Source organism: Vipera berus, assembly GCF_964194415.1.
Source record: "Vipera berus genome assembly, chromosome: 2".
Classification (NCBI taxonomy): Eukaryota; Metazoa; Chordata; class Lepidosauria; order Squamata; family Viperidae; genus Vipera; species Vipera berus.
The window spans coordinates 109,425,109-109,497,197 of record NC_138203.1 but is presented as its reverse complement, the minus strand read 5'-3'; the positions used below and the strand labels follow the sequence as shown (position 1 = coordinate 109,497,197).

General features: G+C 41.7%; 1 protein-coding gene across 3 annotated transcripts; it reads left to right on the top strand.

Annotated features, from left to right (window-relative positions):
- The first annotated feature begins 28,982 nt into the window (after positions 1-28,982).
- SLC22A15 (solute carrier family 22 member 15) lies at positions 28,983-67,284 on the top strand. 3 transcript variants are annotated; one of them, XM_081319436.1, is made up of 12 exons: positions 28,983-29,238; positions 30,896-31,108; positions 33,803-33,935; positions 36,079-36,243; positions 39,496-39,625; positions 42,117-42,332; positions 47,293-47,433; positions 49,146-49,231; positions 54,353-54,473; positions 59,952-60,024; positions 62,974-63,162; positions 66,097-67,284. In XM_081319436.1, exons 1-12 carry the CDS (start codon positions 29,020-29,022, stop codon positions 66,175-66,177), a joined length of 1,767 nt encoding a protein of 588 aa, XP_081175562.1. In that variant the 5' UTR covers positions 28,983-29,019; the 3' UTR covers positions 66,178-67,284. The 3 variants fall into 3 exon arrangements, 2 of the variants coding, with proteins under 2 accessions (XP_081175562.1, XP_081175563.1); XR_014025313.1 differs by lacking the exon at positions 59,952-60,024; XM_081319437.1 differs by lacking the exons at positions 47,293-47,433; positions 49,146-49,231 and having other exon boundaries at positions 28,984-29,238; positions 42,117-42,253.
- The last annotated feature ends 4,805 nt before the right edge of the window (positions 67,285-72,089 follow it).

Sequence of the window (72,089 nt, the reverse complement as noted above, 5' to 3'; positions counted from 1 at the left end):
ATAAAAGGTGACTCCCAATATTTTAAGAGTTTAAATGGTTGGCTACCTTGTCTCATTTGTAGGAATCATTCATCATATAAAGGAGCCAAATCAAATACTGGCAGGAGTATAAATAAAGTTTCAGAATTTGTAGAAATAAACTGTACTAAAACATAAACAAGTGCTGTTTTAAGTACCGTAGAAGAAAGAGAATGAATGTACCAACCTCCATTGGGAAGGTACTCTATATCTTCATATAACTGAATACAAATTAATGATTTCTACATTAAAAAAACTTAGCATGACAGAGAGATGCTAACATTTTTCTATTAGATGTTTAGATGATGGCTTTAAAAAAATTGAATTTTGAGCTTTCAAGCAACCCAAAATGCAGTTTTAAAGTGCACAATCCAGTCTCACTGCTCTGTCTTGTCTGTTATTTGTTTTTAGAATTAGATAACAAGATCTAGTTTACGTTCAACACAGTGCTCCCTCACCACAGTCTGATTTCACTGATTTACCTGAAACCAAGATGAGGACATAGTGGTCCTAAATGTGAGATTCTCTATCACAGCAAATCTTCATAGAGTTTCTCTACATTCACTGCAGTATTTGCCTCTTTTCTATTCAAGTTGCGAGATCTCCCTTCCAACTCAACAATAATTTCTGACTTTTGTTTTGCAGCCTTTCCTTCTAGCATATCTCATCTCCTTTCCTAAAAATTTGGTTCTGGGATCCTGCAGAAGTTCCTACCAATTTCCATAACTAGCACCTGCTTGGCACTTACTGGTAGGAGGCCAAATGCCTCTTAAGCACTTGCTCTAGATGGCTGCTATACTTCTGGAAAAATCCTTTTTTCCCTAACTTTCCATCTGTCCATATCTGGCCTGGAGTACTGGGGATTTAGTTCCTCTTCCTTTTTTTACCCCATGCATCTGTCTTCACATACTTTGCCAGCTGATTAATATTTTGAAAAGAAAAATAAATTTATTATTGACAAACTCTGAAAGGTTGTTTTTACAAAGTGACATACAATTTTACATGTTCCAGAATTCAAATTAAGAACCTGCAGAACTCTACGTATTATATACATGGGATCATGTCTGCTTGAGCCATTGTAATTAGCTGGCAACATGAAGCCATTGCAGAAGAGAAGCCTGGCTGTCTCAGTCAGGAAGCTGATGGGCAGGTAACAAAAACAAATTCTTGTAGCAGAAATGGGGGGGGAAAATACCCCCCCCCAATACTTTACACCTGATATTGGGGATTAATTTTATTCCAACTTGATGGATCTAATTATTAGGATATTTAGAATTACATAGGAGAAATTAAGCAAAGATGTTTAAAGTTGTGTGATCAGAATTAAGGGTAGAATAGGTGTTGTCCACCTATGAGCAGGCTCTTCCCACCTCAATTCTCTTTACAGATCTCACCTGCCATCCTCCACTATCTGCTACTACTGAAAAAAAGAGCATTGCATGGTCAGTATCAGCCTGTTGAAGCATCTCTATTTTATGTTGTCAGAGGAAGGTACAGATGAATAATGGGCCAGTTTGTTCTTCCAGGAAGTTGCCTCCCAAAATGAGCTCTCCTCCCACTTACCCCCACCACTTGGAGATAGAGAGAATGACATCTTCTGAGCAGTCTTTCACAGACTGTCCCCAGTATTTGAAGGTATTCAAGCATTCAGAGGGCCAAAGTCATGTCTGGTGTCAGCATAAGTCTGCTGTTGCTCATTCTTTTTATTTTAATAATGTTTTAATTAAAGTTTGAAAATACAAAAATAATCAACTAATACACGCTAAGAAAATATAAAAAGAAAAAAATGCAGAAAAAAATAAAATAAAAAAGATATGTAAAAAATTACTTCCCCCTTCATCAACACAAGAACCCAAAATTCCCCTAATATATTACCTTCTCTAACATTTCAGTAGAACAGCTATCCTCAACCTTTGAGGCTTGGGTGGGGAGAGGGAAATGGGTTGAACAAGTGGCAGGCTGCTCATCTCACACAAGCGGTGAGCTGACATGTGCATGCATAAGCAGCTAGACTGCTAGTTGAGCTGCATGTGCAGGTCTGCATGTGCACCAGCCTGCCAGTCGCATGAGTCAAGGTGTGCCTGGGACCCAGTTGTGAATAGGTGACAGCCCAGTAGTGGGCTATGGCCCAGAAGTTGGTGACAGAAGTAAAGGAAAGGTCTTCAAAATTTAATATTGAAAGAGAAATTTAAAATTGAATTTGCTGCAGTGGAAACTTACTGAGTGGAGAAACAAGCTTATAATAGATGGGAACGAGGAAAGGATAGCATAAAGGAAGGATGTAAGAGAAACATTGTTATCTGGGTCTTCAGAATAGGAAAAGGAGCTGTAAGAGAAGATAACTAGCAAAACAGGAAAGAAGCTATTTTTCTAAGAAGTCATAAAAAAGGCCAGAACTCAGGCAACTGAGCATGTGCAATTAGTTGATTAATATTAACTGATACACCTTGCATAAATTATCTCCTAATTTTAATGTACATGTGATGTATGATTTAGTATGTAGCAGGAAATATGTAAGAGGCGGTCGGAAAGCATGTAACCTCATAGTACCTCAGCCAATGGGGAAAGAGGAGGGATGTGGTGGCTGGGACAGGGTTGTATAAAGAAGGGAATATTTTGGGTTGAAACCAAGCTTTGATAGCTTCTCTCCCCGCTTATTGCAATAAATGAAACAAAAGGCCTTCACTGTGTCTTGGCTGGTTATTGGTCAGGCAAGCTTGGCTCTGGTCATGAAGAAAAGTAGCCAGGAGTAAATAACAGCCTTGGGGGCTACTCCAGGATTTGCATCCGTTCCATCATTGGCAGCTGGGGATAAGGGGAGTGCACACCTGGGTAAGTTTTTCCCTTCCCTAAAGGTCGGATTGCCCCTGCTGAAACAAAGATGAATTGGAAATCCTAAAACAAAAGGCCAGGACACAATGAAAATCTAAGGGAAAGTTGGCCGACTCAAGGAAGGACTTCAACTCAGCCTGATAGGTAAGATATCAGATTTTGAAGAGGAGGGACACCTTCCCAGCCAGTGTGCCGGCCAATAAAGAAAAAGGAAGAAAGGTATTTCCATTCTGGAATGAACCCCCTTAGGGAGATGGGAATCCCTTAGGGAAAATATTGAAGTATTGGAAGTGAATGCTTTAAACAGAGGAAGGATGATACATTAGAGTATATATCTGGCTTAAGTACGTGTTTGGCCAGCCAATAAATTAAATTGCACTTCTCAGCTTGGATTAGAGAAGTGGGGAATGGACAGGCAGTGGTTAAGGTCCCCCATTACATTTCTATTGGAAACACTCCTTGCATTTCCCCACTGCCTGGAGAACAAGCTACAAGTTGCCCCAAGAGAGTAAAAGTGGAAATTTAAAATGACACAAACCTCCAGAGGTCTGGAAATGATGTTTAAGGGTCTCTGTGTTTGTGTGTTTGTGTTGACTCATTTCTAAAGACCTGGGGGAGGGGGGGAGAGACCCTCTAACAGTAGTATACAAAACAACAAGGCCTTATTCCAAAAGGAAATTTGGGAAATGGAGCTCACTGGCTTGTGAAAAAGCTCCTTGAAAATAATAATGATTGTTTTGCCTGGGGTGAAGTATTTGGAATTTTTTTGCATCTGGTGTAAATGCAAGAAAGGGTGAAGAAGACTAGTTTCTTAATAATTAGAAGGACAATAGAAGGTGTTAAAAAGAATGAAGAGAGAGAGAGAGAGAGAGAGAGAGAGAGAGAGAGAGAGAGAGAGAGAGAGAGAGAGAGAGAGAGAGAGAGAGAGAGAGAGAGAGAGAGAGAGAGAGAGAGAGAGAGAGAGAGAGAGAGAGAGAGAGAGAGAGAGAGAGAGAGAGAGAGATGAGCTGTGTGAGGTTTTATGCCTGGTCAGGATGAAAGGTGAGAACTCTGATCTGCTATTTTGTGTGAGAGAGTTGATAATTAATCTATAGAAATGTATAGAAAGCTATGTATTTCTTGAGGTTCCTATAGTTTGGAAGGTAACAAGAGAGGGAAAACCCTTCTTCAGAGGGGAAAAAATTGCCCCCCCCCAACAGCTTTTGAAATCAGGCAATTTAGGAAAGAATTGCCAAAACTAATAGAAGATCCTATTGAAATAGGAAAACAGGATAGAAATTGTTATGTATTGATGTAAATTACTTGGAAACCATTATTAATAGTTAACTGCTGTGTCTGTTTAAACTCCAGACTGCTTGTCTCCAGAATTGTTAGCTTGTGTTTTGAGCAGGAAATACTGCTTTAATTCCATTGGCCGCCACCTATCGGTGGTCCGTATAAATAGAAATTAAGGGGCAGTTTGTGCTGCTTCTGTGTTAACTTAATAAACGTGTTGTTGCTTTTCACCACCGCCTCATCAATGCCTCACTGATCCCAATACTTAACAGTGGCGACGAAGGTGGGATGTGCTGCTAAGGAAGAGAGAGCCAAAAGTCACTAGGGGTAAGACCAGGCATCAGTGCCCTGGTAGGAACCATGTTTCCCCCCCCCCCCGCTGGCCAGCAAGCCATGCTGGAGGAAACCCCATCCTAAGGGACCCATCCCTAGGATCAACACAGAAACCCTTAGCAGCACAAGGCATTGAGAGGTCGGTAACAACTAACCATGGCCAAGGACGGCAAGCTGTCGGAGTTCGATGTGTCGCATCCCGAGAGGTGGAGCTCACTCATTTCACGAGTCAAGAACTATCTGCGGGCTAACCATGTTAGTGAAGATGGATTAAAGGCCGTAATGCTACTGTGTGTGTGTGGCCAGGCAACATTTGATATAGCTGAAAACCTGGTTGCTCCAGCTACACTAGAGTTGGTCGCCTACTCTGAGCTCAAGAAAAAGCTCAAGGAACATTTCGAGCCGAAGCTCTCTGTCATTCCATGGAGACAGGTGTTCGAGTAAGGGGAGGCAGCAACCAGAAGAGTCTGCTGCTGAATTTATAGCCGTGCTACGACAGGCATCCCGGCTCTGCAACTTCACAGACCTCGAAGAGAGACTGAGAGACCATTTAGTATGTGGGTTGAGGAACAGGGACCTTCAGCGGAAGCTGTTTGTGAAGGAAACCTTAACGTTCCAAGATGCCCTGAAAGAGATAATGACCGAAGAAGCTGCCGGGGGAACCGTCAAAGCCTTATGGCCCTCTAAGAACACTCCCAGCCCAGAAACCATCCACCATGAGGATGCAGAAAGAGCTGACGACCCTGACATGGACAATGAGATTGACTGGCTGCAGAAGCTGTCAAAAAGAGGGCAGGGGCCATTTGAGAAGGCAGTTCCCTTCATTCAATATACGGGCTGTGGAGGCAGACACAGGCGTTTGGAGTGCAGGTTCCGTACAGCAATGTGCTGGGCATGTGGCAAGCAAGACCACATCGCTGCCATCTGTAAAGGTCACCAGAGGGACATTCCACAAGAAGAATTCCCCAGAAAAGGTACAGGGGCCCTGGGGCAGAACAGAGTTGGCTATTGCTCCAGTAGAAGAAGCATCTTTAGAACAGGTGCCCATTGCCCCCTTAAACAAAAGCTTAGGCTTAAAGTCAAGCTTCAAGGAATTCCTTGCCACATGGAACTGGACACAGGGTCAGCCCTGTCCATAATTTCTCAAAGAACTTTTAACAACATTTGCAACTGCAGCAGCAAAAGAGTTAAACTCAAGCTGTCAAATCTGCTGTTAACAGATTTCCAAAACTCCCGTGTAGCGGTTAAGGGAGAAGGGGGTCCCCTCGATGTTGTGGTAGTCGAAGCCCACCACAGAAGCCTCATGGGCTTAGACTGGTTTGATGCCCTGGGCATCCATGTGACTGGCATTAACAGAACGCAAGCAATGGACCTGTCGGCAGTTTGCCAGGAATTTGCTGTCTTCAGCCCTAGCTTAGGCAAGTACAAGGGACCTCCAATTACCCTCCACCTTGATCCAACTGTAACCCCAATTAGGATCAAGCCTCGCAGAGTGCCTTTTGCTCTCAAACCAAATATTGATGCAGAGCTGGACAAGCTGGTGCAACAAGACATGTTGCAGCCAGTAGATAGCAGTGTGTGGGAGACCCCCATAGTTGCACCACTTAAAGCCAATGGTGAGGTGCGCATATGTGTGGATTATAAGTGCACTATAAATAGAGCACTTTAACAACGTGCATATCCGGTGCCTGTAGTCAGCCATATTCTGGCGTCACTACAGGGAGGTTGCGTATTCGCTAAATTGGATTTGGCACAAGTGTACCAGCAACTGCCCATGGATGATGCCACGGCAGAAGCTCAGACTGTAGTAACCCACAGGGTTGCTTTCAGGGTTCAGCACCTGCAGTTCAGGGTCAGTGTAGCCCCAGAAATTTTCCAAAGTGTGATGGAGCGCATGCTCAAAAACATTCCATGTGTGTGCCCTTATTTTGACGATGTCCTCATAGCTGGGGAGTCAGTAGAAATATTGGCAGAGCGGCTCAAAGCCGTCCTTCAGCATTTCCATAAAGTGGGGCTGAAGCTGAAGAGGGAAAAATGCAAAATAGGTGTAGACTCAACCGAGTTCCTTGGGTTCTGCATAGATGCCACAGGCATTCGCCCGGCCGAATCCAAGCTCAAAGCTATTCAGCAGGCTCCCAGTTCCAAGTCAAAGGGGGAGCTTCAGGCATTCTTAGGGCTGCTCAATTTTTAACCATACCTTTCTTCCACCCAAAGCCGCAGTGGCAGAGCCCTTACAAAGGCTCCAGATGGCGCCCGACCTTCGCTCCTTCCGACGCGATCTGAGGACTCACTTGTTTGAACAAGCCGGCCTGGCCTGATGGGGGATGGGTTGGGATTTTATTGTTGTTTTAATATATCTATTTATTGTTTTAGCTTGGGCATTGTGTTTAATTCTTTTTTAACTTTTGTATCTTTGTATTTTTATATGTTTGCCCTGTTCACCGCCCTGAGTCCCTTGGGAGAAGGGCGGTATACAAATAAAATTATTATTATTATTATTATTATTATTATTATTATTATTATTATTATTATTATTATTATTATTATTATTATTATTATTATTATTATTATTATTATTATTATTGGACAAGAAGGCACATTGGTGGTGGACGAGCGTCCACGAGAAAAGCTTCATGACAGTCAAATCACTGCTGTCATCACACTCTGTACTGACACATTTTAAGGAAAAGCTGCCTATCAGCACTGCATGTGATGCATCCTCATACGGAATAGGGGCCATGTTGAGCCATTTAATGGCTGACGGAAGGCAAGCTCCCATAGCTTATTATAGGTACTGGCCATAGTGGCCAGTATCAAAAAATTTCATGACTACTTGTATGGCCGCCCATTGATGGTCTTCACGGACCACAAATCGCTTCTGGGTCTGTTCACTATTGACAAACAAACCCCTCAGATCCTCTCCCCATGGATGCTGAGGTGGTCCATTTTTCTTTCAGACTATAGTTACAGGCTAATTCATAAACCAGGCAGGGAAATGGGGCATGCAGATGCCCTAAGCAGACTGTCCCTTATGTACTCAGAGCCAGACCCCACACTGGCTGCACACATCGTGGCTATCCAGGATTTGCCAGTCTCCCCTTCATGCAGGGGATGTGGCTGCTGAGACAGCCTCCGACAAAACGCTAAGTTGCGTTTTGAACTGGGTGTTCACAGGATGGCCGGAAACTAGTCTGGGGACAGACTTTCAAAGTTTCAGTAGGAGGAAGGATGAGCTGTCAGCTCACAAAGGCTGCATTCTTTGGGGTAGTAGGGTCGTAGTTCCCAACTCTTTGAGAACTAAGGTCTTAGAATCTCTGCATGACGGACATCCTGTAATTGTCAGGATGAAGGCACTCGCGAGAAGCTACCTGTGGTGGCCAGGGTTGGATAAGGATACTGCCAGGACCATCCAGGAACTGCGCAGAATCTTTGCCACTCATGGGTTACCTGATGTAATTTTATCTGACAACAGGGCTCAATTCACCACTGCGGAATTTCAGTCCTTTTTGAGGGCTAACATGATCAGGCATGCCACTTCAGCCCCCTTTCACCCAGCTTCGAATGACCAAGTGGAACGCATGGTCCAGATGACCAAAGAGTCATTAAAGAGAATTGTAACCGGCGATTGGCAGCATCGGTTGGCACACTTTTTACTTTGCCAACACATGACTCCCTGCACTTCCACGGGCAGAAGCCCAGAAGAACTCAGATGGAGACAGCGCTTAATCACTAAGCTGGATCATTTGCATCCAGACCAAGTTGCCTTGGACTCAGCACAGCCAAAACCACCGCGAAGCTTGCAAGTTGGCGATGGGATTTGGGCATGAAACTGTGGTCCAGGGACACAGTGGGTGGTAGCTGTGGTTGGTAAGGTGTCAGGGACACTTTCTTACAAAGTGGTCGCTCTACATATTTTCATACTTTTGTTCAGGAGCTTTAGCCACTTTCCTGATTCCTTTTATAATATCCATTACTACTTCATCTATCTTGTCATCTATCTCTAAATCCCACAAACAAATTTTTACCTTTAACTCTGGTGTGTTGTCTTCAATAATATTAGAATTAGAATCCATCCCCTCATGATTATTACATGGTATTTCACACCCACAAATTGATCCATAATCACAATAGCAATAACAGCAACAGCAATCACAGTGACAATAACAAAAGATACACATTTACCACCTAATTCTTACAATTTACAATTGTACATTTTCAGTTTCTAATGGTGTGACGTCTGTCTCAGTTATTGGTTTTATTTGTAACAAACTACTTTTACTTCTCTCATGAGTCACCACCATCTTTGTTCTTAGTCTGGGGTCACCTGGAATTCTAATAGAGATATTCAAAATAGGTAGGAGTTCTGGTCCACCACCCATTCAAGTCCTTTTAAGTATGGCTTTTAGTCCTTGTCCTGGAATGACCATTCAGCCTCTTTCAGGTCCAGTCACCACCTTTGCTCATGTGTAGTGAGTTCAACCCTTCTCAATATAAGGAACTTCCCTTCTTTGGTTGTAGAGGTTCCTCCTTCCATTTACAAATCAGCACCCACTGTCCCGGCTGTATCTTATGAACTGGAAATTCCAAAGGAGCTGTCTGCACCACCAAGCCTTCCTGTCAAAGAGAAGACAGAGAACTCAATACTTGTTCTACATTTAGCTATTTGTCTCTCTCCTTTGGGAGCCTTAACCCTTTATTAACCCTTTTACATATCAAACATCCCTTTGTGGCCCTTTGGGGTACCTCATAAATTCCAAGGGTAGCATAGAATTTCAAATACATTTCTGCCTGTGGTTTAGTTCCCCAATGACTCCCCTCATGTAATTTTTGGATCACTATTCTTGCAGTACCTTATGATAACCACAAAATCCCACTAAGGCCATTTTTGTTGTTTCCTAATTATAAATCTACAATAGTGTCAGGACCTACTTCACCCATATCTTAAGAAAGCAGAACTCTTGGACACAGTTTTTTCCAAGCAGGAACTTTTACTAAGAAATAGGAGATAGCAGGCATAATAGACAGGTTCTGAGGGATTCCCTTACAGATCAATATTTTTAAAATGCCCCCAAGCAAACACCACCCCATAGTTCATTTGGCCAGTTCCAGATCAGCCAATCTCCAGGTGGCAAGTCCATCATGGGAAAAGAAAGATAACATCAGTCTGGTTCCGTTTGCAGCATTATCATTTCCACCACTCTTCACACCTCTTCGGAGAAATAAACCAGATCCCAGAGGGTTGTATTTCTTCCCCCCACCCCCTTTTCTAGTTGCCTGGTAGGTTCAGAGAGAATGCCTAGTATAGAAAGCAATTGGTTTAAAATAGGAGACATCCACCTGTAGGGGAAAAAATATAGATGTTAGCTTGCTTTGTTGGCATATTCTGTATGAAACTTCTTTAGCAGTTTCAGTGTTCTGATGTGACGTTTATGGAGCCACTCATTTTCTGAGGAGGGAAGGTGTTTCCATGCTACTAAGTATTGAGTTGCTCCGTGATACTTTCTAGAATCTAGGATTTCTTTTATCTCGAAGTGTTGTTCTCCTTCAACCATGATTGGAGGTGGTGGTGGGGATTTTTGGCTGTAAGGGTGACTGTTGTTCCCTTTTCAGCAAACTGCAGTGAAAGATTGGGTGTATTTGCCTAAGATTTCTGGGTAGTTCTAATTCTACTGTTACTGGGTTTATGGTTCTTTTCATTGGAAAAGGTCCTATATATTTTGGTCCAAGTTTTTTACAGGGCTGTAGGTATTTTAGGTATTTTGTAGATAAATATACCATTTCTCCTACACTGAATGGTGTGGGTTCGACTCTCTTTTTGTCTGCTTGTGCTTTGTATGCTTGCCTTGCCTAGCTTTGTCTAAAGCTTTCCTAACAATTGGCCAGGTGTTTTGCAATTGTGCAATCCATTCTTTCAGCGATGGGATTTCTGATTCGTTTGGGATTAACTCCAGCATAGGGTTGAATCTTTGACCGGTGGCTATTTGAAAAGGAGTGTAGCCTGTGATGGAGTGGACTGCGTTATTGTAAACAACTTCTGTGAAAGGGAGTAGGTCCATCCAATTTGTTTGCTAGAAATTAATAAAGCATCTTAAGTATTGCTCAAGTACTGAGTTCAAGCATTCCGATTGGCCATTCCCTTGAGGATGATGACTAGATGACAGGCCCTGAGTGGTTCCTAAGAGGGATAAAAATTCATACCTAAATTTTGACGTAAATTGCACTCCCCTATCAGATATGATGCACTGGAGTGCCCCATACAGTCTGTAAATGTGCTGCACAAATAGTTTCACTAAGATTTTTGCAGTGGGAATCTATTGGCAAGTGATAAAGTGCACTTCCCCTTCATGGATTACTGCCTTGTCATGGCGAAGGGGCTTGTGTAATTCAATGAAGCTATGAGCTATGCCGTGCAGGGCCACCCAAGACGGAAAGGTCATAGCAGAGAGTTCTGACAAAACGTGATCCACTGGAGAAGGAAATGGCAAACCACTCCAGTATCTTTGCCATGAAAACCCTATGGACAGTACCAAAAGGCAAAACGATATGACGCTGGAAGATGAGCCCCTCAGGTCGGAAGGCGTCCAATATGCTACTGGGGAAGAGCAGAGGGCTAGTACTAGTAGCGCCAGAAAGAATGAAGCGACTGGGCCAAAGCCGAAAGGACGCTCAGCTGTGGATATGTCTGGTGGTGAAAGGAAAGTCCGATGCTGTAATGATTCTTTCTCCATAGGAACCTGGAATGTAAGATCCATGAATCAAGGAAAGCTGGACGTGGTCAAACAAGAGATGACAAGACTAAACATCGACATCTTAGGTATCAGCGAACTAAAATGGACAGGAATGGGTGAATTTAATTCAGATGACCATCAGGTATACTACTGCGGGCAAGAATCCCTCAGAAGAAATGGAGTAGCCTTCATAGTCAATAAAAAAGTAGGAAAAGCAATACTGGGATACAACCCTCAAAATGACAGAATGATCTCAGTTCGAATCGAAGGCAAACCATTCAATATCACAGTAGTCCAAGTCTATGCCCCAACCACCAGTGCTGAAGAGGATGAAATTGACTGGTTCTATGAAGCCCTACAGCACCTTATAGAACTAACACCCAAAAATGATGTCCTTATCATCATGGGAGATTGGAATGCTAAAGTAGGAAGCCAAAAGATTGGAGTACAAAATGAAGCAGGGCACAGGCTGATAGAATTTTGTCAAGAGAATACGATGGTCATAGCAAACACTCTTTTCCAACAACCCAAGAGACGGCTTTACACATGGACATCACCAGACGGTCAACACAGAAATCAGATTGACTATATGCTCTGCAGCCAAAGATGGAGAAGCTCTATACAGTCAGTAAAAACAAGACCAGGGGCAGACTGTGACTCAGACCATGAGCTTCTTGTTGCAAAGTTTAGGCTTAAATTAAAGAAAGTAGGGAAAAGTGCTAGGCCAGTCAGGTATGAATTAAATCATATCCCTGTTCAATATACAGTAGAGGTGACAAATAGATTTAAGGAATTAGATCTGATAGACAGAGTGCCTGAAGAACTATGGACAGAGGTTCGCAACATTGTACAACAGGTAGCAACCAAAACCATCCCAAAGAAAAAGAAATGCAAGAAAGCAAAATGGCTGTCTGAGGAAGCTTTGCAAATAGCTGAGGAAAGGAGGGAAGCGAAAGGCAAGGGAGAAAAAGAAAGATATGCCCAATTAAATGCAGAATTCCAAAGAATAGCTAGAAGAGATAAGAATGTCTTCTTAAATGAACAATGCAAAGAAATAGAAAAAAACAATAGAATAGGGAGGACCAGAGATCTTTTGAAGAAAATTTGAGAGATGAAGGGAACGTTTCATGCAAAAATGGGCATGATAAAGGACCAAAATGGCAGGGACCTAACAGAGGCAGAAGAGATTAAGAAGAGGTGGCAAAATTACACAGAAGAACTATACAAGAATGAGCTTAATGTCCCTGATAATCACAATGAGGTGGTCACTGACCTCGAGCCAGACATCCTAGAATGTGAAGTGAAGTGGGCCTTAGAAAAGCTGAGCAACAACAAAGCTAGTGGAGGTGACAGTATTCCAGCTGAGCTATTCAAAATCTTAAAAGACGATGCAGTAAAAGTGCTACACTCAATTTGCCAGCAAATTTGGAAAACTCAACAGTGGCCACAGGATTGGAAAAGATCAGTTTACATTCCAATTCCAAAGAAAGGCAGTGCCAAAGAATGTTCAAACTATCGCACCATTGCACTCATTTCTCATGCTAGTAAAGTTATGCTTAAAATCCTACAAGCTAGATTCCAGCAGTATGTGGATCGAGAACTACCAGAAGTACAGGCAGGATTTCGAAGAGGCAGAGGAACTAGAGATCAAATTGCTAACATACGCTGGATCATGGAGAAAGCTAGAGAGTTCCAGAAAAACATCTACTTCTGCTTCATTGACTATGCTAAAGCCTTTGATTGTGTGGATCATAACAAACTCTGGCAAGTCCTTAAAGAGATGGGCATACCAGACCATCTTATTTGTCTCTTGAGAAACCTATATGCAGGCCAAGAAGCAACAGTGAGAACTGGACACGGAACCACTGATTGGTTCAAAATTGGGAAAGGAGTCCGGCAAGGCTGTATACTGTCGCCTTGCCTATTTAACTTATATGCAGAGCACATCATGAGAAAGGCAGGGCTAGATGAATCAAAAGTTGGAATTAAGATTGCCGGAAGAAACATCAACAACCTAAGATATGCAGATGATACCACTCTAATGGCAGAAAGTGAAGAGGAACTAAAGAGCCTCTTGTTGCGAGTGAAGAAGGAGAGTGCAAAACTTGGGTTGAAACTAAACATTAAGAAAACCAAGATCATGGCATCTGGCCCTCTCAATTCCTGGCAAATAGATGGGGAAGAAATGGAGGTAGTGACAGATTTTATTTTCCTGGGCTCCAAGATCACTGCAGATGGGGACTGTAGCCAAGAAATTAAAAGACGCTTGCTCCTGGGGAGGAAAGCCATGGCAAATCTAGACAGCACACTAAAAAGCAGAGACATCAACCTGTCAACAAAAGTGCGTATAGTCAAGGCTATGGTCTTCCCAGTTGCAATGTATGGCAGTGAAAGCTGGACCATAAGAAAGGCTGAGCGCCAAAGAATTGAAGCCTTTGAACTATGGTGCTGGAGAAGACTCCTGCGAGTCCCTTGGACTGCAAGGCGATCAAACCGGTCAGTCCTAGAGGAGATCAACCCTGACTGCTCTTTAGAAGGCCAGATCCTGAAGCTAAAACTCAAATACTTTGGCCATCTAATGAGAAGGAAGGACTCACTGGAGAAGAGCCTAATGCTGGGAAAGATTGAGGGCAATAGAAGAAGGGGACGACAGAGAATGAGGTGGCTGGATGGAGTCACTGAAGCAGTAGGCGTGAGCTTAAATGGACTCCAGAAGATGGTAGAGGACAGGAAGGCCTGGAGGAACATTGTCCATAGGGTTGCGATGGGTCGGACACGACTTCGCAACTAACAACAACAACAACAAAAGTGCACTTGTTTGGAAAACAGATCTGTAACTCCCCAGATGATAGTATTCCCATTGCTTTCTGGTAATTCCACTATAAAATCCATGGATATTTATTTCCAGGGGGCTGAGGGGTTCGCCACTGGTTGTAACAGTCTGGGTGACTTCCCCTGCAGCCTCATGGCCATTGCACAGGTTGGACAACTGGCCACGTAGCTTTCTATGTACTTTTTCATGGATGGCCACCAAAATTGCCTTTTAATTAAATATAAAGTTTTTACAAATCTAAAATGCCCTGCTGATTTTGTATCATGGCACAACTGCATGAAATTGATTTTCTGGGTGGCTGGTATATATAACTTCTCCTCTGCCCAGGGTAGTCCGTCTTTGATTGTGCACACATGTCTATTTTTCTGGAACCATTCATCTGTTTACAAAGTCTTTTGGAATTCGATTCCAGTTTGGCTGCCCAGCTGTGGCTTTATTTTAGCTTGGACCCTGGTGGTTACTGGCGCTGCCAGTTGTTGTTCAGGCATAAGTGGTTTAGAGTCAGTGACTCATGTGCTTTTGTATTGGGGCATACGAGACAGTGCATCTGCCAGGAAGTTCTTTCCCCCTGGCAAGTGTTTAAGTGTGAAATGGAATTGGTGAAAGTGCTGAGACCAGCAGGCTTCCTTAGGAGTGAGTTTTCTGGGTGTTTTTAGTGCTTCCACGTTTTTGTGGTCTGTCCAGACTTGGAAAGGGATTTTATTTCCTTCAAGGAAATGACGCCATGTAAGTAATGACCACCTCACAGCATAAGCCTCCATTTACCACACAGCCCAGCGTTGTTCTGTTTCAGTAAGTTTCCTGGACATATATGCACACAGTTGCAGTGCCCCCTCATCATTTTCCTGTAATAATACAGGTCCCACCACCACATCCCTTGTGTCTGCCTGTATTACAAAAGGTTTATCCAGGTCCAGGTGCCCCAGTATGGGTTTGGCAAAAAAAAGTCTCTTTAGCCTCTCAAATGCCACTTGGCATTCCATTGTCCACTTCAGGGGCTGGCTGGGTTTCAATGCCCCCCTCATTTTTAACAAGTTTTTGAGGGGCAGGGCTATTTGGGTGAATGAAGGGATGAATTGGCAGTAGAAGTTTGTGAAACCCAGGGAACTTTGTAATTGCTTCCTTGTGAGGGGTGGTGCGATTCTAATAATGCCCTGATTTTCTCGGGGTCCATTTCAATGCCCTGTGAGGATATTCTTTAGGGCTCATGGAGTACAGCCTGGGCTTCGGGAGTTTTGTCCCAGGTTTGATTTCTATAGCACAATCCATGGGTCGGTGAGGAGGGAGTTCATCCACCCATTCCTCACTGAAAACTTCAGCAAGGTCCCGGTATTCTTCCGGTATTTCTGGTAACCCCTTCTCTTCTCCCACTGATGCTTTCTCCACTCCTAGGGTTTGTGGGGGCCTTTGGGGTTTTAGGTTCACATGATCCCCCTCCGGGAATTTGAGTTCTTCTGCCCTCCAATTTATCCAGGGGTTCCACCTTTTTAACCATTCCAGCCCGAGGATCATTGGGCATTCCACGCCTGGGGTCACTACAAATGTTATCTCTTCCTCATGGTTCCCCAGGGAAAGGTGGACTGGTAAGGTGGCTAGGGTAGCTGGTACCCCCCCTGATATGGACCCATCTAACTGGCCAAATGAGATTGGTTGCTTTAGTCTCTTCACCAGAATGCCCAGGTTCCCCACTAGTGTTAGGCTAATGAGGCAGCGGGTGCAGCCAGAGTCTATTAATGCTTTCACTTGGACAGCTTCAGGCATTGAGGGAGCTATTATAGTTACTGTCTTGAGGATGGGTGGAATGGATCCACTTACCAGGGGTTTGCTCTCTCAGCTGTCCTCCGAGGTGTCCACGGCCTTTGCGGTTTAGGCCAGAGTTCCCTCTCATTCCTTAGCAGGGCTTGGAGACTCTACAGCCTCTATCCCCCTCATGGCGGGTTCTTTTGGTTTGGCTGGGGACTTTCCTGATCTCCTGGCTGGTGATGGGTCTGATTAGCACTCTGGGGCTTTTGAGCAGCATTCTATGGCGCAGTGGCCCTCTCTCCCACAGTTGAAACAACCCATTGACTTCTTAGCCATAGCCGGTGGTTTTGCTGGCTCGCATGTCTGCTCCCTCCCTCCCTCCCTCTTTTTCATTCCCAACTCCTTCTGAAGGAAGAATTTTTTAAAAAACACCACTCCATATTTTACCTCTTCCATATATTCATCAAACAAGGAAAAGCCTCCAGAGACAGAAAAGACAAGTCATTGAGGGAACTAGCTTAAAAAGGCACATTCCCCTTTAAGAATTAGCTACTGGCTAGAAAGGAAAGTTAAGGAGTGCAAATGTACTAAGTATTGGCTGCTGGCTAAGGCAGCCTCCCCAAATGGCTCCATTCATAAGTAAAGAAATGCTACAGGCAAAAATCCATTCAGGAGAAAAATACTTCAAAATCCCTTGCAGCCAAACTTACAGCTAACAATAGCAGAACAATAGAAGCTAACACAAGACATCAGCCATCAGCCAAATAGAAATTGCCAAACACTCCTTAAGAACACAAAGCCCACATTGCACAAATCCCAGAACTTCAAAGTCACAAAAGCACATAAGAATCCTTCCATTCTCCATCTCCCTCCCTCCCTCCTCCATGCCTCACCTCCAGCTGATGCTGCCTTTCTTCATTGCTGCCTTTCGTAATTCCTCATGGAGGGTGACCCCTCCCCTGCTGCATTTCTTGGCTGTTTGCTGCTGCCAGCACAGGTAGCTGCCACAGCAGTCATAGATCGGCTCATGGCTGGATAGATCGGCTCATGGCTGGCCTGCTTGATCTCCTCTCCTCAACCCCCCACCCTCCTCCTTCTTCTTTCCCTTCAGTGTAGCTAGAGCTGACTCCGCTTCCTCCCAAGGCTGCTGCTTTTTTTCTTTCTCCCTCTGCCACCCAAACTGCCTCCTTTTATAGCCTCTCCTGTCTATGACCCCACCTCTCCTTTCTCTTCTGGGTGAGCTGGAAGTGAGCCTGGGGCCTTTGCCTCGCCCCAGCCACTCTGCAGCAATGGAGGACTCTCTCACAGTAAGTCCTTGCCTGTGCTGGCTCATTCTCTCCCCCACTACACTTGGCTGGGCAGGGCCGCATACCACCTGCCATGTACTAATGTACCACAGGTGGTGCACGTCCCACTGGTTGAAAAGCCCTGGACTAGAAGACCTCCAAGGTCCCTTCCAGCGCTATGATTCTAAATATTCCCCTATTAATACTTGAAGTTTAATCTATCACAGGGATAGATGCTGGGTGTTTGATGTGTATGTACCCAGTGTTGCATTACAACAACTATCCTTATTGACTTCCACAACAAAATGAGCAATGTCCTGACCCATACCTCAAGGATCCTTGAGTTAAGTGTTCTCTCCTCCATTCATTGTGGGATGCCCTTTTGAGAAGGAGATGACTATCCAATCAGAATTGACTGGGAAAAGCCATTGATCACGGCTCCTGTACTACTGCCGGCTCTACTATTTCTTCCAATGACATCTCTTTTCCCTGGGACTCATCTGATTTGGTCCAGTTGTGTTTCCTAATTCAAAAGGCTTCCAAAATGATTATCAGGGGCTTCATTCAGTATCTCTGCCATGCTCAGGACTAGATTTCAGGGCAACTGATATTGGGTACATATACATCAAACACCCAGTATGTCAGCAAAGATGGTGATGTTCTTTCATTATATAGTTACACTAAATTCATACCTACAGGGGATGTTTTTTGTATTCTGAGCTGCCACAATACATGAATAGTTGCATTGTATTACTCATTTTCTTTTGCCACTCTGAGAATTTGTTTCCTATTTTAGCCTTGCAGTCATCCAAACACCAAGTTAACAAACTTAAAGGAGCTCAGCTGTATCCCTTCACACCTCTGTTTTTTCATCTCTCCTATAGCTTCTTTTGCCTCATCAACACAATTCCATCTAATAAATGCTACCATTAAAGGCATTGGAAGTGTACTCTCTAAAACTCTTGCTTTCACAGAGCCTCAGGTGCTAAGCTCAGTGAAGCAGTTTGAAATGCCAAATCCCTTTAGAATGTCAGGCACTGAATTTATATCCTACAGCAAATTTATGACAGAGACAGGAGTGGAGCATGTTAATATTACTGAAGCATGCAGGTTTACTCAGTGCACAAGACTCAACTGATGTCTGTTCTGTGCTCATAAGAAATCAGAGACTGATTCTGAACCCATAGCTGATATGCAGAGTGTTACTCTTCAGAGAAAATATTCTGCTTTTTCCAAGTACCCCAATATGAGGTATATAGGTAAACTGGTTTAAGCACAAGCTTCTTTGAGTGTTTCAAGTTTGAAACAAAACATTTGTGTTTTGAGAAGTTTGATTAAAGCATGGAATGAAATACAGGTAGTTCTTGACTGATGACCATAATTGAACCCAAAATTTCTGTTGTTGAGACATTTCTTGAGTTTTGCTCCATTTTACCACCTTTCTTGCCTCAGTTGTTAAATGAATCACTGCAGTTGATAAGTTAGTAATTTGGTTGTTAAGTGAATCTGACTTCCCCATTGATTTGCTTGTCAGAAGGTCACAAAAGGTGATCACATGACCTTGGGACAGAGCAACGGTCATAAATATGAAGCAGTTGCCAAGCATCCGAATTTTGATCACATGATCATGGGCATTCTATAAAGGATTTAACTGTGAAAAATGGTCATGTCACTTTTTTCAGTACCGTTGTAACTTTGAACAGTCACTAAATGAACTGTGATAAGTTGAGGATTACCTGTACAACTGCTTCTAGCAGCATTTATTTCAAGGGCTCTTCGTGACTTCATTAAAGTGCTCTTTTGTCTCTTGCCATTGGACTTTTCTTTCTAATAATATTTTCTTCTTGGGCCAATATAGCAGAAGGGATCAGGCTCATGGTAGCTTAGGGCTGGTTGGTGTATTGGACTTGGGGAGAATGCTTGAGGCATTCTGGGAGGAGCCACTTTGGTCTGCTTTGGGGGAGAGGAATGTGATTGGACTATGTGTTCCATCAGACTGTTACTATTGCTGCTGCATTGCTCATTCTTCCTTATGCCATTTTCTTTTGAGGATGTTTCAACTAAGGAAGGCTGCAGGTGTAATGGGATGGCAATTCAAGTTTAAAAGAACATTTTCTTCCTGTCACAGTAGGAACACTAATCCCCACCCACAATAAGACTTGGTTGGTTATTTTGGAGAATTCCAGTTAGGTAATCGTATTGCTGTGCTTCTTACTAGAAATACAAATATACATTAGCCACATGTAAGAGCCTTGGTGGAGCAGTGGGCTAATGCCTCCTTAAGTAACACCAGCTGCCTGCAATTAGTGCAGGTTCGCGTCCCACCAGGCTCAAGGTTGACTCAGCCTTCCATCCTTCCGAGGTAGGTAAAATGAGGACCCAGATTGTTGGGGGCAATAAGCTGACTTTGTAATAATGCCGCTTGGGGTGTGTGTGTGAAAGCCCTAATAAGCAGGCATATACATAGAATGAAGGCTACTGCTAAGCTTGTAAGCCGCCCTGAGTCTTCGGAGAAGGGCGGGATATAAATGGAATTAAAATAAAAAAAAATAAAAATAAAATAGAGCTCTTCCCCAATCTGAACCATAGGTGTACCTTTAAGGCTTTCACCTATGTTTCACCTTCTTGTGGGTAGTTATGCCCTCCTAATAAAAAAACCAAAAACCCATGCTTTAAATAGAGATAGAGCAATTAGGAGTGGAGTAGTCAGATAGGCATGAAATCCTGCCAAGCAAGGGATGCTCCAAAGAAACTTGATTTTATTATTTATTATGAAATTTATTTAACACCGATCTCATGTCCAACATCTCTGGACAGCTTACAAAAACATTAAAATCATCAATTATAAAATAACACAGCAGATAAAATCATTAACACAAGATAGCAAAGGAGGGAACCGGATACATGGGGGAGGGGGAGGTGGAGGAGATTTAAATTAATATATCCCCTCCAGTGTGAAGCTCCCCCACTGGGCCCCAAGCCATCTGGCAGAGCCAGGTTTTAAGGTGGGTGGGAGCCAATCTCAACTTAGGGGGAAGGATGTTCCAGAGGGCAGGAGTCAAAGCAGGGATCCCACCAGCTTTGGGGGAGATGGACACTGGGCCAGGAGGAGAACCCATCGACCTGGCTGAAAATTCCTGCCCTTGGGAGTGAAGTATGATGGGATGCTCAGCAGCTGGGGTTTTTCCTAGCCCATGTCCTGAGCTACATGGAGGAATATGGCCAAGATATCCCCAGTGACAACGGGTGGGTGAGAATCATAACCATGGCCCTGGAGGGAGCAGCAGCTCGGTGGATGGTGACTCTGCATAACACTGATGCCCCTGAGCTGCGAAACTTCAATCACTTCATGGCTGCCCTGAGGAGGAGGTTCAAGGACCCTTTAGCCAACCGGAAGGCTAGAGAACGCACCAAAACAGTGAGGCAAGGTAGTCACCTGGTAGCCAAGTATACAGAGAAATTTAGAGACCTGGCCACCAACTTAACTGGCCAGAAGATGTCCTAGTGGGCCATTTCAAAGATGGGCTGAATGATGACCTGTACCACACCTGCATTCCTAGGGGAGATCCAGACCGGCTCCATGACTGGTGTATCCTAGCCAAAGAAGCCAAAATAGACCAAGCCCAAAGGCAGTGACACCAAGGGTGAACCTGGAGATGCTCACCCTCGGGAAGGAAACGGGATGAGGAAACCACCCTTGACGACATCACACTCAACGGCTTGTTTCAAGTGCAGCAAGGAGGGGCCTGAGCTGCAGAGTACCATTCAAAAACTCCCATGCAAAAACCTGATTAAGCCGGTGGGGGGAAACCTGGGAAGACCCCACAGTGACCCAAAGAAACTGCCATAGAGTGCTGAGGTCATCAAGGTCCAAACCCCTGGAATTCCAGGGGAAGGAACTCTGGTTCCAGTTGGAAAATCACCTCTGACAGTGACTCTGAAGATGAACCCCTGGTAAGTGGACACATCGTGCCCCTCACCAGAATCATAGAACTGTAGGATCCAGGGATGCTGAGCAAGGTAATCCTGAATGTTCTAGTGGACTTGGGTTGCACCCATTGCCTCATAAGCCCAACCTTGGTGGGGAACCTAGGAATCTCAGTGAGGAGGCTGAAGAAGCCAATTTCATTTGGCCAATTAGATGGGTCCATCACAGGGGGGATCCGTCACCCTCGCCACCCAGCCAATCCAATTCATGATGAGGATCACACAGAGAGTTTGACTTTTATTGTGACTCCAGGCATGGAGTGGCTCCTAATCTTGAGGATGACATGGTTGAGGAAGTGGAATCCAAGGGTGGACTGGGGGACCAGAGAGTTGAGGTTCCCAAAGCAAAGGCATGGTGCCCAGGGTGGAGGCCAAATGACAAAGAGAAAAGGAAACCTCAAGGTAGTAGCAACGGGAAAAGATTGGGAGTTAGAAGGAATACCTGAGGAATACTGGGATTTAGCTGAGGTGTTCAGCGAAGAGCTGTCCAATGAGCTGCCCCCCCCAATTGGCCCACAGACTGTGCCATTGAAATCCTACTGGGGGGCCAAATTACCTAAGCCCAAAATGTACTTGATAACCCTCCAAGAACTAAAAGAACTGCAGAAGTTCATAGAAAAATTTTTAGTGCAAGGCTTCATACAGCCAACAAGACCAAAAACAGCGGCTCTCGTTTTATTCTGGGAAAAGAAAGAAAAGAAAAGAAAGACAGGTTTCTTCGCCTCTGTGTGGATTACAGGTCTTTAAATGCAGTGAGTGAAAACAATATCTACCTCCTGCCACTAATGAAGGATATGCTGGCTCACTTAGCAAAGGGGAAAATATTCTCAAAATTAGACCTAAGGGAAGCATATTACTGAGTTAGGATTAAAGAAGGGGATGAATGGAAGATGGCATTTAACTGCCCCATAGGCTGCTTCCAGTTTAGGGTGCTCCCATTTGGACTGCAGGGAGTGCCAGCAGTCTTCATGCAACTAATTAATGCGATCCTCCAGAAGCACCTCTACAAGGGGGTTCTCGTGTACCTGGATGACATCTTAATTTTCACTGAAACAAGGAAGGAACATGTAAAGCTGGTCAGGGCGGTACTGGATAAATTGTGGGCTGCTCGACTTTACACCAAGCTGTGAATTCCATAAAGAAAAAAAATGACTATTTAGGATACTGCATATCTCATAATGGGATAGAAATGGATGCAAAAAAAGTCAGGGCAGTACTGGAATGGGCACCGCCATGCACGAGGAAGCAATTGTAAAGTTTCCTGGGGTTCACTAATTTCTACCGTCAGTTCATCCCTCCCTTTGCCCAAATCGCGCTTCCCATTACATTCAAAAAGCTAAAAAAAACTTTTTGCAGCTGAGCCGGTCCTGAAACACACAGAGAAGCCTTTTGTCATACAAGCAGATGCTAGTGATGTACCAGCAGGTGCAGTACTGTTCCAAGAAAATCAAGGGGGCCAACTGCAGCCCTGTGCTTACATATCCAGAAAACTCAGAGAGACAGAACAGAGGTGAGCAATATGGGAAAAGGAAGCCTATGCAGTGTGCTAGGCCCTCCTCACATGAAGCCATTTCCTGGAAGAAAGTGAAATCCCCTTCCAGGTATGGACACCACAAAAACCTTGAAGCCTTAAAAAACCCCAGAAAACTGTCACCAAAACAAGCTGGATGGTCAAGCTAGGTGGTCTCAACACTTCCACCGATTTAACTTTATTATCAAATACCTGCCTGGGGAAAAAAATTTCTTAGCAGATGGTTTGTCAAGGTTGCCACAGTATAACAGTACCAAAACAGAAGTGGTGGATCCCCTCATGCCATCTAAGCATTATCAGCTTCAGTAACCACACACTTGCAATCAAAACCCCTACATAGCGAAGCAGGAGCAGAGTTCAGACAGGCTCTGGAAACAGACAAATGGTTCCTGAGCCATAAAAACCTCTACTCAACCACCTTGGGTGGGTGGGTAGAACTATATGTGCCCAAAGCTCAGAGACTGAAATTTATGCAACTATGTCATGACTCAAAAATGGCTGGACATTTTGGATTTGTAAAAACACTCCATCTGGTAAAAAAGACAGTTTTGGTGGCCTTCCATAAAGAAGGACATTGAAAGCTATGTGGCTAGCTGCCTCATCTGTGCAGTGGCAAAACGAAGACAGGGTAGAACACTGGGGCTATTGCAGGCAGTAGCAAGCCCAGCAGCACCTTGGCAGCAGATTTCCATGGATTTTATTGTGGAGTTACCAGAGAGCGCAGGGAACAGTTATTTGGGTGGTGACTGACCTGTTCTCCAAACAGGTGCATTTCATTCCATGCATCAAGATTCCCACGGCCAAGACTCTAGCAAAGATGTTTGTGCAACATATGTTTGTGCAACGTATCTACTGATTATATGGGGCTCCACAACACATAATTTTAGACAGAGGGGTGTAATTCACATCAGAGTTCTGGAGAGTGGTTTTGGACCCCCTGGGGGCCTCAATCCATGTGACAGATGATCTCACCAACAGCTTCATAACATAATATCTTCATGTAGATCCTTAACAGAATAACAGAGTTGGAAGGGAAACGCACCATTGCCTTATCCTAGGCCTTCAGCTGGGTTTTATAAAACCTTTTCACTTTAGGCCTCTGCCGCCATGTGCAAAAAAAGAGAAGTTTTCAATCAATCAATCAATTTCAACTTCTTGTGGGGAAAAAAAGATCTTGCAAAGTTGGAATTGATTGATTGAACTTTTTAGTCCCACCCAGTCTGCCGTTACCATTGCAGCCACGCCCACCCAATGGGCCATGCCCACTCGGCACCCGATGATACATAAGTGAGTTTTGGGCTGCAGTTTGGGCACTCGGTCTCCAAAAGGTTCACCACCACTGCCCTATACCATTTCAGACAAGTGGCTCTCCAGTCTCTTTTTCGAAGCCTCCATAACTTCTGAAGGCAAAACATTTCACTAGTTTATTGTTCTGTAAAAAATTTCTCCTTAGTTCTAGGTTGCTTCCCTCTTGAATTAGTTTCTATCCATTGCTTCTTGTCTTGCCTTCTGGTGCTGTACAAAATAGGTTGACCCCCACTTCTTTGTGGCAGCCCTTCAAATATTGGAACATTGCTGCATTTCACTAGACTACACATATCTCATTCCTGCAATCATTCTTCATATGTTTTAGCCTCCAGCCCCCTAATCATCTTGGTTACTCTTCTCTGCACTCTTTTCAGTCTCAACATCTTTTTTGTATTATGACCAAAATTGGATGCAGTATTGTGGTCTTACCAAAGCCTTATAAAACGATACTAACACTTCACATGATTTTCATTCTATTCCTGCTACTGCAGCCTAGGATTTTACTGGTTTTTTTGGCTGCTGTAGCACACTACTAGCTTATATTTAGGTGACTGTCCAGTAGGGCTCCCTCACAGTTACTGCTATTGAGGCAAGTTTCACCTAATCTGTACTTGTACATTTGGTTTTTCCTACCTCAGTGTAAAACCTTACTTTTCTCTGCATTGAATTTCATTTTGTTAGATAGGACACAGTGATCCTGAGTGTATCATCTAGGGCAGACATGTCAAACTCGCGACATCAAGTGACGTCGCCAGACGTATCAGGACTGTTTTGCCATTTGCCGGCAATGGGGTGGGTGCGGCTTCCAGATGACACGTCCGGCCCGTGGGCTGGCAGTTTGACACCCCTGATCTAGGGTGTTGGCTATTTCTGTCAGCTTGTTGTTGTCTGCAAATTTGATAAGTTCCCCCACCTAAATCAATTATGAAGATGTTGAAGAGTACTGGGCCTAAAACAGAACCTTGGGGTACAGTGCATACTTCCCTCCATATAGATGTAGTTCCATGAAGAACTACACATTAAGTGTGGTTTGTCAACCAACTATGAATCCATCTGGTGGTGGTCCTGTCTATCCTATCCTACTTTTCTAGATTACCAAGAAGGAGGTTGTGGTCTACTTTGTTAAATGCCTTACTGAAATCCAAGTATATTTATGTCCACAACATTTCACTGGTCCACTAATTTTATTTGTTAAAGAGGGATAAAATACTGAGTCCTGCGGCACCCAACAAAATAATTGCCTGCTTCTCCCACAGTGGTGATATCTTATCACTAATTGGCACTGAGATGAATGTAGCTGAAGCAGAAACAAGTGCTGTGGAGGGGCTCTTCCACAGCACAAAGCAGTGCTGACTCTTCATTATGTTGGCCTACACTTCTCCATACTGAGAGCCTTAGTAAATATGAGGAGGGCTCATCTCCCTTCTGAATTCAGATATTTGATTCAATCATCTTTGTTGTTGTTGTTAGCTGCGAAGTCGTGTCTGACCCATCGCGATCCCATGGATGTTCCTCCAGGCCTTCCTGTCCTCTACCATCTTCTGGAGTCCATTTAAGCTCACGCCTACTGCTTCAGTGACTCCATCCAGCCACCTCATTCTCTGTTGTCCCGTTCTTCTATTGCCCTCAATCTTTTCCAGCATTAGGCTCTTCTCCAGTGAGTCCTTCCTTCTCTTTAGGTGGCCAAAGTATTTGAGTTTCAACTTCAGGATCTGGCCTTCTAAAGAGCAGTCAGGGTTGATCTCCTCTAGGACTGACTGGTTTGATCGCCTGGCAATCCAAAGGACTCGCAGGAGTCTTTTCCAGTACCATAGTTCAAAGGCCTCAATTCTTTGGCGCTCAGGCTTTCTTATGGTCCAACTTTCACTGCCATACATTGCTATTGGGAAGACCATAGCCTTGACTATACACACTTTTGTTGACAGGTTGATGTCTCTGCTTTTTAGTGTGCTATCTAGATTTGCCATGGCTTTCCTTCCCAGGAGCAAGCATCTTTTAATTTCTTGGCTACACTCCCCATCTGCAGCGATCTTGGAGCCCAGGAAAATAAAATCTGTCACTACCTCCATTTCTTCCCCATCTATTTGCCAGGAATTGAGAGGGCCGGATGCCATGATCTTGGTTTTCTTAATGTTGAGTTTCAACCCAACTTTTGCACTCTCCTTCTTCACCCGCAACAAGAGGCTCTTTAGTTCCTCTTCACTTTCTGCCATTAGAGTGGTATCATCTGCATATCTTAGGTTGTTAATATTTCTCCTGGCAATCTTAATTCCAACTTTTGATTCATCTAGCCCTGCCTTTCTCATGATGTACTCTGCATATAAGTTAAATAGGCAGGGCGACAGTATACAGCCTTACCGGACTCCTTTCCCAATTTTGAACCAATTAGTGGTTCCGTGTCCAGTTCTCACTGTTGCTTCTTGGCCCGCATATAGGTTTCTCAAGAGACAAATAAGATGGTCTGGTACTCCCATCTCTTTAAGAACTTGCCACAGTTTTTTGTGATCCACACAATCAAAGGCTTTGGCATAGTCAATGAAGCAGATGTTTTTCTGGAACTCCCTAGCTTTCTCCATGATCCAGCGTATGTTGGCAATTTGATCTCTAGTTCCTCAGCCTCTTCAAAATCCTGCCTGTACTTCTGGTAGTTCTCCATCCACATACTGCTGGAATCTAGCTTGTAGGATTTTAAGCATAACTTTACTAGCATGTGAAATGACTGCAATGGTGCAATAGTTTGAACATTCTTTGGCACTGCCTTTCTTTGGAATTGGAATGTAAACTGATCTTTTCCAATCCTGTGGCCACTGTTGAGTTTTCCAAATTTGCTGGCAAATTGAGTGTAGCACTTTTACTGTGTCTTTTAAGATTTTGAATAGCTCAGCTGGAATACTGTCACCTCCACTAGCTTTGTTGTTGCTCAGCTTTTCTACGGCCCACTTCACTTCACATTCAAGGATGTCTGGATCAGGGTAAGTGACCACCTCACTGTGGTTTTCAGGGACATTAAGCTCATTCTTGTATAGTTCTTCTGTGTAATTTTGCCACCTCTTCTTAATCTCTTCTACCTCTGTTAGGTCCCTGCTATTTTGGTCCTTTATCATACCCATTTTTGCATGAAACGTTCCCTTCATCTCTCCAATTGTTTTCTTCTATTTCTTTGCACTGTTCATTTAAGAAGGCATTCTTATCTCTTCTAGCTATTCTCTGGAATTCTGCATTCAATTGGGTGTATCTTTCTTTTTCTCCCTTGCCTTTCGCTTCCCTCCTTTCCTCAGCTATTTGCAAAGCTTCCTCAGACAGCCATTTTGCTTTCTTGCATTTCTTTTTCTTTGGGATGGTTTTAGTTGCTACCTCTTGTACAATGTTGTGAACCTCTGTCCATAGTTCTTCAGGCACTCTGTATATCAGATCTAATTCCTTAAATCTATTTGTCACCTCTACTGTATATTCAACAGGGATATGATTTAATTCATACCTGAGTGGCCTAGTGCTTTTCCCTACTTTCTTCAGTTTAAGCCTAAACTTTGCAATGAGAAGCTCATGGTCTGAGCCACAGTCAGCTCCTGGTCTTGTTTTTACTGACTGTATAGAGCTTCTCCATCTTTGGCTGCAGAGCACATAGTCAATCTGATTTCTGTGTTGACTGTCTGGTGATGTCCATGTGTAGAGCCATCTCTTGGGTTGTTGAAAAAGAGTGTTTGCTATGACCATCGTATTCTCTTGACAAAATTCTGTCAGTCTGTGTCCCGCTTCATTTTGTACTCCAAGGCCAAACTTGCCTGTTATTCCGCTTATCTTTTGGCTTCCTACTTTAGCATTCCAATCCCCCATGATGATAAGGACATCATTTTTTGGTGTTAATTCTATAAGGAGCTGTAGGGCTTCATAAAATCGGTCAATTTCATCCTCTTCAGCACTGGTGGTTGGGGCATAGACTTGGACTACTGTGATATTGGTTTGCCTTGGATTCAAACTGAAATCATTCTGTCATTTTGGGGATTGTATCCCAGATACAATTGTATCTACTCTTTTATTGACTATGAAAGCTACTCCATTTCTTCTGAAGGATTCTTGCCCGCAGTAGTATACCTAATGGTCATCTGAATTAAATTCACCCATTCCTGTCCATTTTAGTTCGCTGATTCCTAAGACGTTGATGTTCAATCTTGTCATCTCTTGTTTGACCACATCCAGCTTGCCTTGATTCATGGATCTTACATTCCAGATTCCTATGGAGAATATATCTTTACAGCATCGGACTTTCCTTTCACCACCAGATACATCCACACTGAGTGTCCTTTTGGCTTTGGCCCAGTCGCTTCATTCTTTTTGGCGCTACTAGCACTAGCCCTCTGCTCTTCCCCAGTAGCATATTGGACGCCTTCTGACCTGAGGGGCTCATCTTCCAGCGTCATATCTTTTTGCCTTTTGGTACTGTCCATAGGGTTTTCATGGCAAAGATACTGGAGTGGGTTGCCATTTCCTTCTCCAGTGGATCACGTTTTGTCAGAACTCTCTGCTATGACCTGTCTGTCTTGGGTGGCCCTGCACGACATAGCTCATAGCTTCATTGAATTACGCAAACCCCTTCGCCACGACAAGGCAGTAATCCATGACGGGGTCAATCACCTTAACAAGAACTAAATCTGTAAATTGGAATTAAATGCCTGAACTCTTGTCTCCAAATAGTACGAATCTAACAATGGGCTAGTTTGAATCCTACTCCCACATAATGAAGTATGGCTGCATTTATGCAATCACTTTAATTGGGTGGAAGAAACTTGTACGACAACTGTCAGGAGAGGAATCTGAATTCTTTCTCCGGGCCTCAGTGCCCTGCCTGATTAGCCGTGTTCCACGGTTTCACGGGCCTCTAGGTCGGCTTTATTTGCTTAGTTTTCAAAGCACTTCGCATCCTGAACCTTATTTCTCACACAAAGAAGGTGCAGTTTTAAGAAGAATCTGAACTTTGGTGTCTAACAGAAGGAGCGGAGACGAGCGACCTCTAACGCCCAAATGCAGCTGCACCTTCGCAAATGAACACCTTACCCGGCAGGACAAGGCGACGTCTGACATAACCCGGAAATCTCTTACCCAGCTGAATGGTTTTCCTAGAGCGGAAGTCGGAATTCCTTGCTGCGCATGTGTGCTCTCTGCTTCTCGGATGCGGATTCTATCAACGCTGCTTCGCTTGGCTCCGGAAAAGAGAATTCTGGGGAAGGGGGATGCGCGACCCGAGAGGAGGAGGAAGGCCGCCACCTCGCGCGTCTCGCCATGGAAGTGGAAGAGGCCTTCTCTCTGGTGGGCCAGATGGGCCCCTTCCAGGTGTGGCTTTGCGTCTTGCTGGCCGCGCTGCTCCAGGTGAGAGAGACTCCTGTGGGGAGCATCTCTTGTCGCGAGGAGCGGGGTGCTCGCATGACCCAGGGAAGAGCTGCTTTAGTCCTGGGCAGGTCGCGGTTCTCAGCGCAGCGCGATTTAGGCCGGGAAGGAGGGTTTTGTGATATCCTGGTTGGTGTAAGGTTCCCGCCCTCTTGTGTCGGCTGAACGTATGCAGGGAGTTCTAAGGAGCGATTAAGAGAGCAAGATGGTGGTTAAAAGGTGTGCTGTCTATTTTAAGTGAGATGCCTAGCTAGCCCTGTTATCTATAAACTGCGAGAATACTTCAGGCTACACGAGTTTACAAATTGGGGCGAAATGTAGTTTTTATGTCCAGCATATCTCAGGTGATCAGCTTTTCTATTTTGAAGCAGGCAAATTTGTTGGCAACTGCCAGGCTCATTACAAAGTCCACTACCTTTTGCATTTTCAGTTCAGAGCTGAGGATGGGAGCCAAGGATTTTCAATAAGATGGTTCTAGCTATGATTTTAGTTTGGGTTTGGTTTGGCCTCTTAGCCCAAGCAAATGGCATGGGATTCCAGAAGTATATATGTTACTATTTTTTTTAATTTATCAGACCTAATTTGTTAGGGAAGATGTCCTAGGAGGATTGTTTGGTCTGAGTATGAGGTATAGATGTAATAGTCAGAAACATCTGTTTGGACTGCATCTGTCAATGGCAAAGTACATGTGAGAATATTCATATTCATATTTTGTGTGCAAATCAGTTGAAGTTTGAGATGTAAATGGTTTAAAATATATGAATCATTTGTTTGTTAACATAGTGTCTTTCAACTATACATTGCATCTATAATTCACTGTATATTTTTTACAGTTCAAAGTAGATGAGAAGTTTGAAATCAGATTTTTCTATTTCACTCAAGCTGAGAAGCTATGATTAAAGAGAGGCTTCCTTCTTTGGTCAGATTTTATAACAATTTTATGGACAGGCAAAGACTCAGTCATATCTTAGTGTGGACAAGTTGTAACTGAAGTATCCAAAGAATTCAATTTGCTAGTATTTGAAATCTAGTATAATCCGAAAGGTAAAAAAAAGGTTACCGTTTTGGCTTTTAAGCAATTTGTTATGTGGAATTTATTTATTTATTAAGTTAGTTAGCTAGTATCCTGCCTTTATTAAAAATCACTTTTTACAAACCTGCAATCTCTTAATTTCGGGGAGAGTCAGGATAACTGGATGGAGCTGAGCGTTTACTTGCTGGATGCCCTTTCTGACACCATGTGAAGTTTGTAGCAGATATTTTTTCTTTGCATCCTAAGCAAGAAACATCTGCTGCTACCTAGACTTGAACTCAACCTTCCAAGTGGGAGATGAGCATCTTTACCACTAGGTCATCATGCTGCTTGTATCCTGCCTTTATTATGTTTACAGATAACTAAAGGTAGTGAACATATCCAGCACACCATACTCCTCCTATTTCCCACAACAACAACCCTGTGAGGTGGGGTTGGGCTGAGAGAGAGTGATTGGCCCAAAGTCACCCAGCTGGATTTCATAGTCTTCCCCTTTCAAGCGGGGTGCATTAACCACTAGACCAAACTGGGTCTCCAATATCTGAATACTTTGAATGTTGTCTGTTTATCTGGCACTGATTTTGATGCTGTTTTTTCTTGTTTCAGCTCTATGTAGCCAGTGAAGCGGTCCTCATTGCACTAGTAGGAGCAGTACCACCTTATCACTGGGATCTTGAAGGAATACTAGCTAATCATAGCCATAGTAATGACACAACTATTGAAGAAAACAACTTTAGAAAGTGGCTTCTAACAGCCAATTGGAGTGACTTTCATAAATATGTACATTTTAACAGCAATTTTACTTCAATAGCTTCTGAGGTATGAAGCATAATAATTTCTGTGGAAAGGCTGAATATTATAGCTTTAGTATTAGAACCTGGAATTCATAAGCAGCAGTGTTAAGCTTTTGGACAAAATAAAAAAAAAACAATAATATGAACCTTGTTTCAGAGGAAACTAAAATGTCCCAGAGTAGTAACTGAGCTGTTAATAGACAGAAACTTAGTGAAGGATGAAAGAAAGGACCATCTGAAAAAGCCTTTATTTTCCAGTAATCATCATCAGTGAGGAGAGGAAAATCCTTAGCCATATATTGTCTCAGCCAAAAATAACTTTTCCTATTATCTTCACTGTCCCTTCTGGAAAGTTTCAGTTGTGATGTTCAGGAACCTCTTGCCTTCCTTGATGCAATTGTTTTCTCAAATCCCTACATTTTCTCCTCCAATAAAAAATAAACATCCATTTGCACCAAATGCTGTTTGCATGTTTCTCAGGCAGGAAGACCAATGTCATACACATTTTGAAGGTCATGATGTTTTCCTAATTCATGTTACTTGGACCCTTCCTTGCTGTCTTCTGTAAGCACGCTTCCATGCAGATCTTTTCTGTTTGCATTCTATAGGTATGAGCTCCCAGAAGTTGCCTCTCTGGGTGAGTAATAGTCTGAGTCAAAAGAAAATAGGAAAGAAAGAAAATTAAGAAAAGAGATATGAAAAAAATGCCTCCCCCTTGATCTCCAGTGCCAGATTCCAATTCGTTCTTTCTGCTTGATCACTTGCCAACTCTCGTTGGAGGTGTGACTCCAAAGACATTGACTTAGCACTGATGATTTGACCACAGTGGAGCAGCAAGATAAACATTTTTAAAAATTTATTCTGTGCCTCCTCTTTGTTTACAACTCTGCCTGTTCTGCCTATCTAGATGATGCTAATTTCAAATAATTTCCTTCTGCCTTTGTACCCGCCCAACACAAAATGCTCTTAGACACTCCTTGTGATAGGATGTTGCTAGGTACTAGATTTTGCCTATCCCTGTAATGCATTTCCAATAAATATATATTGCTTCTGTTATAGTTATAACATCTGTTTCACTAATTATTGTTCAAGCCAAATAACAGCTGTCAGGAACGTTCTCTTGCAAATGTAGAACCTCCAATATATCCTATGTCTGCTGCTAGTGTGAAAATGGGATGCCCCCGGCTACCGCCTCCCCACAGCCTGCTCTGCCCACCACTGCCGTCCTCAGCCTCTGGCCTGGAGCTCAGTGCAGCAGCAGCAGGAGGAGATGTGAAAGTGGGATGCCCCCAACCACCAGTCTGCGCTCTCTTGCTCACTCACCCACCCAGCTCTCCCTCCAGCCACCCACAGCAAGTTGTCTCCATGGCAAGTTAGCTGTGTGGAGTTGTCCTGCGGTGACGTGGCAGCAATCTGGTGGTGAGCTGGTCGCAGTGAGTTGTCCTAGATTCACTCTAAAAGTCAGCCATTAAGTTGGATGTCAGTCTCTTGGTATCAGAGCAGAAATAGTATTCCCTCCTCATCGATATAAGAATCTGAGTACTCCAAGATTTCTACTGAACAGCTTTGATCAGCAAGGTTGAATTGTTATTTTGCAGAAGTACATAAAAGTAGTTCAATAGCAATTGAGTAGTTTTTGATGAATGAATTTAGCTTAAAAAGGCCTTGATGAATAGAAAGTATAGGAAAGCATAAATAAATGCAGCTGTAAACATTGTTCACTGAAAAACATCAGCTCCTATTCTCTTTTATGGAGAGTTTGTCCATTTAACTTGATGGTTTCCTGGATTATCTGGTTATTTATAGTCAATTCTAGAAAATTGAAAAGACTGCCCTAAAATCTAGGAAAGTTAATCCCCAATCTAAAAGGCTTTTTTGTCAGTCTCTTTCTGGAAAGAATGAAAGAGTTAAGTTATTTCAGTGATTACTTGTCATGGCTGCCTCTCTCCTATCCAAGCTTCATGATCTGACAACCTGACCTTAGCAAAAGGGGGAGGGAGAGAGACAGTTTGAGTGGAATGGTTGGCATTACTGTTCTTATCAGTGTCCAACTCTACTCAGATCTCTTTGGAAATCAATTTGTGTTAGGTATTGTGTAGCCATATTCTAGATAGCCCTGCCTGCAATTTCAACAATTGTAGTAATGGCAGTGGTTAGTTTATTTTCCAGGGGATCTGATAGCCAATACAATTCTAAACATGTATTAAGCATTCTTCCTGAAACCTTAAAAAGGACCTTTAGGATTTTTCCCAGCCCTGGAGCTTTATTTGAATCTGACTCTAGAGTTGAAGGTCAGTGTTTAAAAGGATATTTGCTGTCTTAACGGCTCTGTGATTGAGCATAAGAATGCAAGTGAGGATATTGAATGAAACGATGTGATAAACCAGGGGTCTTCAAACTTGGCCCTTTTATGACTTGTGGACTTCAAGTCCCAGAATTCCTCAGCCATCTTTGCTGGGAATTGAAGTCCACAAGTCATAAAAGGGCCAAGTTTGAAGACCCCTGTGATAAACAATTCAGATCCTTTTCAGTTTGCATCAGGAATGTCAACCTGCTCTTTTCTATTGTTTTTAGATACCCATCTGCCAAATAGAATATCTGAAAAAGGAAAGATGGAAGATTAGTTTTGAATATGGTTTAGTTTTCCTCTTGTTGAAAGATATAGTACTTCTGATAAGTTCCATTAGATTCTGACTAAAATTCTCTTTTCTGTCCATAGTGGTTTTTAATTGGCAATACTTCATATAAGATCAGTGTTGCCAGTTCATGTTTCTTTGGTGGTGTGTTTGTTGGAGTAATTACTTTTGGACAACTATCAGATCATTTTGGGAGGAAAAAAGTCTTTCTCATAGGTAAGTTGTGTTAGAGTTTAGCAGAAAATGTTAGTCTTCTCTGTTTAATATTTGGAAAATATGACCAAGAAAGCTGAGTAAATCCTCAGGTAGCCAAATGTAATCTACTATTTTCAAAGGAGATCCCCTTGTTGAGGGATTTACTATTCTTTATTCCAGTCCTTAAGGTACCTTCCTGCAGATGGAAGGGAAGGGACTTTTCTCTGATATGTGTGTTTGTGGAAGAAGCAATGTGTAGCAATTGAGAGTTCCTTTGGTTGACTATTCCCTCCAATGGATGATAACTAATTTCTTGAGCCATCACAGAAAAACAGTTGCTGCCTCAGAACTAGAAAGCCACATGGGAATGTCCTACTGAGTAATGTACCTAATAATACCTACACCTAGAAATGAGGTATCCTAATGGACCATACTTTAGTATGAACCAGCAGTGTTCTATGGCTACCAAAAAGCAAATGCAGTCCCAGGCTGCATCAACAGAGGAATAGCATGAAGACCACGAGACATGATAGTATTTCTAGTATAGCCACACATGGAATACTATGTCCAGTTCTGGTCACCATACTATAAAAAAGATGCTGAGACCCTAAAAAGAATGCAGAGAAGAGCAACTATGATAATAGGGGATCTGCAGGATAAATTGTACAAGGAATGGTTAAGACAATTAGGTATGTCCAGTCTAGTGAAGAGAAGAATTAGGGGTGACATGACAGCTATTTTCCTGTACATGAGGGGTGTCACAGAGAAGTGGGGGTCAACTTCTCCAAAGTACCTGAGGGCAGAACAAGAAGCAATGGATGGAAGCTTGTTAAAGATCCAGTCTGGGACTAAGGGAAAACATCCTCACAGTGAGAACAATTAACCAGTGGAACATCTTGTCTCCCAGAGTGGTTGTACCATCCCTGGAAGTCCTCAAGAAAAGATTGAACAGCCATTTGTTTAGGATGATATAAGATTTCCTGCAATGGGTTGAAGTTGAAGACCTCCAACATCCCTTCCAGCCCTATGATTCTATAAATATCGTTACTCAAGAGTACCCAGATCAGATCAAATGAGGTGATTTCCAATGCGTAGAAATGGAAATCACTATAGGTAATCCTTGGTTTATGCCCATTCAAAAGTATGGTGACTCTGAACAAAGATTTATGACTGGTCCCTGAAACTATGACTTTGCAGCACACCATTGTTCAGATGATCAACATTCAGCCACTTGGCAGCCTGTCCACACTTATAACCGCAGAAGTGCTACAACTTTCCCCACCTGCTTATCTTCACATCTATACCATTTTGGCCACCTTGCACAGTGGCACTCCTTGGCATCAGTGGTAGGGTTGGGGCTGAGGTTGGGTCCTTTATCAGTCGTGTCTAGCTGCCACTGCCCCCAAACCTCTATTACAATCCCATTGCCACCACTGCCACTGAGAAATGCTGCCTCAAGCCCCACACTGTAAGCCATCTCAAATCCACCAGCTTGGTTCTGCAGCTGTTGTTATCCTGCAAAGCAGGGTGCAGAGCATCCAAAAGGACAGAGATGGGGGGAACAGACAGTTGGAGAGTGTTGAAGGGGAATCAGTCTCTTACCTTAGAAAAACCAAGGTTTTTGTCTGGGAGTAACCTAGCCCTAGATGGCTTTGATTGGGCTAGGTCCTCGCCTAATAACTAGTAGAATTTGTTTAACAGCAACAAAGAGTGCTGGGATTGCTGTTGCTATGTGGTGTGGTCATGTGATTTCACATTTTACAACTGCATTAGCAACAGATATTACGATCCCAATTGTGGTAAATCAAGGATTACCTCTGTAAGACAGGCGATAAATATTGATTGTATAATTATATTTGGCTTCATAGTTCAGTCAAAAGGTACTTAAAGGGCATCCAAACATCAAACATTTTTAATCAAATGTGGTCTTTTTCCACAAAATGTGTCTTGTGAATTTTCTTAAAAGTTAATCTGAAACTATGCTTTCATTCAGAACTGAGATTAGTACATAGTGCCTACTATTTTTGAGTAACTCAGTACATTTTAATGAAATACCAAAGAATTTTGTTTTATAACTGTGCTTGATTTTGGGGGGGGAACCCAATAAAGCCAGCATTAAACATTATCAAATAATTCTAAAGGATTTTTTTTCTTTCTCTTCTAGGTTTTGGCCTTGACATTCTATTTGCTGTTGCTAATGGATTTTCTCCTACATATGAGTTTTTTGCAGTCTCTCGTTTCTTGGTGGGAATAATGAATGGTGGAATGTCACTGGTTGCTTTTGTCCTGTTGAATGAGTGTTTGGGAACTGCTTTTTGGGCATTGGCAGGTACAGATTTAATGGTTAGATCTTTCAGATTTACTCTTGTAGCAAATATTCAAGATAATTCAGTAGTACTTAAAAGCTACTTCACATATTAAGAAATTAGCAAGTAGTTTGTCTGTGCATGTATAATGTTAATTTCATGATGTTTAATCATGATTTTGATTCTGTGTTGATGAATATCCTCAGCCAGAACCTTCATATAAATGTCAAATAAGAGCTGGGACAAAGTTTGAGCCTGTGATACTCTCCAAAGCAGAGGCCTATGACTGGAACTTTGTCCTCCTCCTACACTGACTGGAATCCACCTCCAAAAAAAGAGAACCACTGGAGAACCATGATCCCGTGCTCCCAACGCCCTGAATTGATCTGACTACCATGGTCAATGCTATTGAAAGCCACTGAGCTATCAAGATGACCAGAATGGTTACACTGCCCCATTCAGGGTCTTCCAGCAGTTATCTGTGAAGGTGTCCCATGCCATCTTAGTTCTTATCTTGATGTGATATCTGACTGCAGTGATTCCCAATACCCTTTCTCCAGAAACATTAGAGCTGCAAATATACCACTTTCTTGGCAACCTTCCCCAGAAAAGGAATTTGGAAACTGAATGAAATTGTTTGGTATGTATTGCTGGGCCCAGGAATGACCTGAGTGAGACATAATTAGCTTTGGCTTCTCTCGGTCCACAAATAGTTTGTGATTTTTTAAAAAAATCCCTGCAAATATAACATGCATGTAGTTTAGTCGGGTGCCTTCGAGTCAAACTCAGTTCCTGATAACAATACAGATAATGCTTCATATCATCCTATTTTGAGTGATAATCTGCAGCTCATTCATCAGTGATATTTTTGATCCTATCTATCTACCTGAACCACCATTGTCCCTATCTTCTAATTCAAATTTACCAAACATAATCTTTTCTAGTACACCATCTGTTTACATGACATACTCAAAAGTGAGTTTATGCTTGCTAATCATTGCCTTCAGAATAGTATCTTTTCAGAACAGATTAGTTGGGCTCCATATTTGTTGAACTTGAGCAGTTAGCACTTTAATTGCCTTCTTTCTTGCAGTTTTAAACAGTTCAATGGGCATTTAATTCATACCTGGCACTTCCCTTTTTGACAGCTGATTTATCCCCTTACTATCTAGTGGAGTTTGTTTCTGAATATATTTTCTCTTCAGATGGTCCTGTTATTCTTTAATCCTGCATGTAAAAGATTTCAATATAGTCTTTCTATTTGCCTTTGTTATAGATGTGTGATCTTATATTCATACTTTAGTTGTAAGTTTTTTCGTTGATTTTTATGATCTTAAAAATGTATTTCATTTTCCATATTTTACTCTATTTCTTGAATTTCTTGATTGAGAGCTCTTTCCATTTCCTTTCCTGCTAAACACTCTGTGTCTAGAGTCTTGCTGTATTTTTCTTATTGCCCAATACTTTATCCTCTTGCCAATGAGGGTGATCCTTCTACAAGCTTATATTTCTGTCACCATTATTTTCATTAGAGCACTCCTTCACTATGTCAAGGTGGTAATGCCTTCTGAGATGTATATTGTCCACCTAATTGTGCCATTTAGTAACAGCCATTTTGGCAGCTCTGGTTGTGGTCATTAATTGAGGTGCATGTGGGTCATTAACCAAGGATTTCATGTGACCCCAGCTTCCCTATTGGCTTTGCTTGTGGTAAGCCAGTAGGGAAGATCGCAAATTGCAATCACATAATTGTGGCGTGCTGTGTTTGCCAAAACTTTGAGGGCTATCTCTTATTTAGTGCTGTCATAAATTTGAACAATTGCTGAACCTGTAGTTATTAAACAAGAACCACATGTAACATTTGCATGTAATAAATACGATTCCACCCATCTCTATAGCAGATTTGCCAAAGTGATATTTGGGAATGGCAACTAAATGTAGTAAAGTTCTGTGATTGTGGACCTTTCTGTTTTTATTTTTCTGAATGTGCACATTGCTTCCCATCTCTTGGACTTGTTTCTGCTTCTGTCTTAACTTGTATCCACTGCTGTTCTTATTGCATTTTTCACACCTGTCTTTATTCTCTTTTTGATCTTAATCTTTAATCTTGGCTTTAAGCTATCTGTGCCAGTTCTTTTCTTAATTGTCTTGCATTTTCTTTCTTCCTCCTGTCTCCTAGTATTTTAATTCTAGGAGCCTGAGCTCTGCTTTTTTGAAGGATCCCATATGAGCTCAGTTCATAATAAATGTTTACGGCAATGTATTTGGAAGAATCAGATAGGGGTTCGCACCTCTGCCCGAACACCCGTTTGGAGACCTGCTGGTGTTCGGGCGGAGGTGCGGTTTGGAGACCTGCTGGTGCCGGTTTAGAAAGCTGCCGCGGCCTGCAGCAGCTTTCTAAACCGGCACCAGCAGGTCTCCAAGCCGCTGTTCGGGCGGAGGTGCGCGCGCACCTCTCCAAAGGTTTGGAGAGCTGCACACGCACCTCTGCCCAAACGGACAATGGTGCCGCGTTTGGAAAGCTGCCAGATCCCCCGCAACCTCCAGGTGAAAATCCTCCATTTTCCCTCTCACAGCCCTCCCTTAAAAATTCCGTTCCCAGCGAGGCCCCGGGCTTTTAAAAGCCTCCGGGGCCTGGCCGCTGTAGGCGAGGACCAGCTTCCTGGCTCGCTCCCTCTCTTTTCCGCAGGCATTATTTGCTCGAAAGTGTTTAAGTTTATTGCTCAAATGATGTTTCTAATTAGCGTTTCGGACCAGGTCCCTCTATTTTTGAGGGAGGGGAGAGGGAGGAGAAACTTATTGTAAAAAAAAATAGAGGGAAAAGACTCCGCTGGAAGCAATTCCTGCTTTACAAAAGCCACTAGTGCCGAGAACTCCGTTCGGGCGGACGTGCACGCGCACCTCTCCAAAGGGGAGTCCCGTCGCCGCGCAGGTGCCTCCCATGTTTTTTGCGCATGCGCAAAATGTTTTTTGCACATGCGCATGTGTGGACGCACGCACACGCACTTTTTGCGGCTCCCACTTTTTTGTTTGTGTGATGGAACCAGTTCTGAGTGGCTCTTTTCCTTTTTCCGGTTGCCGACCCCTGGTCTATGACAAGCATTTTGAATGTTGGAATATGCCTATAACAGCCTTTCTGAATGGCATCCACCACTTTTCAGAGTTTTGAATGTTCTTTATCTCTGTATATTTGTTCTGCTTGTGTATTAAATCATCACTTTAGAAGTCTCTACAAAATCGTCAATAACACTTTTTCCCTATCTGCATTATAATAGGATCACTCGGTTGCCTGTTCTTTGCTGTGGGAATTGCACAATATGCTTTGTTAGGATATCTCATTCGCTCCTGGAGATTATTAGCAGTGGTGGTTAACCTGGAGGGATCTCTAGTCTTTCTCCTTTGTCTGTAAGTTATATACCTACATTATTTTGCTAAAATATGGATAGCATTTGTCACTGAATAAAAAAAAATGTTGGCTTTTCTCTTGGTATTTATCTTCTAAATTTCTTTGACTTAATAATTCTCCTTTTAAGTAGTTTCCATTGTTATACCTAAAGTGTACTGTCTTGAATCTAGAAGCAAGAGTCAAGAGGTGATTATCTGTACCATTTGCAACACTGCTACTTTTGACACTGACTAGGGTGAGCCTATCTCCACAGCTTCTTGTGTTGAACCTACTCTTTTTTTGGGGTGGGGGTTATATCAAGTCTGGTTCATGCAAGTTAGTTTCTGTCTCCAGATTTCATAAGATATCAGCTGTAGATAACCTGTAGTAGGACTCTGAAGCCTTGAGATACAATGGAGAATGGAGGTCACTTAACTACCATTCAAAGTTACAACAGACTCCCCACAAGCTACATAACCCATTTCAAAGTTGTGGAAGCTGAAGCACCCGCACAGTCATTTGCCCTTATGACCCACCACAGGGTTTCTGCAGTGCCTCCTCTCCCCTCTCCCCTCTATCCCCCACAGGCCTTATGCCTGCTTCCAACTCATCTCTGCTACTGATCATGCTACCCACCCCCTAGTATCCCTGGGCCACTTGGCATTATCCCAGAAGCAGGTGCCATTTTCTGAGCAACCACAATTAAACAGCAACCTCATCTCCCAGCAAGTGGCTTTCCTACTGTGGCAGTGCTTGTCCCAGCCTTTGCCTGTCCCCCACTCCACTGCCTGGGTCCAGGTCTTATCTATCTGCAGTTGCCTGGAATTTCAAAAGAAAGATAAAAATTCTCCCAAAATCTAAGTGGAGGGATGACTTTAAAGAAAGGGAGGAGAAAGGCTTTCTTTGGAAGCATGTGCGTGCACACAAATACATCTCAAACACTTCTTTCAATAACTGAAGGAAGGCGTGTGTGTTAGTCTCTGTGTGTTGCGTCCCCCCAAAGATTCTAAACAGGTTCAAGCCTGTTTAGTACTTGGATGGGAGACTGGAAATATCTGAATCTAAGACAGCTTTGGAAGTTGAAGGAAAATACGGTAACTTCCCAGAAAAAGGCTGTAGTGAACTGCTTGTATATTGCTGCCAAGAAAATTTCATGGATGCGTCAATGAAGTCACCAAAGGCTGAGTTTAGCTTTTTCTCACTGTGCTAAATTACTCTGAAAACCTTAAAGTATTTGTTCTGTTTGTTTGTTTTTCAAAGCTCAGTCCAAAGAAAAACTTATGCTTGTTTGAAAGCATCAGCCCACATCCTTCTTTCATGCTTAAAATAATGAAAGGATAAAATATAAACATTTGAATTAAAACTAGTAGTTTACTTAAGCAATTTGCATTCAGAAGAAAGAAATTAATTTCTTCTTATTCCAAGTTTAAATTTATAAAAGCCCCTGGTATCAGAATGGAAACTTTATTGGGAGAATATTTCAAAAAAAGAAAATTGTATTCCATATACTTGTTGTTTAATCTTTAATCTGACTGAACTTCAAATTGCTTAGATACGGGAATGAAATAAAGAAAAAGGGACAGTTCTGATTAAGAATAGTTAAATTTATGAATGACCATTTCTATATTGTTGAAATATGTTTTTTGAACTGAGCATCAACATTTGTATGCCGCCCTTTCTCACAATTATAGATGGCTTACAGTGAACAAAATATTCATAAAATCAAACTAAAATTTACAAATACTATTATTAGAGCTACTAATAAAACTGATCTCCCATCAGGCAGATCTGAATAATCCCCTAAAGATTAATTGTGCTACATCCATGGTTTTGATTATATTAGAGCAAGCTGTGACAATATTCAATGTTTCTGTCTTCTTGCTTTCATACTGCCTGAAATTTTCCAAATTTGGTTCTGCATGTTATATGTTAAAATGTCAAAACTTTTGCATGTTGGAGTTCAAGTGCTACATATTTGCAAATTTGTTCTCATTTATTCATAAGATCATGCTTATTTTTAGCTTAATATATGTGCATTGTCAACTTTGCAACAAACTGAACTAAAGCCATTTTTCCATTTTGTCTTGTTGCCACAATTTAGTTTAGAGATGTTAGATGAAGGGGGAGGGTGTTAAGAGTTAGCCATAACAATACTTCTGTGTGAGAATCAAGATCAATCCTGATAAGAGTTTTGGCAGGCTGAAAAGCTGGGAGGAGAGCCCTGTTTTGAAATAATTGGTGAATGTGATTTATGACAGCAATTTGGGGTGGGAAGTGCAACCTGTTACTTTGTAGCCTGAGGGAGGGGATTTCAGTCTTGGGTTTACCTATGTAAGTGCCAATACTTTGTTTCCTAAATAAAATGTTCTTAAAGGAAGAAATCTTTGCCTTGAAGTTCTTTTAAATGGTTTCATCTATCGGAACCATGACATACATAATATGTGCACCAGCATGAAGTTTTCAGTAGTAAAATATCCCTAATGCTCTCAATGAATGGTTATTTTCTTCTAGATTCATTCCTGAATCACCTCGTTGGTTATATTCACAAGGTCGACTCCATGATGCTGAAGATTCTCTCTACCTCATTGCAAAGAGAAACTACAAGCCCAAGTGCACTTTTTCACTTAAACTTCCAACTGCATGGATCTGTAAGCAGTCTTATAGTATTATGGATCTGTTCCGATATAAGATTCTTTTGGGACGTACTCTGGTCATGCTATTCATCTGGTATATATGCTACTTTTTGAAAATTATCTTGGAAGTACTGCTTTCTGTTATTGAAATATGTCATAAAATAGTCATGTAATGCTGTGGGGGCTGTTGTAATTTATTGGGTTTTTTATTGTCTCTGAAGTTCTTAGTTTGAAATCATTTACTTAAGAAAAGGGTTGTGGCAAAACTGAGTGGATTTGGAATATAATGTAGACAATACTAAAGATGATGATTTATTGTGAACATTTTTTTAGCCATATTGCTATGGAAAACATTGAAGTGTAAGAATGCTAATTAAATTGTAATTCATCTTTATTTGCTATTTCTTGTTACATATAAGATTGGTAAACTTTTCAAACATATCAGTCCTTTTCAATTCTTAATTACAATACCTCCTCCCCTTCCAATCAGCTGGAAATTACTACTAAATTTGATCATTTTTGTTACTGAATTTCATCAGTATGATTTCGGGGTCATGTTATGCTTTGAGTGGAGATGGAGATGAGGATTTGCCTCCTAAAACCTTTACATTTCTATTCCTAAGCTTAAATCTACCCCGAGACCCAATATATGTTCAAGATATGGTAGGTATATAAAGTCAAATTGATTTGAGTGTGCATAAGATGTAGTTCTAAGTGCCACAACATGGAGCCATTTCATATATTGACAGAGAAGGCTCTGATGAATTGAAAGTGACAAATAGGATGATTTGTTATGCTACACACACACACACACTGAAATTCTGAAAAGTTATATAAAATACTGTGAAACAGTTACTTTCTGCCATTTTACCTTGCTATTGCTAACAGGTAACCATAATGCTAGCATTAGTACCTAACCATGATACTAGCATTAGTACCTATCCATGATATTATAGTTAGTTAGCCAAACCTTATTTTGTTCAAAGATCAGTATAGAACAAAACAGTTCCAAACTGCTAAAAGCAAAATAGGAGGACCAAACCCAAAACATAACCCAAAAGAATAGTAGAGAATATAATCGTTGCTATTGTTACCACTAACTGTCAAGGACCGAAACCCCCCCGGAATATTATTTGTCTAAAACTAAGACATAAAGCCAAAACTCCAACCTAGAAGTATATTAAAAGAAAACAGAATAAAGTGACATTTATCTACCTATACTTGATGATGATGATGATGATGATGATGAAGATGGTATCCATTTAGTCATGTCGAACTCTTGACAATTCTTATTAGTATTGTTCAAAAGTTAGGCACAAGTCAGATCTTGCGCTTGCTTCCCACCACACCTGGCCCCACACCCTCCTCTCCATCCTGGATCACCCGTAGTGGGTGATCTCGAAGATTTCCAGAACTCCAGACTCATGGAATTGTGGCTGCTCTGAAAATGGCTATCTCAAGATGCAGCTGGATTACTTAAGGATGAAGTTAGAGAACATAGAGAACACACACTATGCCATGCTGCAGAAAGCTCCAGGGTCGGGCAGCTATGCCCCTTGCCTCTCCTGATTATTACATTGTGCATCTATTTAACAATCCCATAATTCATTTGTTAAAACACTCTTATCAAACTTTACCTGATAAATTTAATGACTAGATGATCTATAAATGAAACCAAAATTACTTATTTTGTCTTTACTGTATTATCTGCCAAGTGCACGTCTGAATATAATTCACTCTTAAAATCTGAAACTTTAGTATTCATAGCACATATTTTGGGGCTTGTGATTTTGGAAATAGAATGTGTTTTGAGGGCTGTGAGCTCAAGATTCCTGAGATAATTTGCATGTGATTTTTATTTAAAAGTTGAAGAGTTAGAAACTGAAACAAAAACTAAAATATAAAAAAGCTAAATATATGCTATAATTTGAAGCAATCATCCGAAAATACATCAAAAGAAACCAGGAGCCTAGTTAAAAACAAGTGCCTTAAGCAATTGATAAAAGAAGTCACATTACTGTATAAAGAAAATTGAGAAGCTATTCTGTTTTCAGTGAAACAAAATATATGTTTTATTGGAACAAACTTCTCCATAGAAAAAATGCTGTCCAGCTCTCTCAAGCATTAAAAATATCAGATGATGTAAGGAAGTGATAATGTAAGGGAAATAATTTTCTTCTCAAAATCATGCCAAGTGAGGTAAGGTACTGATTCTGGTACCTACCCAGAGAGTACCTTTTTCCAAAGAAGATTTAAAAAATGCCAAAAAATTTTTGTTATACAGTTGCAAGAAAAAGTATGTGAACCCTTTGGGATTACGTGGAGTTTTGCATGAATTGGCCATAAAATGCGCTCTAAATGTCATGTAAGTCACAACAATAGAAAAACACAGTCTGCTTAAAATAATACTACACAAACATTAGCTGTTGTCATGTTTTAATTGAACATAAGATGGAAACATTCACAGTGCAAGGTGAAAACAGTATGTGAACCTTTGGACTTAATAACTGGTTGGCCCTCCTTTGGCAGCAATAACCTCAACCAAATGTTTCCTGTAGTTGCAGATCAGACCTGCACAACGATCTGGAGTAATTTTGGACCACTCCTCTTCACAAAACTGTTTCAGTGTAGCAATATTCTTGGGATGTCTGGTGTGAATCGCTCTCTTAAGGTCATGCCACAGCATTTCAATCGGGTTGAGGTCAGGACTCTGACTGGGCCACTCCAGAAGGCGTATTCTGTTCTGTTGAAGCCATTGTTTTGTTGAATTGTATGCTTTGGGTCATTGTCCTGTTGCATCACCCATCCTCTGCGGAGCTTCAGTTGGCGGACAGATGGTCGTACGTTTTCCTGCAAAATGTTCTGATAAACTCTGGAATTCATTTTCCCATCAATGACAGCAATCCGTCCAGGCCTGAGGCAGCAAAGCAGCCCCAAGCCATGATGCTCCCTCCGCCATGTTTTACAGTGGGGATGAGGTTTTGATGTTGGTGTGCTGTGCCTTTTTTTCTCCACACATAGTGTTGTGTGTTTTTCCCAAACAACTCAATTTTGGTTTCATCTGTCCACAGTATATTTTGCCAGTAGTGCTGTGGAACATCCAGGTGCTCTTTTGCAAACTTCAAACGTGCTGCAATATTTTTTTTAGACAGCAATGGCTTCCTCCGTGGTGTCCTCCCATGTCCTCCATTCTTGTTTAATGTTTTCCTTATTGTAGATGTGTCAACAAAAATGTTAGCATGTGCAAGAGATTTCTGTAGGTCTTTAGCTGACACTCTAGGATTCTTCTTTACCTCATTAAGCATTATGCGCTGTGCTCTTGCAGTCATTTTTACAGGACGACCATGCCTAGGGAGAGTAGCAACAGTGCTAAACTTTCTCCATTTGTAGACAGTCTGTCTTACCGTGGACACATGAACATCAAGGCTTTTGGAGATACTTTTGTAACCCTTTCCAGCTTCATGCAAGTCAACAATTCTTGATCGTAGGTCTTCTGAGAGCTCTTTTCTGCGAGGCATGGTTCACATCAGACAGTGCTTCTTGAGACCAATAAACCCAAAACAGGTGTGTGTTTTTAAAGGACAGGACAGCTGTCAGCAACACATCCAATATCATCACACTGATTGGCGTCAAGGTTGGCTCACTTCTGGCTCCAATTAGCTCTTGGAGAAGTCATTAGGCTAGGGGTTCACATACTTTTTCCACCCTGCACTGTGAATGTTTCCATCTTATGTTCAATTAAAACATGACAACAGCTAATGTTTGTGTAGTATTGTTTTAAGCAGACTGTGTTTTTCTATTGGGATTTACATGACGTTTAGAGCGCATTTTATGGCCAATTCATGCAAAACTCCACGTAATCCCAAAGGGTTCACATACTTTTTCTTGCAACTGTATATAGGTTCTGCATATTTTGCAGGACTGTTAACTTTCCTCAGTCTACTGTTTATGAGGTATCACCCAAGGATCATGACCTGTGAGCATTATAATTGCATCACTTCCCCAAAGACTATGCCTTGAATTAGCATTCCAGAACATAATAACCCTATTATGTTACTTCATGCACTAATTACATTTGTGTAAAATTGGAGAAGTAGTAGTTTTTAAAGCTATATTTCAGTATATGATTTGACGCTAAGTTACTTAAGGACTGCTCCTCTTCATAGAGATGGTACTGTAGGAGATGACCAGTCTGAGCCAGAGGGTGGTGTTAAACACGTCATCAGTCATAAGTCCCTGCGTGCCCATAGGGACTTATGAATTCCTTTCTATTCTTAATGCCCGCGAATTTCCCTTGACCATTAGTAACTCAGTTTCTTGTAGAGAGCTTAAGCTTTCAATAAATCTTTATGTTCATTTGAATTCCTGAATCTCCTGATTTCCGAGTGCTTGACAGGTACCCCCTAAACATATATTGCAGTGCTACCAATATCTTTTAATGGTCCCCTGTGGTAGCAGCTGAGCTAAATAGGACTGGAGTTTACAAGCAATGTTTGTAGTAGTAGTAGTAGTAGTAGTTAGTAGTAGTTCCATATGATGGAACATGGTTCCCTTCAAGATTAAATTGGCACCCTTGATTATAGCAATAGCATTTAGACTTATATACTGTCCCACTCTCTGGGCAGTTTACAATGTCAGCATATTGCCCCCAACGATCTGGGTCCTTATTTTACCAACCTCAGAAGGATGGAAGGGTGAGGCAACCTTGAACTGGACAGAGTCAAACTCCTGGCAGTGGGCAGAATCAGCCTGCAATACTGCATTCTACCCACTGCACCACTGTGGCTCCAGTTGTTGGTTCTGGAAATTGTAGAAAATGGTCAACATTATACTTGCTGCTTTATATTAGTGGTTATATGTTAACTAGAAACTACTAGAATTGCTAAATCTGATGGCATGTAAGCCATTACTTACTATATTACAATATGTCTAGTATAAATAGTCCTTTGGCTTGTACCAGGCATAACACACTTCTTTTCTTTCAAGTTTATAGTTATTTTATACAGAAGATGCTGAAGTGTGTTGTGATTAAAATGTCTTTTTGTCACCTCTAGGTTTGTATGCAGCTTGGTTTATTATGGTCTTACTCTCAACGTGGGTGATTTGGGTGGCAGTATCTATGTTAATTTGGCTCTTTCTGGTCTAATAGAGATTCCTGCATATCCACTCTGTGTCTATATGATAAGCCAGAAATGGTGAGTTTTGAATAGATGTTACATATATGTCAGATTATGCAGGCATTTTAGGATAGATCAAGAACGTGACTCCATGGGATCATATGTAAGCATCTCTATACATTCAGTTTATGCATTTAGCTTGAAAGACAGATTTTTATTTATAATGAGATGGGCCAAGTACATTCCATTGACTGTACTTCCCCTCTATCCCTTTTTGGAGACCCCCTGAGATTGTACCAACTGAAGATTCCGTCACCAAATAGTGGCATGGCTTTCCTTTTTGAAAAGAAATGAGCAGTTTCCAGTTCAGTACAGGTAGTCCTCAACTTACGACTGTAGTTGAGCCCAACGTTTCTGTAAGATATTTATTAAATGAGTTTGTTGTTAAATGGCTTCCCCATTGACTTTGCTTGTCAGAAGGTGATGCAACTGTCATAAATATGAGCCAGTTGCCAAGTATCCAAATTTTGATCATTTGACCATGGGGATGCTGTATTGCTTGTAAGTGTGTCATAAGTCACTTTTTCAGTACTGCTGTAATTTTGAACAGTCACTAAATGAATGGTTGTAAGTCAAGGACTTCCTATATGTGCTTGTGTATGAATATACGCACATGCTTATCAAAAAACTCTTGAATAGTGCAAAATTCTAGACACATATTTTCTAGTAATCTCACTTGATCATTTCATTGTACTTTGTAACTTTTGGCAATGGGAATAAAAGGTCAGGGAAAATTAATGAACTGATATTCCAGTTTTAAAGCCTAATCAATGCAAAAGACTATAAAAGAGTTCCTATCCTATTTTAATGATATTTCTATACACGGTAAAATAGAAAGGTGTGTAAAATACATTTTATTTAACAAGAAAATGAAGCATCATTGTGAGAACTGCAAATGCATTATTATCTGGAACGTTTCTGCAATTCACTGTGGTGATTGGTAGAAATCAGCACAGGTATGCCAAGAGGAATAGGTCCTCAAACTGTCCTCATCTCATGGCACCATGATATAATAGTGCCTTAGCATGGTGTAACGTGTGGCTGAAAAATAGTAAAATATAAACGAACCAGCAGGATTGCAGTCACATGGATGTAAAGTTGGTGTGGAATCTTTCTGATTATATTACCTCATTTTAGAAGAATATCTGAGTTGCTAACTGAAACCTAAGTTAGTAAAATGTACTAATTTATCAACAATTTTATTAGTTTATCAGTATTATTCTGAACTTTGGTTTTTATGAAGAATATTAAAATTTAAATCCAGGGAGACTTCAGTTGTTTTCAGCTATTTTTGAGCTGCATCTCATTCATGTTTTGGGCTTGTTTTGAGAACAGCTGCCATTTGAAAAGCAAGAGAAAGATATTGCATGAATATATACCACTAGACCTTCTTACAGCTATAGCTGCCTATATTTATGAGAGTTACTACTGCGTAGTAGTTAAGATGTTGGAACAGGAGCAAGGCCATCACTCAGCCACAGAAGCTTGCCAAGTGGCTTTGGGCCAGTCATTCTCACTGGGTTCTTCTGGGGCAATAGGAGGTGGCAGTACTCTATATACCACTTTAAGTTGTGCAAACTAAAGATGGGATAAATAAAGATGGGATAGATGTTAAATAAACATGTACACCATCCAGAGGTCCTTTTACAAAAAAGACAGGATATAAATCAAATACATTTGTTAATTTCTCCTCATGTTGCCTTTTTTCCCCACTTCCTTCTGATTATTAGGTTTGGCCGTAAACGGACACTTGCTGCATTTTTGTTAATAGGGGGACTGGCCTCCCTTCTTGTCATGTTCCTTCCACAACAGAAAGGTAAAATGATTTATTAATTATAGAAATTAGAGATAATCAAATGTGGATCTGGTCCCAACATATACCTCTGTAAGAGTGTTCTGGTTATCCCTGAACCATGAACCTCATAATAGCCTGGAAACATAGGACAGGCAGCATTCATGACTCCTTTTCTCCAAGGAAAATACTTCCTAACCTTGCCAGAGTTGGGGGGCTGTCAGCTTAGACTAATCTAACAAGGTGGACAGGTAGTCCTGGGTTTAAAACGTGGATTACCAGGATGGCTGCTGTTATGCAATGGGGTTGTAAAGTGTGATGTCATGTGATTGCATTGCTTAATGATAACAATTCTACACTCTCCATTACTCTCATCACCCCAGAACTGTACAGGTCATTAAGTGGGAAGAGGTGGGAGTACCAGGTAAGGAGTACAGCGGAGGGATGATTGGGGCTGTAGGTGTTGCATGATTGATGCTTCTGGTTGGTGCTGCTAAGGAGACACAAAGGCCAGCAAGGGCAGCACATGGGCTCAGAGAAGTGTGGGGAGGCAAAGGGGTGCACTGGGATATGAGATCTTGTACTCTGTAGTGGAGCTTCTCTGGAGGAAAAGTGATGAAAGCAACTTATGGGAATGATTTGCTGCTTTCCCTGCCAACTTCCACATTGACTTTGCTTTGAAGTCATTCGGAAGGTTGCAAATGGTGATCACGTGGCCATAACCATTGCAGGTGCCCTTTGTTCAGCACTGTCATAAATTTGAATAGTTGCTGATCATAAGTCAAGGAATAGCTAATTAACTTGTTCTGATATTTTATGTTTATGTATATTATGTATATTATAAGCACAGAGCGCAGTTGGAGCGGGCATTTTCACACAAAGAGCAGCAACAGGGGATATGAAAACGGGAAGCCCCGGGTGCCCCTGCCACCCATCCTGGTGCGCTATGCCCACCCACTCGCTCGCCTGCTTGCGTGGCTCTCCCTCCAGCTGCTCACTGCAAGTTGTCCCCACAGCGAGTTAGTCACGTGGAGTTATCTTATGGTGCATTGGCAGTGGTGAGTTGGCAGTGGTGAGCTGGCTGTAGTGAGCTGGCAGAGGTGAGTTGGCCATGGCGAGTTATCCCGTTCCAATTCAAAAATAGCTTAACAAGCATACCATGATTTACATAATGCAGAATATCTGCCTCCTTGTACAATGTGCGACATGCCTCCAGAGGTTAAATATTGTTGACAGATGTGTTAGGGGAGGATGTACATTGCAGTGGGAGGGAGATCTTGCTTCATACAGATGGGTAAAGGGTACCACCTGCCTAATTTATTTGCTCTTTAAGCTCCTTCCCTCCTCCTGTCATCTTTCCAACCTGTAAATCAGCTGATGGTGCTCAGAAAAATGGCCAGTTAAGGCTGGGAAGCAACTCTTTCAAAGCATCTAGATCAGGGCTGTCAAACCGCCAGCCTGCAGGCTGGTTGAATCATGCTGAGGCCACGCCCAACCCAGCTCCGGCAATGCAAAAAAAGTCGAGATATGTCACGACATGTCACGTGACACAGCAAGTTTGACACCCGTGATCTAGATACATGTGTCATGTGTCATGGCAGAACTCCTAGGCAAAAGATTTCCTTAAAGAACATCTTTATTTGGCTACATAGTATTGGCACAATCAAAAGTGAAACCAAGACTGCAGTTCCCTCCCAAAGGTTACAGAGTTGCAAAGTTGAACTTCCCACCCCAGTAATATGTCATAAATCACATTTCCCAATTAACTACTTTAGCGGACTGTCTAATGGAAGCTTCAGCCTGCCAAAATGCAAGCAGCAATAACCTTGGTTCCCACAGAACAATTTATTGTTTTGACTAAGCTGAAAAATACTCATCCCCCCTTCCCAACTCTTTGGCAACCAAAAGTCAAGTGGAAATGGCTTCAGCCAAATTTGTTTGCAGTGTTGACAGTCAGATCTCCTAAAGAAAAGAGAAATTCTGTAGACGAAGAAGAATCAAAATTAGGAATCTCCTCGAGGCTTATTAGGATGCTTATCAAAAAAATTTACGTATCTTTCAGCTTTTACATCAGTACTTTTTACCCAAGTGGCCTCTGATAACGGGTATCCTTTCCACTATACTAAATACTGTAATTTCCCTTTATACAATCTACAGTCAAGCATTTGTTTTATTTCATAATGTCTCTCTCTCTCTGCCACAAGGGGACCAGGTGCTTGTTTGGGAGGAGGTCTTAAAGACAATTCCCTGAATGGTTTTAACAGACTACAATGGAAAACAGGGTGGATCTTTCCCAAGAGGCAAGGGAGTTTTAACTCTACTGTGACTGGATTTATAATTCAGACTATGGGGAAAGGTCTAAGGAATTTTGGCGGGTCGAATCCCGAGCTTGGCGGGTCGAATCCCGAGTGCCGCGTAACAGAGTGAGCGCCTGTTACTTGTCCCAGCTTCTGCCAACCTAGCAGTTCGAAAGCACGTAAAAAATGCAAGTAGAAAAATAGGGACCACTCCGGTGGGAAGGTAACAGCGTTCCGTGCGCCTTTGGCGTCTAGTCACGCCGGCCACATGACCACGGAGACGTCCTCGGACTAGCGCTGGCTCTTCGGCTATGAAACGGAGATGAGCACCGGCCCCTAGAGTTGGAAACGACTAGCACGCATGTGCGGGGGAACCTTTACCTTTACCTATAATATAGTTGTCATTAAATCAGTCAAATATTTTTGTTCTTCCAATTCTATTTGGGTTAGGTAGAAAGTAGTAGCTGGTATTATGATTGTCCTTTGATTAATTGAATTCCCAATATATTGTATTTGAAAGCCTTTAGTATCTTCACTCTTGGTGTTGTTTTCTTCAGGTGGTGCTGCTTTTTGGGTTGCAAGTTTTGTAGTTGCCATTAAAGTTTGGACTTTAAGGTCTTCTGTAGATTGCTTTTGATTTACTTTGAAATCTCCTATTTTAGTATTAGTTTCCACTTCTATTTGATTTTGGGTTATCTTTTCATTTAAAATCAAAATTTGATTTGGTAACTTTAAGTTGTCAGATTTTTCTTGCAATTTGGCTTTAATTTGCTCTGTCATTGCCAAAATCGTGTCCAATATCAGTTTATAATCAAGTAGTGGGAAGTATTCATCCATTTCGTTGTTGTTTGCAGTTAAATCTTCCATGGAGCCTGTTTTAATAATAGTAATAGATTTTCTACCTCCTGAACAGTTGTATTCAGTGACAGGTGTTCCCACCCTTATCTTAGTGTCAAGGACAGCTGTTATTCAGTGAGCTCTCACAACAAAAAAAGGAAATTTACTTGCTGTACCAGGTTTTACCACAAGATGTCATCAGTAACATATAACATGCAATGTAGGAATTTTCTTTTCTTTCTCCAAATTAATATAGAACTTTTGTAGGATTAGTCCAATTTTTTTCCTTAATTCACAGCTTAGAGAAAAGATAGGGTAGTGGATTCCCAGCAACAAATAGAAGCTTTTTAGTAAATACAGATGAAATTACTTAATTTCTTTGCTGAATTAATTAAAGTTCTTTTGTAGCTTTGAGGCTTTAAAATTTGTTCCCAGAGTAGATATTCACCGTTTTCTCAAAAAATGGGGAAGGAGGTTTTCAGGAAAGTCCCACAGGAAGATGGTTACGGAATAAGAAAGGTAAAAGCTTGCCCAGGTCCTCCACATTGCTTCTTAGTGCTAGGTAGTGCTTTGGCTTTCGGCAGGGAGCAGCTTAATGATCAGCCATCTTTATGGCCGGTCTTTTCTTCTTCGGGCCAAAGGAGATGATTCCGGATTCCAGCAGTGGGCTGCCGCCCTTCCGCGATCACAGGAAAGTCCTCTTCTCAGTAATCGCCCCTCCAGGGCGATTTTTGACCCTTTTCAGGGTCCTCCAAAAAAGAAAGAAACGGACAGCAGGAAGCAGTCTGTTCCTGCATGTCCAGAAGTGCCGCATGCGCAAACTGGAAGTACTAATGACCTTGGTTCCCACAGAAAAAAATATTTTTTTAACTAAGCTGAAAAATACTCATCCCCCCTCCCAACTCTGTGGCAACCAAAAATGAAGTGGAAATGGCTTCAGCCAAATTCATTTGCAATGTTGACAACATGATCTTATGGAGCTGAGAGAGTTGAGGATTTGAAAGAACCCCCAGTTCTCCTGCCTCCTCTTCCACCTCAGCTAATACGTCTATATAACACTGATTTACCCTACTGATTTCAGTACTAAACTCAAGAATTTGGATTTAAGGGGCTGATGCTCATAATGGTGACTCTTATTTGGCTTCTGGGAGCTTTGTGTGGTTCACTGTTTGAATCTCACAAACTTCTGTTTCAGGAATGCTTCTCTGCTTTCTATAAGCTTGGCAGAATATAGTGAACCAGTTTTCTTAGGTTTCATTTACTTTGAATAATTTAGTGCATAACCAAAACTTTTATTTTGTCTTTTGCTTTTGAATGGATATAAGGCTGTGATCTAAAATGGCTGCCATTTTCACGTAGAAATAACAAAGGGGGAGGCAGATGGCTGACTTTGTAATAATGCTGCTGAAAGCCCTAATAAGCAGGCATATACATAGAATGAAGGCTATTGCTAAGCACATTGATTTGTGCTTCTTAGATTGTAAGCCGCCCTGAGTCTTCGGAGAAGGGTGGGATATAAATGGGATTAAAAAAATAAAAAAAAATACTATAACCAGATAAGCTTGTAAATGAAAACATGTTCTAATGATATCCAAATCTGAGTTTGTTTCTCAGAGTGAAAAACATTTGCTATTCTTATAATAGAGAAAGACAATTTCCCCTTCTGATTACTGAAATTTGATCCTGCTATATGGGACCTTCATTGTTCCCATGCAGCATTTATTTTAAAAACATGCTGTTATAAAAAAGTGGATTATTACAAAGTTTGAATATTATAAAACATTTTTCTTGATAAAAATTTTTTAATAAGGTCATATGATTTTATTTAGTTCTGTCTGTCAGTGGTAGCCTACCACATAAATGCTTTCTCAGCAGAGAGAGGGGACCTGCGGTGGGAGTACTTTGCATAGAAACTGCCTGGAGAGATGAGGCAGTACCTAAGTTCGATAGATAAATAAACCAATTCTGGGATAAAGAGAATTCTAAAAGTTATCCTTCTTTGCTCCAACAGCTTCAGGAGTATTTGCGATTGTGAACATCCGTTCTTTGTCTTTACTTGGAAAACTGACCATCAGTTCTGCCTTTAACATTGTATATATCTACACATCGGAACTCTATCCTACCGTTATCAGGTAAGACAAATTCAGTTTGTAGTGACTTAATGCAACTCTATGTCATTGCTTATCCATTCTGTTTTTGTTGACGTAGAACACCATTCTTAGATTCTCTCATTTAGCAGAGGGGCAGCAAATCAGCAAGCTCAGAGTTCTTGCTTATTAGAATTTGAGCTCTGTCTAAAATATAATGTTTAACTGATTGGACTACTAGACATTAGAGGCAAGGAGAGCCAGGTTTGAATCTGCCCCTAGTGAGAAAAGCTCATTGGCATTTTGTCAGTCATTCTCTCCTAAGCCTACCTATCTAGCAGGATTCTTGTTGTGGAGAAAAATAGGAGGAAGTGGAATGCATGCTGCCTTGAGCTCCTGAATAAAAAGAGGTGTATACATCTAAATAATTTTTTAAATATGCAAAACCTAAACTAAAAGCCTTGTTTAGATAAAGCATGTAGATCATATAGAAAATGTTATCTTTAAAAACTGGATGTATAGCTTTTGGATTAATGTAGGGTTTTTAGAGTTGATATAAAAACATTTCAGTAGTTGTTTCACACTTGGTCCAAATGCAGGCAGAATGAAAATATTGAAACATAGTCAACATAATAAAGAATGTCATTGTTATGCTGCTATACATTTAGCAGACAAAATAAGAGATTAGGGCTTTGCATGTTTCAGAAATGATTTGGAAGAAATGTTTTGGAACTTGCTTGAGTGCAAGATCTTCTTGGCTGCAAATTAAAGCAACCACTTCTATGCAAGCCTAAAAGAAAATATGTGCCTGTTTTAACAAGGTTATCAATATATGCTATAATTAATGGCGGAATATTGTTACATACTCATGGGAGTTCAGAAGCATTTCTTTTGAACAAGGTCTATTTTCAAAATATTCATAGCCCTACTGTATAATAAATATTTCAGCTAGTAGAAATATTAGTATTAGAGCATTTCCAGTTTGTGGGATGAGCCCATCTATAATTAAAAGGCTTTGAATGAAATATGCTACTGTATGGTTGGGCTCATTTATTTTGTTTTAAACATTTATTGTGCTTTGGTTTTGTTTTTTTTTTGGTTCTTTTTTAATATAACAATTTTTAACCATCTTGAGAATTGGGCAGCTCTATAAATCAAATAAAAAAGACTGTGTTGGTTTTCAAGGGACTTGAATTTAGAGTTGGATTGAATATCTCTTAAAAAAAATAATGTGGAAATAAAAGTTATTGTCAAATATAAAAATAGTGGAAAGAAAACAAGTGGAGAGAAAACAAAAAAGACTGTGAAATAGGTATGTATAAAACAAAAAAATCTTTATCATATGCTGATGAGACCTTTCTTAGATTAGATTTAGATTTAGATTTATTAAATTTATATGCCGCCCTTCTCCCCAAGGACTCAGGGTGGCTCACAACAATAAAAAATTAAAAAACATAAAGTACAAAATTTAAAAAAGAATTAAACAATGGATGTAATAAATAAATGACAATTTAACCCAATAAAAGCCAAATTTAAAACCATAGTCAGTCCAGACTCGCTTCTTGGAACATCCATGTCTTCAGGTCACGGCGGAAGGACCGAAGGTCAGGGGCTGTCCGCAGCTCCAGAGGCAGTTCATTCCAGAGGGTCAGCGCACCCACAGAGAAGGCTCTCCCCCTGGGGGTTGCAACCAGGCGATGGGAGGTTGACAATGGCAGCAGGTGGTCTCGCAAGTACCCCGGGCCTAAGCCATGTAGGGCTTTAAAGGTAATTACCAGCACCTTGAATCGCATCCGGAAGGCAACCAGAAGCCAATGCAGCTCGCGCAGGAGTGGTGTAACATGGGAATATCAAGATCCTCCCATAAGCACCCGCGCGGCCACATTTTGCACCAACTGAAGCCTCCGGGTGCACTTCAAGGGCAGCCCCATGTAGAGAGCATTACAGTAATCCAGGCGAGAAGTGACAAGGGCGTGGGTGACCGTGCATAGGGCATCTCAGTCCAGAAAGGGGTGCAACTGGTGCACCAGGTGAACCTGTGCAAAGGCCCCCCTGGTCGCAGCAGTTAGATGATCTTCCAAATTAAGCCATGAATCCAGGAGGACACCCAAGTTGCGGGCCCTTTTTGAGGGGGGCAGTACCTCCCCCCCATCAAAAGAGATGGAACATGTTGGACAATACGAGATGCCGGTATCCACAGCCACTCGGTCTTGGAGAGGTTCAGCCTGAGTCTGTTCCTTCCCATCCAGACCCGCACTGCCTCCAGGCACCGGGACATCACGTCAAGGGCATCACTGGGTTGGCTCGGGGTGGAGATGAACAACTGGGTATCATCCGCATATTTTTTTTATCCCATTTATATCCCGCCCTTCTCCGAAGACTCAGGGCGGCTTACAATCTAAGAAGCACAAATCAAACCAAAGCCATGGATGATCTCACCCAGCGGCTTCATATAGATGTTAAACAGGAGGGGGGAGAGAACCGACCCCTGAGGTACCCCGCAAGAAAGGGGCCTCGGGGTAGATCTCTGTCCCCCTGCCAATACGAACTGCGAACCGCCCGAGAGGTAGGAGGAGAACCACCATAAAACAGTGCCTCCCACTCCCAGCCCCTCAAGCTGTCGCAGCAGGATACCATGGTCGATGGTATCAAAAGCCACTGAGAGGTCAAGTAGGACCAGGACAGAGGAGCAACCCCTGTCCCGGGCCCACCAGAGATCATTTACCAGTGCGACCAATGCCGTTTCCGTGCTGTAACCGGGCCTGAAACCGGAGTGGTACGGGTCCAGATAGTCTGCTTCATCCAGGAATTGCGGGAGCTGACGTGCCACAACACTTTCAACAACCTTCGCTACAAAGCGAAGGTTGGAGACAGGACGATAATTATTCAACGAGGCCGGGTCCAGGGCAGGCTTCTTGAGAAGGGGCCTCACCACCACCTCTTTTAAGGCGGAGGGGAAGACACCCTCTATCAATGAAGCGTTGACAACTGCCTGGAGCCAGCCCCCTGTCACCTCCTCGGCAGCCGAAACTAGCCAGGAGGGACATGGGTCCAATCAACGAGTTGTAGCGCTCAGTTTACACATAATCCTGTCCACATCATCCAAAGAAACAGGGTCAAACTCACCCCAAATGGTATAACCAAGACCTGCCCTCTCCACTCCGCCAGATTCCACCCAGTCAGAGTCCAAGCCAGTACGGATCTGAGTGATTTTATCCTGCAGATACTGTACAATTTCCTCAGCCCTACCCTGCAAGGGGTTTTCCCTCGGTCGCTTGTTAAGCAGTGAGCGGGTAACTCTAAACAGGACGGCTGAGCGGTTATCTGCGGACGCAATGAGAGTGGAAAAGTAAACACGCTTTGCCGCTTCCATCGCCACTAGGTAAGACTTAAGATAAGTTCTTAGCTGTGTTCAGTCAGATTCAGATCTGCTGGACCTCCAACAGCTCACTTGGCGTCTTTTCCGGCACTTCATCTCTCAGAGTCCCTCGGTAAACCAGGGGGCCACCTGGGATCTGCGCGGGGTCAGAGGCCGCAAAGGCACAACTCGATCCAAGGCCCCAGCAGCCGCCCTCTCCCAGGCTGCTACTATAGCCTCGGCAGAGTCGTGGGCAAGGGAAGCAGGAAATGTCCCAAGCTCCGTCTGGAACCTCTCAGGGTCCATCAGGTGCCTGGGGCAGAACCACCTGGTCGGTTCAGCCTTCCAGCGGCAGGGGGTGGTGTACTGAAAGTCTAGCCAGAGGAGAAAATGATCAGACCATGACAGGGCTTGGATGGTTAAATCCCCCCTACCCAGATCATTAATCCACTGCCCAGAGATAAAAACCAGGTCGAGTGTGTGCCCTCCATTATTTATTTATTTAATTAGTTTTATATACCGCCCTATTCCTGAAGGACTCAGGGCGGTTTACAGGGCAAAATTTAAAAGTCTATGGGTCGGGTCTTGAATTATTTGAGTAAGGTCCATGGCTGTCATGGAAGCCATGAACTCCCAGGCCAAGGCCAGAATGATCTTGCTTAGAATTAAACGTAAATAAAATTAAATAGGCCCAGTAATCTTCAATAACTTCATAAATTACTTATATGAAGGAATAGAAGGGTAACTCATCCAATTTGCAGGTGACACTAAACTGGCCCAGAAGACAAACTCAGGATCCAAAAAGATCTTAACAGAGTTGAACAACGGGCCCTATCCAACAACATGAAATTTAATATGGAAAAAAGCAAGATTGTATACTTAGGCAGGAAAAACCAAAGGTACAAGTACAGATTAGGTGAAACCTGGCTCAAAAACAGTCCTAGTGGAAGATCACTTAAATATGAGTTAGTAATGTGCGGCGGCAGCCAAAAAAAGCTAATACAATCCTTGTTTGTATAAACAGAGGCATAGAATCAAAATCACATGATGTATTAGTATCACTTTATAAAACCTTAGTGAGACCACACCTGGAATACTGCATCCAGTTGTGGTCACCACATTACAAAAAAAGATGTTGAGACTTTGGAAAAAGAGCAACTAAGATGAATAAAGGCCTGGAGACTAAAACATTGAGAACGGTTGCAGGATTTGGGTTTGGCTAGTCTATAGAAAATAAGGACTAGGGGTGACATGATAGCAGCATTCCAGTATTTGAGGGGCTACCAGAAAGAAGAGGGGGTCAACTTATTCTCCAAAGCACCAGAGGGCAGGACAAGAAACAATGGATGGAAACGAATCAAGGAGAGAAGCAACCTGGAACTAAGGTGAAACTTCCTAACAGTGAGGACAATTAACCAGTGGAACAACTTGCCTTCAGAAGTCAGGGTGGGTTCATTACAGGAGGTTTTTAAGAAGAGACTGGACAGCCACTTGTGTGATACTTGCTAGCCATGCCCTGTTCTTGCGTGGCACAGCGCCCCATTTCTGCACCCTGCAGTGCAGCGGTATCCCATTTTTGTACCCTAAGGCACGGCAACATCACATTTTCGCACCCCACGGTGCGGCGGTGTCCCATTTTTGCATCCCATGGTGTGGCTTCTTGTTTTTGGCCCCTCGGCCATGGCGCTAACACAACTGGGTGGGTGTGTGCGCACATGTGCATGCACTGGCCAGCCTGTCCCGTGGCCCGGTAGCCAGCAGGCCACAGGCCACTACCAGGCAATGACCCACAGGTTGGGGACCCCTGGTGTAGATCTCCTCCTTGAGCAGGGGGTTGGACTAGAAGACCTCCAAGGTCCCTTCCAGTTCTGTTCTGAATTGAATTGAAATGTTGTTGACATTATTGCTGGTTGAATATTTTTTTCCCTTTCTCTCAATGGCTTTCAAAGCTTTGTGCAGCTCTGGGATTTCCAGTGGTACAATTATCATAAATGTTTAAAATAAGTATTTTAATTATAATTAAAATATATAATTTTAAAATATAAAAAATATAATTATTTTAAAGTTCTAAGAATTCTTAGATCTCTTGGTATTTAGAAGTATAACTCCAATCCTAAATTGGAAGAGACTTTCACATGAATATCATTGTGTTTTACTTCCCTAAGGAATGTTGGAATGGGAACCTGTTCTATGTTTTCTCGAGTTGGTGGAATTATTGCTCCTTTTGTCCCATCTCTGGTATGACTGAACTATTTTCTATTCCCTTCATGCTCATTGTACCTCCAAATGGGATTAGCAAAAATGTGTAGATTTATTTAAATTGTTTCTTTGCAACAGAAACGGTGCTGCTATGGTATTGTTTTTAGAGACAGATTTTGTGATAAGGACTGCATCCACACAATCACCTTGTCCTGCCTCAGAGAGGTAGCCCCACTTGCTTAGAACATGCCCTCTAAATGGACTCTCATTGCCAGCCCACTGCTGAGACAGTTAAAGACAATCCAAGGTGATATTGCAGGAAAGAGGTGTTTTCCATGGGAAAATGGAAGACAACCTACATTGTCTACTGGAGGCTTCGGTCTACTGGAACTTTTGGACTCCAATTTGCCCATTGCAAGTCTGCCTCCTACCATCTGGTTGCTGGTCTCTGTTTTCATTGCATTAGTACTGCAGAGTTTCAGAAAGGACCCCCCCCCCTTCCACAGAGTTTGGAAGTAGTGTTTCTTTCTTAATTCTTCTGACCCAGGAGGGAGCCAGTAGCTAGAATATAAAAGCAACATCTAATGAAGCAGTAGGTTGCAGTATTATCCTTCAGGACAAAGTTCTTGCCTTTTCCCACAGAGGGATCAACATGGTTATTTCCAGTGTATTCATTTTTCAGGGTAACTTGTCGGACATATTAAGATGCTCTAAGCTCTGATTGCTTGAATGATGTAGGTGAAGATCATTCTTGGCATGATTGCTGCATCAATTTGGACATACAGGATCTGGTTATAAACACAGGTTGTAACTGGGACACTCTTGCACAATGGGTCGGCACTCCCCTTGAGTTGGAATCACGTAGGCCTTCACCACAATTCCCCCTATGTTCTCCTGCATGCCTAAGGAAAGCCTATTCATTATGCTGCACCATCTACTTTATTCCAGCGAAAAATCTCTCTCTGGAGTATTTACTCAAATAGAAAGTAGCAAACTTCTTATATTCTTTTAGTGGTCTAAACACATACCTGGGTAAATGATAGAAGCAAATTCTCTGTCAGAATGAAAGCACTGATTTTATTAAAAAGTCAAGGCTTTTATTATGTTTATCACCATTACTTAAACAGATGGGATCTGAAAAACAAGAGAGCTGTGACTTCTACAGTTTATCTCAGCTGATGCTTTTCCAGCCAGAAATACACACACAGAGAGAGACAAGCATGATAGAATAAAATAAGGATAGGAAGGTTACCAAAGGACTTAGATGATTTCCTAGAGTCAAAATGCTAGTTTCAATCTAGTTTTCATCAGCCACTATATGTTTCCACTTCTTCTCTGCCTAGTATAGCTTTGTATATTTATCTGTGCTTTCATAATTTTCACAGAATCACAAGGCTAGACGGAATCTTAGAAATCTTTTAGTCCAACCCCCTGCCCAAGGCAGGTGACCTTATCATCCTGTTGTCCAATCTTTTGTTGAAAAACTCCAGTGATTGAATACCCACAACTCCAGGAGGCAAGCTGTTCAACTGGTTAATTGTTCTCACTATCAGGAAGATTCTCCTTGGTTCTAGTTTAGATCTCTCTTTAATGAGCTTCCATGCCTTGCTTCTTGTCCTGCCTTCAGGTATTGTGGAGAATAAATTGACCCCTTCTTTTCTGTGACCCCCCCCCCCTCTAGTACAGGAAGATCTGTACTATCATGTCTATCATGTCACCCTTCTCTTCATTAGAGATACCTAGTTCCCTTAACCATTCATGATATGGACTAGCCTCCAGACCCCTTATAATATCTGTTGCTCTTTTCTGCATTCTTTCTTAGGGTCTCAGCATTGTTTAAGGATTACCCAGATCCCTCTCACAGGTACTATTATTGAGCCAAGTACTCCCTATTCTGTACCTGTGTATCTGGTTTTTCTTGCCTAAGTGCAAGACCTTACTTTTCTCACCATTGAACTGCATCTTGTTGCATCTGCTAAAGTGTCGGCAGTTCCCCCCACCTTGGTGTCATCTGCAAATTTGATAAACACCCCTTCTAGACCTGTATCTAGATCATTTATGAAAATGTTGAAGAACACTGGGCCTAAGACAGAACTTTGAGGCACCTCACTGCATGCTTCCTCCATGTACAGTAGTTATAGTTCCTTTGAGGCCTTCAGACAGCTTGCCTTCAGACATTGTGGGTGCTTTATCACTCGAGGTGTCAAGCAATAAGGTTTTTAAGAAGAGTCACATTATCAAAAAAAAAGACAGTAAGGTTTGTTTGGCATGATAACCTTTTAACAAACTCATGCTTCTACTGATTGTCTTGTTCATTTTGTAGGTGCTTACAAATCTGTTGCTTATCTCTTTCAGTATTTTTCCAGGTATTGATATCAAGCTGATTGGTCTTATCATTTCCTAAATTCACTTTTTTCCCCTTCTTGAAGATTGGAATCAGTTTCAGCTCTTTTCCAGGCTTGTTAGTTCCACAGTGCTCTGGGATCTTTGAAAGATTTGGTTCAGTGGTTCCAAGATCCCACTTGCCAGCTCCTTCAAAACTCTGGGATATAAACCATCTGGTCCTGGTGATTTGGACTTCTTTAGTGTACATAGGTGTTCTCTTATCAATTTCTTACATATTTTGACCTGCATTTCTGTTCTGTCTCTTACTCTGTTGTTGATCGATTGGGCTGTTTTTCCATAAAAGTAAAGAAGGAATTAAGCAGTTGTGCTTTTTCCTTGCTGCCCATTACCTTTTTGCCATCTTCTTCCATTAGAAGACCTATCATTTCTTAATTTTCTTCTAGTTCCTTACATACTAAAATTATTGAATATAATATATATTGAATAAACATACATATTGAAAATACATAATTTTGGGTCAGTTAAGGTGTACTGAAGATACACAGTTCGGAGCATCTAAAAATTATTTAATTGTGCCAAAGGATTGTGGGATTAACATGAAAAGTATAATTGCCACCCCAAATAATCCTCTTTTTTTAACAGAAAGTTATATATTGGTGTCTGCCATACATTGTGTTTGGAGTGGCAAGTGTATTATCTGGTCTTCTGAGTCTCTTACTTCCAGAAACCCTAAATAGCCCACTGTTGGAGACATTATCTGATATACCGGTTTGCTCATATCGAAGGCTTGAGGGTGAAGCCATGTCACTGAAGATCTTAGAAGATTCACAGGTATTTTATTTTATGTTAACTATCAAGTTGGTTAGGAAAACTTTTCTAAATTATTGTCATGTTAGCTTGTCATGATGGCTTTCAAGAAATAAAAACAAGGACTTATAGAGTACTCTACTTCTAGAGTTCATTATATGTTCATTGACATATAATAGGGCAAGATTGAAAGAAAAGGAGAAAAGGGGAGGAAAGTGGATAAGGTAGGCGAACTAGATCACCAAATTCACTAAAATGGCCTTGAAAGAGCTTTGGATAAGTAAAGTTTGGGCCTTAACTTTATTGGTAAATGAATCTAATTTGCTTTCAACCCTTTCTTCTTTAGGAAAATCTTAATTAGAAAGCAACAATTTAATAGGGGAATAGTATCTGCTATTCCCAAATACCTATTAAATTTCAGATAATGCCATTCAAGGCAGTAGTATACATAATTATACATATAAAATATATTAACACAAATGATTAACGTAGAATTTAATTGCAAATTTTAACTGCCTCCACCAAACTATTTTTACATGGAACTGACTTGTGTGTTATTTCAGTTTAGTCTCTTGCATGCAAAATCTGTTAAATATTGATTTCATTAAATTGAGGTTTTATTGTATGTATTACATTTCCACAGGCAAATATAGGAAAACTTTCTTAATATTCAGAAAAGCTTCCCATTCATCAGAAAGATGAGCCTCTCTGATTAAATTTCAAGAGTTGGACATAATCAGTTGCTAAATCTATTTATAATTCTGTCAACTGATGGCATTTTCCAATCTCTGTTTTACATAATTGCTTTTTTTCTCTTAGAAATGTGGTGAACATTCTTCTTTAACTCCACCACCCCACCCCCAACTAAATTCACATAAAGAAATACATAAGAAGATCCCCAACAGTGTTATTATTTAAATCATTTTACGATACATAGTTCTTTGGCCAAAGAGATAACGTCTTACACATTTTAGTAGTTAGTACCTTTACCCTATCTTCTGACTGACAATTGAAAATACATGAAACAGAACAACAAAAATAGAACTACTGTCTTGTAGAGTGTTGAAAACTGAATGATCCAAGTTCTATTACTTAGCATGGAAATTTCTAGTCGATTTTCAGTCAATCCCCAAATTCATTCTTTGTGCTAAACCATGTTTTGAATGGCTTCTGAATAAGCCATAGTTGGTAGGTTTCATATAGCATACTAATTGGGTTGAAGTTGAAATATTCATGAATTATATCTCCCAATATCCAGTGTTTTTGGTTATGTTAGCTAGGGAACTATTGTTCTTCTATATCTCAAAGCCATAGTTTCCATCTTCTGGCATAAACTATAAAATGTGATTTACTATCTATAGAGGTTGCTTCATATGGTATTTTAAATCACAGTCAAACAGGCATAATTAGTGTCTGATGAGAATTGTGAAGATGGAAGAAGAGGCACCACAACAGAATCTGTTCTATTAGCCTTGGCTTTGCAACTTCCTGCTGGCTGCCCCACTCATTTTCATACTGGAAATGGGGAAGCTGGCAGGCATTTGAGGGGGAGGGGAGGCAAGGAAGGAAGGAAAGAAGGAGGAAGGAAGGAAGATTTCTGATGCTCCCTGCCAGCTTCCCACAAGGAAACTGAATGGGGAAGTCTGCAGGAAGTTGAAAGTCATGCCTGCTCCCACTGCTTTTTTGCCTGCTCATGGTGATTTTGTTTTTTCTGTCTAGGTAAGGAAATACAGTATCTCTGAAACTATGACTCGCTGGGGCACAAATTGCATTTTTGTTGTTCATTCGCTAAATCACATCTGACTCTTTGCAACCCAATGGACCACAGCATGCCAGACTGCCCCACCCCCGTCCTCCACTGTGTCCCTGAGTCTGCCCAAACTCATGCCCACTGGGTCAATGAGACTAGTGATGGTTTTTAAGTCCTTACATGGCATGGGTCCGGAATACCTCGGGGACCACCTGCTGCCGGCATCAACTCCCCTCCGCCCCGTGCGTTCCCACAGAGAGGGCCTCCTCAGGGTGCCTCCAGTCAGAGAATGTCGGCTGGTGGCCCCCAGGGGGAGGGCCTTCTCCGTGGGCGCTCCGGCTTTGTGGAACCAGCTGCCGGTTGAGCTCCGGATGGCACCGGATCTCCGCTCCTTCCGGCGCGGGTTAAAGACCCATTTATTTGAACAAGCTGGCTTGGCCTGATGGGGAATCACTTAGGGTTTTAATATTTATATATATATATTATTGTTTTTATTGTGGGCAATAATTTAATTCTTTTTTAACTTTTGTACTTTTGTAGTTTTAAGATATGCCCTGTTCACCGCCCTGAGTCCTTCGGGAGAAGGGCGGTATAAAAATTTAATTAAATAAATTAAATAAATAAATTGTCTGCCAGACTCTTCTCCTTTTGCCTTCAATCTTTCCCAACATCAGGGTCTTTTCCTATGAGTCCTCTCTTCTCAATTGGTGGCCAAAGCATTGAAGCTTCCGCTTCAATATCTGTCTTTCCAAGGAACAATCAAGATTGATTTCCTTTAGGATTGGCTGATTTGATCTTCTTGCAGTCCAAGGGACTCTCAAGAGTCTTCTCCAACACAATTTGGAAGCATCAATTCTTCGGCACTCAGCTTTCTTTATGAGTACAAATTGTATAGTATTTCTAATAAAATTAAAAAATACATGTTTATTGGAATACACCAGTATAATTTCCACTAGTAGTTACTGTATTTTCATATATGCTATTTCAATACTTTTTAAATCCTTAAAACCTTTGTAAATTATTCTTAATATGTCCATTGCAGTTGGAAAGCTAAAAACAGTAAGAGAAGGTAAACCTGCTAAAGACTTCTGTCTTCCACCCATACATTGGTAAAATGTTATTGCAGTCTCAAGATTGATCCTATTAATATTTTATCCAAAGCATGCTGAAGAAATATTCCTGAGATCAAACTCTTACTTTTGTTTTAGTCTGACCAAGATTCATCCAGGACCGAAAGTGACAATGAAGAATTCTATGATGCCAGTGAAGAGACTCAGATGATCAAGTGAGGGATCCCTGTCTAATATTAAGCCCTCTTTATGGAGAAAAAGCTGGGTAAAGCTTTCTTAAATGCCAGGTGCAATTGTGACAGTAGCAATATGATACTGTGCTTTTTTTAAAAAAAATGATTCAGTTATCATATTGTAATAGAAGACTACGGCCCCTAGGAGGCTCCCTTGACACATGGAGCTGACTGATTTAGGACAGTAAGAAATATGCAAGTGAACTGTTAGTTTTGAATTATGACAGTCCATCTGTTGTGTAGCCAAATCTTCAGCATATATTAGAATTTTCTTTGCACTTTGTTTTTGTTAAGTGAATTTCATGTTTGTTGCACTTTGGTTTTATTTTACTCTACTGAAAATTTGACTATGGAAAGCTATTATTAGCTATTGAATAGGAAAAAAATGGTTTCAGATATTGCAAGATGTTACATTTATACTGTGAAATCTAATGCTGTATATAATATAGAATTGGTAAATGTTCAGGTTTTATAGTGTGTGATAATGTTGCAAAGAAGAGAAGTTCATAAGTTGAAATGACTGATGTTAAAAGGGAACTAATCATGATCTATGACATTTTTCAGATATACTTTTAATTATTGCCAAAGATCCTCCTTGATTTTTTTCAATCTATTGTATTTCCACATCTGGCAAAAAATAGCTTCTATGTCCACTTTCACTTTTCTGTTTGTGTAACATCAGGGGACTACAGAAATCTTTATGAGAATATAGTGGAATATATCCTTGAAATCAATGATTTATGTAGAAACTATCTACCTCAGTTTACGTAATTTATGAAATATGCTTGATGGTACCATTAACTTCATAAATGGGCTGAGCAATATAGTGTATTCCTTTGGGGAGGCTGAATAAGGGTGAAGGTGAAATAAGAACTACACTTGAGTAGGGCCTATGAGGAACAAATGACAAAATGTGTGGTATGATAATGCAACACAAACTCTCTTTGCAAGTACATAATGGGTGAAGTTTGCATCATGACATCAAGGCACACATATCGCTATTTTGACAAATTCTTGGCTTGCGGTGGCTATGTCTGGTAGAGCCAGCCTCATCAGTACAGAACACTATGTGAATTCAGGTTCAGAGGAATAAAACTATGTTGTTGTTGTTAGCTGCGAAGTCGTGTCCGACCCATCGCGACCCTATGGACAACATTCCTCCAGGCCTTCCTGTCTTCTACCATCTTCTGGAGTCCATTTAAGCTCACGCCTACTGCTTCAGTGACTCCATCCAGCCACCTCATTCTCTGTCGTCCCCTTCTTCTATTGCCCTCGATCTTTCCCAGCATTAGGCTCTTCTCCAGTGAGTCCTTCCTTCTCATTAGGTGGCCAAAGTATTTGAGTTTTAGCTTCAGGATCTGGCCTTCTAAAGAGCAGTCAGGATTGATCTCCTCTAGGACTGACCGGTTTGATCGCCTTGCGGTCCAAGGGACTCGCAGGAGTCTTCTCCAGCACCATAGTTCAAAGGCCTCAATTCTTTGGCGCTCAGCCTTTCTTATGGTCCAACTTTCACTGCCATACATTGCAACTGGGAAGACCATAGCCTTGACTATACGCACTTTTGTTGACAGGGTGATGTCTCTGCTTTTTAGTGTGCTGTCTAGATTTGCCATGGCTTTCCTCCCCAGGAGCAAGCGTCTTTTAATTTCTTGGCTACAGTCCCCATCTGCAGTGATCTTGGAGCCCAGGAAAACAAAATCTGTCACTACCTCCATTTCTTCCCCATCTATTTGCCAGGAATTGAGAGGGCCAGATGCCATGATCTTGGTTTTCTTAATGTTAAGTTTCAACCCAAGTTTTGCACTCTCCTTCTTCACCCGCAACAAGAGGCTCTTTAGTTCTTCTTCACTTTCTGCCATTAGAGTGGTATCATCTGCGTATCTTAGGTTGTTGATATTTCTTCCGGCAATCTTAATTCCAACTTTTGATTCATCTAGCCCTGCCTTTCTCATGATGTGCTCTGCATATAAGTTAAATAGGCAGGGCGACAGTATACAGCCTTGCCGGACTCCTTTCCCAATTTTGAACCAATCAGTGGTTCCGTGTCCAGTTCTCACTGTTGCTTCTTGACCCGCATATAGGTTTCTCAAGAGACAAATAAGATGGTCTGGTACTCCCATCTCTTTAAGAACTTGCCACAGTTTGTTATGATCCACACAATCAAAGGCTTTAGCATAGTCAATGAAGCAGAAGTAGATGTTTTTCTGGAACTCCCTAGCTTTCTCCATGATCCAGCGTATGTTGGCAATTTGATCTCTAGTTCTCTGCCTCTTCGAAATCCTGCCTGTACTTCTGGTAGTTCTCGATCCACATACTGCTGAAGTCTAGCTTGTAGGATTTTAAGCATGACTTTACTAGCATGAGAAATGAGTGCAATGGTGCGATAGTTTGAACATTCTTTGGCACTGCCTTTCTTTGGAATTGGAATGTAAACTGATCTTTTCCAATCCTGTGGCCACTGTTGAGTTTTCCAAATTTGCTGGCAAATTGAGTGTAGCACTTTTACTGCACTGTCTTTTAAGATTTTGAATAGCTCAGCTGGAATACTGTCACCTCCACTAGCTTTGTTGTTGCTCAGCTTTTCTAAGGCCCACTTCACCTCACATTCTAGGATGTCTGGCTCGAGGTCAGTGACCACCTCATTGTGATTATCTGGGACGTTAAGCTCATTCTTGTATAGTTCTTCTGTGTAATTTTGCCACCTCTTCTTAATCTCTTCTGCCTCTGTTAGGTCCCTGCCATTTTGGTCCTTTATCATGCCCATTTTTGCATGAAACGTTCCCTTCATCTCTCCAATTTTCTTGAAAAGATCTCTGGTCCTCCCTATTCTATTGTTTTCTTCTATTTCTTTGCACTGTTCATTTAAGAAGGCATTCTTATCTCTTCTAGCTATTCTCTGGAATTCTGCATTCAATTGGGCATATCTATGTTTTTCTCCCTTGCCTTTCGCTTCCCTCCTTTCCTCAGCTATTTGCAAAGCTTCCTCAGACAGCCATTTTGCTTTCTTGCATTTCTTTTTCTTTGGGATGGTTTTGGTTGCTACCTGTTGTACAATGTCGCGAACCTCTGTCCATAGTTCTTCAGGCACTCTGTCTATCAGATCTAATTCCTTAAATCTATTTGTCACCTCTACTGTATATTCAACAGGGATATGATTTAATTCATACCTGAGTGGCCTAGTGCTTTTCCCTACTTTCTTCAGTTTAAGCCTAAACTTTGCAAGGAGAAGCTCATGGTCTGAGCCACAGTCAGCTCCTGGTCTTGTTTTTACCGACTGTATAGAGCTTCTCCATCTTTGGCTGCAGAGCATATAGTCAATCTGATTTCTGTGTTGACCGTCTGGTGATGTCCATGTGTAGAGCCGTCTCTTGGGTTGTTGGAAAAGAGTGTTTGCTATGACCATCGTATTCTCTTGACAAAATTCTATCAGCCTGTGCCCTGCTTCATTTTGTACTCCAAGGCCAAACTTGCCTGTTATTCCAGTTATCTTTTGGCTTCCTACTTTAGCATTCCAATCCCCCATGATGATAAGGACATCATTTTTTGGTGTTACTTCTATAAGGTGCTGTAGGGCTTCATAGAACCGGTCAATTTCATCCTCTTCAGCACTGGTGGTTGGGGCATAGACTTGGACTACTGTGATATTGAATGGTTTGCCTTGGATTCGAACTGAGATCATTCTGTCATTTTGAGGATTGTATCCCAGTATTGATTTTCCTACTCTTTTATTGACTATGAAGGCTACTCCATTTCTTCTGAGGGATTCTTGCCCGCAGTAGTATACCTGATGGCCATCTGAATTAAATTCACCCATTCCTGTCCATTTTAGTTCGCTGATACCTAAGATGTCGATGTTCAGTCTTGTCATCTCTTGTTTGACCACGTCCAGCTTTCCTTGATTCATGGATCTTACATTCCAGGTTCCTATGGAGAAAAAATCTTTACAGCATCGGACTTTCCTTTCACCACCAGACATATCCACAGCTGAGCGTCCTTTCGGCTTTGGCCCAGTCGCTTCATTCTTTCTGGCGCTACTAGTACTAGCCCTCTGCTCTTCCCCAGTAGCATATTGGACGCCTTCCGACCTGAGGGGCTCATCTTCCAGCGTCATATCGTTTTGCCTTTTGGTACTGTCCATAGGGTTTTCATGGCAAAGATACTGGAGTGGGTTGCCATTTCCTTCTCCAGTGGATCACGTTTTGTCAGAACTCTCAGCTATGACCTGTCCGTCTTGGGTGGCCCTGCACGGCATAGCTCATAGCTTCATTGAATTACGCAAGCCCCTTCGCCACGACAAGGCAGTAATCCATGAAGGGGAATAAAACTATAACTTCTGCTATCTCACTTTTACTGAACCCCACCCCCTTAAATCCTGTTTTTAGCTATCCCAACTCTGTGCAGTTACTTCTGTTTTTACCCCTTGCTCTGATTGGCCAAAGCTTTAATCAAAAGCATTAAGTTAACCCAATTCACATCAGCATTCATTTTGCAGATTTGATATATTTTCTGCTGCTTCTAGGGTTGTTAAAACAATTTGCAAAGTTGCCCAATGAGAGGTAATCAGTGCTGTTATATTAACTGGCCCTCTTCATCTGTCACTTTCTTAAACTTTCTCCCCCTTAGACCTGCTCTGAGATGGACTTCATTCATTTTGTCACCTCCCAGTTTCCTGAGCACCTAGTTACAAGCTTAATTTTATACTCTGATATGCTAATGCATTATTACATTTCTGTTCTCGTTCTGGAAACACCACTGGGTGTCCAGCACAAGCAAGGCTAATCAGTCAGGAATTGACTCTTGATTCAAATCTCCCTTTAAAATTCTGTATGAACAAAGTTTAAGTTTCATCAGTAAGTGAAATGGTGACAAGTTGATACAAAGAGGTAACAGCCTAAATGGAGTTTACTGTATTTATGAATAGAAAATGAGAAGTCTATATATAATGCCAGCTTCCTTCTCTGTGACCACTTACTCTATAACCTCTCTTTGTCATCAAAGCCCAATCAAGTCCTGCCATTACTGAGGGCTTCTCCCTAGGTTTGCTATACCAACTAATCAGCTCTACCAACTTTCTTAGGGCTCCAGAAATCCAGTGATCAAAGGCAGAATATCTATCATTATCTTTATCAGTTGTCATCCATTATTTCAATGTAATTTAGTCTCTTCGCTGGACTATTTGGCAAAGATAATCCTGCCCTATGTTGTCCTCATCCCATTATTTTTGCTTTAAAAGAGATATAGAAAGGAATACTTCAAAAATGTAGTATGGAAACCACTGAATTCAACTGAAATGGGAAACTTCCAAAATTGAAGCAGCTGCAGGCATTTTGATGTTTCCCCCTTATATGCTAAGAATGAACATTTTTTTAATCAAACCTAAAGTTGTTGTAATTGAATTGGACTGATTTGCTCAAATCTAAATTTTATTAGATTTCTGGTTACAGAAATCTGGCCTTAAATGTAGAGGATTCCATGTTCAAAAATATTTAATCACTAGTGATAGGCAAGTTACTCCTGATTTGTATTTGTTTTGCTTAAAAATAAATAAATCCAATGTATCCCATGTTGTATAAAAAACAAAGAGAGGATGTTTCCAATTTCCAAGCCAATCTGAGTTTGAACCCTCACCCTTATTCAAACTGATTTGTAATTATATAATTTTTAAAAGTTTTACATTATTTTAAAAAATGAAGTTTTATGGGTGGTTTACAATATGACATGCTTTAAAATGTGCCTGGAAACATACACAACAAAATCAAATAAAATATAAAATTGTGCTACTGTGAGCACCAGTTGGGATGAGCATTGCATAAATGGGATGCCCGCAGAGAAAAAACACTCTGGCTTGTAGTCGCCTCCTTTGGTGGAAGGCTTCATTAGAAGATCTTAAGGTGCAGG

Coding starts and splice junctions, on each gene's coding strand:
- SLC22A15 (XM_081319436.1), top strand. CDS start 29,020: ATGTGTGCTCTCTGCTTCTCGGATGCGGATTCTATCAACGCTGCTTCG. Junction 31,109..33,802: donor TTACTTCAATAGCTTCTGAG/GTATGAAGCATA, acceptor TTCTGTCCATAG/TGGTTTTTAATTGGCAATAC. Junction 39,626..42,116: donor CTAGTCTTTCTCCTTTGTCT/GTAAGTTATATA, acceptor ATTTTCTTCTAG/ATTCATTCCTGAATCACCTC.